Genomic DNA, 60,948 nt, shown 5'->3' on the forward strand with positions numbered 1-60,948 from the left:
AAAGAGTTAGTCAGCAAGTGGCCCTACAGGTGGACAGTGGAAAAACCTTGGATTCTCAAGTATGAGATCCGTAGTTCAATCACTGACATCACGTATGCCAGTGAAATTCTAGTTCTCTCTCTTTTACTCTCAGTAACAAAACCAAAAACATACAAAGAGTGAGGCAGAGAGCTGAAGAAGCCAGAACTCCAGAGCTTCCTTCGATGAGGTAGGTAAGGGTTGAGGTCATGGCAAAGCAGTGCACTATCCCAGTAAGTTACTTAGCTGGTCCTAGACTAAAGAATTCAGAATTGTGCTTCAGAATTGTGCTCCTTATTATTTTACTCAAGAATTGTGCACTTACATCCACACTGAAGCCTGCACATGGACGCCTGTTTTGGCACTCCTATCCATGCCTCAGAAGAACAGATAACAAAGCTGTTTTACATCTAGGTAATAGAGTATTGTTTTGCACCAGAGAGAAAGAGAGAGAGAGAAAGATATGTCTGGGAGGTGGCAGAGAGAAACATATGTCTGGAATAAAGCTTTGGATTCTCAACCATGAGGTCCTGAGTTCTATCCCTGGCAGCACATGTACCAGAGTGATGGCTGGTTCTTTCTCTCTCTCCTATCTTTCTCATGATTAAATAAGTTCTAAAAAAAAAAAAAAAGAAAGCTATCAAGCTATGAAAAAATACCAAAAGTGTCATATTATATATGTTATGTATAATACACATGTTATATTATTTGCTATATATATTATATAATATGATAGCATAATACGGATGCAAAGAGACTCTCATGCCTGAGGCACCAAAGGTTCCAAGTTTAGTCCCCAGTGCCACCACAAACCCAAGCTGAGCAGTGCTCTTAAAAATGAATGAATGCAAGGAAATCATCTGGGACCATGACAAGGCAGGACTAAAATGACTTCAGGAACCCACCAAATCACCGGTGAGTGCAAATATGTGTGGCTTATGGACAGAGAGGAGCCTAGGGAGAGATTAGGTGACTGGTAACAGTCCAGCAGTTTACTGGTTGAGGAAACACCTCCAGTCTGTTTTATCAGCAAAAAGACTGTTGAAAGGAGGAGAGGACTCCCCTAAGACTCAACTGTGAGTCTCCATTGCTACTGCCCTCAGAGGCTGGAACAGCAGGGGGGAGGCCCTGTGCTGACACCAGGGGACAGAGAACGAACCAGGAAACTCAGGAGAAGATCAACACCTTGGTGGCCTATCAGTTGGGCTATGTGGTGGGAGCCTTTCCATGCTGTTCTCCTGATGAGAACATAGTGAATAGTTGCCTCAGAACCTACAGACTATAAATAGGACTTGTTTAGAAATCACAGGGCCCAGCAGTGCTGCCCAGCTTGACAGAGAAGCTGAATTGAGCCTGGAGCTTTGTATCCTTGGGGTGTGAGAGTCTCTTTGCATAACCACTGTATTATCTCTCCCTCACCATGCTTTATCTCTTGGTCAGGAGTGAGGGATTAAGCTAAGAAGCCTACTTATACTTTAAAAGCCCTCAGACTCCCATTGCCTACAGGGGAAAGAAAAGAACAAAACAGGCTTAAAAGCCACTGTGTTCCAACTCAGGGATTAAAATAATATTGAAACAACTCTCAATTTCCACAACTGTGAACCCTGTAAGTACCTTATTTAGACAAAAGTAAATCTAGGCCAGAGTGATCAGTAATTTGAAAAGTACTGAGAGAGGGGCCTCATAAGATACTATATAGAATAGTTAAATCAGGAGAGAGAGACTTCCGGAGGCGGAGCTACGAGCAGCAGATCGCTTTCTCTCCTCTCCTTTCCTCTCCTGGATCAACTAGGAATACCAAAGGAGACCACCCGGGACTGAAACAAGACAGGACTAGAATGACCACAGGAACCCAGTAAATCACCGGTGAGTACAAACACATGTGGCTGCTGACAGAGAGGAGAGAGGGGCCAAAGGAGAGATTAAGTGACTGCTAACAGTTCAGCAGTTTATCAGTTGAGACACCACCTCCAGTCTGCTCCACCAACAAGGGGACAGCTTAAGGGAGGAGAGGACTCCCCAGAGACTCACCAAGTGCAACTCTGAGTCTCCATTGCTACTACCCTCAGAATCTGGAGCAGCGACAGGAAGGGACACCAAGGGACAGAGATCTAACCAGAAAACTCAGAAGACCTATACCTCGGTGGCATAGCTGAGGGGCTATGAAAGTCTCTTTGCATAACCACTGGATTATCTCTGCCACACCCTGCTTTATCTCTTGGTCAGGAGTCAGTGATTAAGCTAAGGAGCCTATTGATAGTTTAAAAGCCCTCAGGCTCCCATAGCCTACAGGGAAGGAAAAAAAAAAAAAAAGAAAGAGGCTTTTAAACCACTGAGCTCCAACTCAGGGATTGAAATAACTGTTAACTTCCACCACTGTGAACCTTTTAATTAACTTACTTAGACACAAGTCAATCCAGGCAATAGTGATCAATAATTTGAAAAGTACTGATAAAGGGAACTCATAACATAATAAACAGGAAAAATATTGGAGAATCGAACCAGGACAAGAGTCCAGCTAAAAGTCCTCCAGAGGGTGAAGCACAAAATAACAAGTTCAACATCCAAACATTAGCTAAGGAAATAATAACAGGAGTGAGTAAAGAAGTTGAAACAACTGTAATCAGAAATGCAGGAACAACAAATGAGAATATGGAAGAAAATACTAATTATCTCATGGTTATTAGAGAGCTGAAAGCTGAAATCGCTGAGCTAAGAAGGCAACTAGCTGAACAAGCTAAAACAGTATCAGAGCAGGGCAACAAAATAGATGAACTCCAGAAAACAGTAGAGGGCAGAGAGAATAGAATCAGTGAGGCTGAAGACAGAATTAGCAAGATTGAGGATGAATTAGAGACAACTAAAAAGAAGTAAGAGATCTCAAAAAGAGATTAAGAGATGCTGAAAACAACAACAGAGTCCTATGGGATAACTTCAAAAGAAATAATATACGCATTATTGGCATACCAGAGGAAGAAAGAGAAGGAGAGGAAGAAAGCATTTTCCAGGCCATAGTAGCTGAAAACTTCTCTAGTCTAGACAACATCAAAGACATAAAAATTCAAGAAGCCCAGAGGGTCCCAAACAGAATTAACCCAGACCTAAAGACACCAAGACATATCATACTTAGAAGGGAAAGGAACAAGGATAAAGAAAGGATTCTGAAGGCTGCAAGAGAAAAACTAAGAGTCACCTAAGAAGGAAAACCCATAAGATTAGCAGCAGACTTCTCCATACAAACACTACAGGCCAGAAGAGAATGGCAAGATATCTATCAAGTGCTCAATGAGAAAGGCTTTCAGCCAAGAATACTATATCCTGCTAGACTGTCATTCAGACTAGATGGAGGCATCAAAACCTTCTCAGACAAGCAACAGTTGAAGGAATCAACCATCACCAAGCCTGCCCTGAAAGAACTTCTGAAAGGTCTCCTGTAAACAACCAGACCACCACAAATAGGCCATATATCAAAACACTCTAAAACTCTACAAGAATGTAGAGTATCTTCAATCTTTGATATTAATAAATGTCAATGGCCTGAATTCACCTATTAAAAGACACAGAGTAGGAAGATGGATCAGAAAACACAACCCAACAATATGCTGTCTACAGGAAACCCACCTAACTCAACAAGACAAAGACTCAAAGTGAAAGAATGGAAAACTATCATAAAAGCCAATGGTCCACAAAAAAGGGCAGGAGCAGCTATTCTCATATCTGACATGATAGACTTGAAAATAGATAAGATTAAAAAAGATAGGAATGGACACTACTTAATGCTCAGAGGATCAGTCAATTAAGAGGACTTAACAATTATTAACATCTATGCACCCAATGAGAAGCCATCTAAATACATCAAACTTCTACTGAAAGAGCTATAGCAATATATTAACAGTAACACAATCATAGTAGGGGACTTTCAACACCCCACTCTCTCAACTTGACAGATCATCCAGGCAGAAAATCAATAAAGACATAGGGGAACTAAATGAAGAGATAGATAAACTAGAACTATTGGACATTTTCAGAGTCATTCATCCCAAGAAACTGGAATACACATTTTACTCAAATCCACATTGGTCATTCTCAAGGATAGACCATATATTAGGCCACAAAGACAGCATCAGCCAATTCAAGAGCGTTGAAATCATCCCAAGCATCTTCTCAGAACACAGTGGAATTAAACTAACACTTAACAATCAACAAAAGATTAGTAACAGTGCCAAAATGTGGAAGCTCAACAGTACACTTCTTAACAACTTCTGGGTCAAAGAGGAAATCAAGGAAGAAATCAAAATGTTTCGAGAGTTCAAAGAAAATGAAGACACAAGCTATCAAAATATTTGGGACACAGCTAAAGCAGTCCTAAGAGGGAAGTTCATAGCTATACAAGCACACATTAGGAAACAAGAAAAAGCACAAATAAACAGCCTGATTGCACATCTCAAAGACCTAGAAGAAGAACAACAAAGGAACCCTAAAGCAACCAGAAGGAGAGAAATCACTAAAGTTAGGGCAGAAATAAATAACATTGAGAATAGGAAAACAATACAAAAGATCAACAAAAGTAAATGTTGGTTCTTCGAAAGAGTAAACAAAATCAACAAACCTCTAGCCAGACTCACAAAAAAAAAAAGGGAGAAGACCCAAATAAATCGGATAGTAAATGAAAGAGGAGATATCACAACAGACACCACAGAAATTCAACATATCATGCGAGGCTTCTATGAACAACTATAAGCCACCAAGCTAGAGAACCTGGAAGAAATGGACGATTTCCTAGATACCTACCAACTTCCAAAACTAAGTAAAGAGGAAGTGGATAACATGAACAGGCCCATCACAGCTAATGAAATTGAAACAGTTATCAAAAATCTCCCCAAAAATAAAAGTCCTGGACCAGATGGTTTTACAAATGAATTCTACAAAACCTTCAAAGAAGAACTAATACCTCTACTTTTAAAAGTCTTCCAGAAGATTGAAGACACTGGAATACTCCCTGCCAGCTTCTATGAAGCCAACATCACCCTGATACCAAAAGCAGACAGGGACACAACCAAAAATAAAACTACAGACCAATATCTCTAATGAACATAGATGCGAAAATATTGAACAAAATTCTAGCCAACCGGATACAGCAGTATATCAAAAAGATTGTCCATCATGACCAAGTGGGGTTTATCCCAGGCATGCAATGTTGGTTTAATATATGTAAATCAATCAATGTGATCCACCACATCAACAAAAGCAAGACCAAAAACCACATGGTCATATCAATAGATGCAGAGAAAGCCTTTGACAAAATACAACATCCCTTTATGATCAAAACACTACAAAAAATGGGAATAGATGGAAAATTCCTCAAGATAGTGGAGTCTATATATAGCAGACCTACAGCCAGCATCATACTCAATGGTGAAAAACTGGAAGCATTTCCACTCAGATCAGGTACTAGACAGGGCTGCCCACTATCACCATTACTATTCAACATAGTGTTGGAAGTTCTTGCCATAGCAATCAGGCAGGAGCAAGGAATTAAAGGCATACAGATTGGAAGAGAAGAAGTCAAACTCTCCTTATTTGCAGATGACATGATAGTATACATGGAAAAACCTAAGGACTCCAGCAAGAAGCTTTTGGAAATCATCAGGCAATACAGTAAGGTGTCAGGCTACAAAATTAACATTCAAAAGTCAGTGGCATTCCTCTATGCAAACACTAAGTTAGAAGAAATTGAAATCCAGAAATCAATTCCTTTTACTATAGCAACAAAAACAATAAAATATCTAGGAGTAAACCTAACCAAAGAACTGAAAGACTTGTATACTGAAAATTATGAATCACTACTCAAAGAAATTGAAAAAGACACAAAGAAGTGGAAAGATATTCCATGTTCATGGGTTGGAAGAATTAACATCATCAAAATGAATATATTACCCAGAGCCATCTACAAATTTAATGCTATCCCCATCAAGATCCCAAGCACATTTTTTAGGAGAATAGAACAAATGCTACAAATGTTTATCTGGAACCAGAAAAGACCTAGAATTGCCAAAACAATCTTGAGAAAAAAGAACAGAACCGGAGGCATCACACTGCCAGATCTCAAACTATATTATAGGGTCATTGTCATCAAAACTGCTTGGTACTGGAACATGAACAGACACACTGACCAGTGGAATAGAATTGAGAGCCCAGAAATGAGGCCCCACACCTATGGACATCTAATCTTTGACAAAGGGGCCCAGACTATTACATGGGGAAAGCAGAGTCTCTTCAACAAATGGTGTTGGAAACAATGGGTTGAAACATGCAGAAGAATGAAGCTGAATCACTGTATTCCACATAAATTTCAAAGACATCTTCAATGAAATGAATCCTTTTACAAAGAATACTAAGGCAAGTATAAACTTATGGGACTACATCAAATTAAAAAGCTTCTGCACAGCAAAGGAATCCACTACCCAAACCACGAGACCCCTCACAGAATGAGAGAAGATCTTTACATGCCATACATCAGACAAGAGTTTAATAACCAACATATCTAAAGAGCTTGCCAAACTCAACCACAAGAAAACAAATAACCCCATCCAAAAATGGGTAGAGGACATGGACAGAATGTTCACCACAGAAGAGATCCAAAAGGCTATCAAACATATGAAAAAATGCTCCAAGTCTTTGACTGTCAGAGAAATGCAAATAATGACAACAATATGATACCACTTCACTCCTGTGAGAATGTCATACATCCAATGCTTCCTTTATAAATTAAAAAAAAAGAATGTCATACATCAGCAAAGGTAACAGCAGCAAATGCTGGAGAGGGTGTGGGCTCAAAGTGCCTCCTGCACTGCTGGTGGCAATATCAATTATCCAACCTCTGTAGAGAACAGTCTGGAGAACTCTCAGCAGGCTAGAAATGGACCTACCCTATGATCCTGCAATTCCTCTCCTGGGGATATATCCTAAGGAACCCAACATATCCATCCAAAAAGATGGGTGTACACATATGTTCTTGGCAGCATAATTTGTAATAGCCAAAACCTGGAAGCAACCCAGGTGTCCACCAACAGATGAGTGGCTGAACAAGTTGTGGTATATATATACAATGGAAAACTACTCAGCTATAAATAATGGTGACTTCACCGTTTTCAGCCAGTCTTGGATGGACCTTGAAAAATTCATGTTAAGTGAAATAAGTCAGAAACAGAAGGATGAATATGGGCTGATCTCACTCTCAGGCAGAAGTTGAAAAACAAGATCAGAAAAGAAAACACAAGTAGAACCTGAACTGAAATTGGTGCATTGCACCAAAGCAAAGACTCTGGATTGGGGGGGGGGGGGCGACACAAGTCCAAAAAGGATGACAGAGAACCTAGCAGGGGATGTATTGTTATATTGAAAACTGGGAAATATTATGCATGTGCAAACTATTGTATTTACTGTCTAATGTAAAACATTAATTCCCCAATAAAGAAATTTTAAAAAATGAATGAATGCAGGAATGAATGAATGTGAAAAGGCTGTGAGATTCTATATCTATGGCCCTCAACATGACAGAGCTAGCTAACATGGCTGTAGTGGCAGTTGGTTATTGAAACATGATGTATTGCATTACACCTAGGAACAGAGTACACTAAAACTAAATCTAGAAAAGCAAGAAAGACTACCTCACAGCACCCCACCCTCTTTCTTCTTGCCTTCCCCTTCAAAGCAATGGCAAATGATAGGACCCCTTACAAATTTTGTGTGGGAAGCTATAGAGAGCTCTTTGTGACCCAGAAGGCCATTATGTAGGAAACAGGAAGACTTGATGGCCCATGTCCTCATCCTATGTATCCCAACCCACAACTTGGTTCCCAATTCAATCCCCCACCCCGAAAATGTTCCCTGTATCAAAGGAGAGGTTGATGTCAGCATCACTCCTACCTCCATTCCATATTATTATTTTCTCCCTCTTACCAACGCACTGGCAAATGCTGATGTCATAGTGTTTGGTTTTCTGTGGCTCAAGGCAGGTGTCCACACTGGATTTTAATAACAACCATATGTCCTCAGGCAAAAGATAAAACAATGAAATAGTGAAAACAGCACATGTTGTCAAGGCTTAGAGGGAAGATATGAAAAGGCCAAGTACAGAATGTTTTTAAGGCAGTGAAAGTATGAGGTGTGGCTCTATTATTAAGGTGGTTGCATGCCATCTTACATTTGTCAGGAAACAGAGGATATACAACAGCAGCAGTAAACCCTAGTATAAAGCTAGTGCAAAGGGTGATAAGTTTGTGCCAATATAGGTGCACATTTTGGCAGTAATGGATGTACCTCGAAGATAAAGGATGTTCATGATTGGGGAAGCTGTAGGATAGAGGGTATTACAGAGGAAATTTTTTTTTCTCCCAGAGCACTGTTCAGTTGAGAGTTCAAAGCTTTAGGCTTGGACATCATTTGCATAACCATTATGCTATTTCCCCAGCCCTATGTAGGAATCTTCTGTACTTTTTTTTTCCCCTAAGGTTTGTTTGTTTACTTACTTACTTATTTATTTATTTATTTAATGAGAAAGATGGGAGGGAGAGAGAAAGAACCAGGCATCACTCTGGTACATATGCTGCTGCGGTTTGAATTCAGGACCTCATGCTTGAGAGTCCAATGCCTTGTCCACGGCGCCATCTCCAGGGCCACGAATCTTCTGTACTTTCCATGCAGTTTTCCGTCAACCTGAAACTGTTCTAAAATAAAGTCTATTTATATATTTGTTTAAATGTTTATTTATTTATTTATTTCCCTTTTTGTTGCCTTTCATGGTTGTTGTTGTTATCGATGTAGTTGTTGTTAGATAGGACAGAGAGAAATGGAGAGAGAAGGGGAAGACAGAGAGGAGGGAGAGAAAGACACCTGCTTCAGCACTTGTGAAGGGACTCCCCTTTCGGGTAGGGAGCTGGGGGCTTGAACCAGGATCCTTATGCCGGTCCTTGGTTTTGCGCCACATGCGCTTAACCCACTGCGCTACTGCCCAACTCCCCTATTTATATTTTTTAAGAAGGCGGCAGGCTTAAAATGGGATCTGCTTCTGTGGTAAAGAAATGAACTGGCGGTGGGAGTCGGGTGGTAGCACAGCGGTAAGTGCAGGTGGCGCAAAGCGCAAGACCCTAAGAATTCCGTAAGGATTCTGGTTTGAGGCCCCCCGCCTCCCTCCTCACCTGCAGGGGAGTCGCTTCACAGGTGGTGAAGCAGGTCTACAGGTGTCTTTCTCTCCCCCTCTCTGTCTTCCACTCCTCTCTCCATTTCACTTTGTCCTATCCAACAACGATGACATCAATAACAACACAACAAAAATTACAACAATAAAAACAAGGGCAACAAAAAGGGAAAATAAATTAATTAATTAATTTTAAAAAATGAACTAGCAGGGGCTGGGCGGTAGCACAGTAGGCTAAGCACATGACGCAAAGCACAAGGACCGGTTCAAGGATCCAGGTTCCAGCCCTGGGATCCCCACCTGTAGGGTGTCGTTTCACAGGCAGTGAAGCAGGTCTGCAGGTGTCTGCATTTCTCTCCCCTCTCTGTCTTCTCCTCTTCTCTCGATTTCTCTCTGTCCTATTCAGCAAAAACGACAACAATAACAACAAAAACAATAAACAAAAAGGGCAATAAAAAAGGAAAAAATGACCTCCAAAAGAGTGGATTCATAGTGCAGGCACCTAGCCCCAGCAATAACCCTGGAGGCAAAAAAATAAAAAAGAAGAAGAAGAAGAAGAAGAAGAAGAAGAAGAAGAAGAAGAAGAAGAAGAAGAAGAAGAAGAAGAAGAAGAAAGGAATGGAAGAAATGAACTGGCAAACATGAAATCCAGAGTTTGTCTCTCAGCACTATATAGACCAGAATGACACTCTGCTTCTCTTTCTCTCTCCTTCTCTCTCTCTCTCTCTCCCTTTCTTTCTCTCTCTTTCTGAATTTCTTCTTTATTTCCCTCTCTATCTTTCTCTCCTTGATAAATAAATTATAAATTCATGGGTCCAGGAAGTGGCACACTAGATAAGGTGTTGGACTTTCAACCAAGAGGTTTCAAGTTCAATCCCTGGCATAGCATGTGCCCGAGTGATATACTCTGGTTCTCTCTCCCCCCTTTCTCTAGTCAATTAACAAGTGAAAATAAATCTTAAAAAATTGGATTGAATCACTCATTTCTCCTAATGCTGGGGCAATTGAGAAAGTTTAGGATAACCTCTCTTCCCCATTCAATTCTTGATTCCTTAAATGTAGAAGCTGTTACTGATTCACTAAGTGGCATTGAGAAGTCAGCCTGAATATAAATGAGGTGCAGTTCCGAGTTTCTAGGAATCTTCCATCCTGTTAGGCATAGCTCAAGAATTGTGCTCCATGAACTCCATCAGTCTATTGGAAAGACTGGGAGATGGTGCAGTGGATAGAGCACTGGACTCTCAAGGATGAGGTCCCGAGTTCCATCCCTGGCAGCACATGTACCAGAGTTATGTCTGTTTTTTTCTATCTCCTCCTTTCTTTCTCATAAGTAAATAAATAAAATATTTAAAAATATACATTTTTTAAAAGATTGTAGTTAGAATGTAGGGGGAAAAATTGTAAAAACTAGTCAAAGTTATCTTCTGCCCTCTTGTGTCCAATTTTAGGAAATACAGCCTCCCCTTTCTACACTGCAAAAGTGTGAGTCCTGTTTTCAAGTTTAGGAGAGTGAATAAAGCATGTTTCGCAAGTCGTTCATCACAGTGAATACACTCCAGTGGTCTAGATGTAGACATGGGTGTAATTAATAAGGGAGAGTACACTACAAAGAGACAGGTGTGAGGCCAACAAGATAGCTTCCTTGGGAAGGTGTCTTCTCTGCTATGTGTATGACCCTGGTTGAGTCTGGCCCCCACTGCACCAGGAGAAGCTTCAGTGCTGTGTGGTCTTTCCCTTTCTCTGTCTAAGCCATAGAGATGAAGCCCCAGTGATGATGAAAGAAAAAAAGAAAAGAAAAAAGAAAAAGATAAAGTAAAATGCCTATAACAGCATGACAAATTTTTAAATAGATCTTTAATTATTATTGGTTATTTATTCAAGAAATCAATATAACTTAAATTATGCTTCTAAATAAGCTCATTTTTCTTTTTCTTTTTTTCCCTTTTATTTGTAAAATAGAAAGTATCGACAAAACCATAGAATAAGAGAGGTCAAATTCCACACATTTCCAATGGAGGGGACTCCATTGGAAGCTTTCCTATTCTTTATCTCTCTGGAAGCATGGACCCAGGGTCATTATGGGGTGCAGAAGGTGAGAGGTCGGGATTGTAACTGCTTTTCCTATGGACATGGGCACTGACAGATTGATCCATATTCCCAGCCTGTCCCTATCTTTCCCTACTGGGGCAGAGCTCTGGAGAGGTGGGGTTCCAGGGTACAGTGGTGAAGTTGTTTGTCCAGGTGAGTCAGGTTAACATCATGGTAGCATCTGTAACGTGGTGTTTAGAACATGTATTCCTTTGCTTCCTCCTTTCTTGTGGGACTCGGTTCAGTAGTTCTTGTAAGGTGGGGTTGATGTGGCAAATTCCTTTAGTTCTTGAATAATATTTGAGAAAACCTTTATTTCTCCCTCATATTTGAAGGATAATTTACAGGCTACAATATTTATGGAATAAGCTCATTTTTATTTAGTGTGTGTCTATAGGTAGTAAATATAAATTTATAAACTTGCCTAAATCCTTAAAAAAACAGCCATTTAAAAGTATCCTCTCCCCCCCACCAAAAAAAAAAAAAAAAAAGAACCCTCCTGCACTGCTGGTGGGAGTGTGAATTGGTTCAACCCCTGTGGAGAGCAGTCTGGAGAACTCTCAAAAGGCTAGAAATGGACCTACCCTATGATCCTGCAATTCCTCTCCTGGGGATACCCTCTCCTAAGGAACCCAACATATCCATCCAAAAAGATTTGTGTATACCTATGTTCATAGCAGCACAATTTGTAATAGCCAAAATCTGGAAGCAATACAGGTGTCCAACAATAAAGTGAGTGGCTGAGCAAGTTGTGGTCTATATACATAATGGAATACTACTCAGCTATTTAAAATTGTGGTTTCACCGTTTTCAGCCCATCTTGGATGGAGCTTGAAAAAAATCATGTGAAATGAAATAAGTCAGAAACAGAAGGATGAATATGGGATGATCTCACTCTCAGGCAGAAGTTGAAAAACAAGATCAGAAGAGAAAACACAGAACCTGGACTGGAGTTGGTGTGTTGCACCAAAGTAAAAGACTCTGGGGTGGGTGGGGGGAGAGTACAGGTCCAAAAAGGATGACAGAGGATCTAGTGGGGGTTGTACTGTTATGTGAAAAACTGAGAAATGTTACATATGTACAAACTATTGTATTTACTGCAGACTGTAAAGCATTAATGCCCCAATAAAGGAAAAATTAATTAATTAATTAATTAATTAATAGTCTCCCTTACCCCCCCACCCCATTGCAGAGTACCACTAAGCTCTGGTTTAGGGTAGTGCTAGGGATTGAATCTGGAACCTTTGGTGCCTCAGGCATTAGAGGGTTTTTTTTTGCATAACCATTATGCTGTCTCCCCAGCCACATTTATTATTATCTCTGTTATATTTATTTATTTATCCCAACCTCATTTAAAAGTTATTAAGTAAGAGGGCAGTAGGTGGTGCACCGAGTGCACATTACCATGCATGAGGACCCAGGTTTAAGCCCTTGGTCCCCTACCTATGGGGAGAAGCTTTGCAAGTAGTGAAGCAGTACAGACACTGAGCTCCAGCAATAAACTTGGTGGCAATAAAACTAAATTAAGCTGATTAATAAAATAATTAATTAAATCAATGAATTAAAGTGATTAAATGAGTGCTGCTGGAGGTAGCATATACATAAAGCACCAGATTCTCAAGCATGAGGCCCTGAGTTCAATGCCCAGCATCATATGTGCTAGAGTGATTTTTCTGGTTCTCTCTCTCTCTCTTTCACTCAATAAATAAATACATCTTTTTTTTTAAGTGAGTTTTATTTTTTACCTATCATCCCCTCTCTCCATTTGTCCCTGCCCTCTCTCTTTATACGTAACAGTTTTCCATAGTCTCCAGTACATGGTATGCTTTATAAAAACTAGCTCTTTATTATTTAGTAGTACAGTAGCTAATATATTATAGCTAATATGTGCTAGTGTGGTCTTTCATAGATGCAATTACATCCACAGTATACAGTCATAAAGCCATAATGTCATGTTTACATAGTAGATAAAATAATGATGTGTTAATAGTCATACAACACTGCAGTGATCTCTTTAGCAGCTTAAAATAGTAGCCAGTTATTTTCCCAGAGTTTTAGCTGATTAGGAATCTAAGCTCAGTTTAGTTATGCTACTGGCTTAGGGTATCTCACAAGCCTGTCACCAAGGTGTTGACTGGAGTTACAGATTTCTCAAGACTCAAGTGTTGTGGTCCAGGAGGTGGTTCAGTGAATAAAGTGTTGGACTCCCAAGCATGAGGTCCTGAGTTTGATCCCTGGCATCACATGTACCAGAATGGTGCTCTGATTTTCTCTCTCTATCAAGGGGGGTGGACTGCAGCACAGCGGATTAAGTGCATGTGGCTCGAAACTCTAGGACAGGCTTAAGGATCCTGGTTCCATCCTTAGCTCCCCACCTGCAGGAGGGTCACTTCATGAGCGGTGAAGCAGGTTTGCAGGTGTCTATCTTTCTCTCTCCATTTCTGTCTTCCCCTCCTCTCTCCATTTCTCTCTGTCCTATCCAGCAACAATAACATCAAAAACAATAATAATAACCACAACAATGATAAAAAACAAAAGCAACAAAAAAGGAAATAAAAAGTAATATATATATTTAAAACACACACACACACACACACACACACACACACACACACACAAACCAAAACCCAACTAAAAGGAGAATCACTTTCCTAATTCACGCACATGATTTTGGGCTCAGCCTGAAGATCTGATTGTTGAGTGGATGTGTGAGCATCTCTGTGGAAGTGCTGACAGAATGACAGTAGTTTTTGTCAGAACAAGGAAGGGAGATCAAGGGCAGGATATCTTCATAACAGGGTCTAACTGACCAGAGGTGCATCCCACTACCTCTGCTGAGGTTTCCCTTTTTTTTTTTTTTTTAATGTTTGTTATAGCTTAATTCAGTTTTTTATTTTATAATTATTTATTTATTTATTTATTTTCTCTTTTGTTGCCCTTATTGTTTTTTATTGTTGTTGTTACTGATGTCATCATTGTTAGATAGGACAGAGAGAAATGGAGAGAGGAGGGGAAGACAGAGTGGGGGAGAGAAAGATAGACACCTGCAGATCTGCTTCACCGCCTGTGAAGTGACTCCTCTATGGGTGAGGAGCTGGGGGCTCGAACCGGGATCCTTATGCTGGTCCTTGTGCTTTGCGCCACATGTGCTTAACCCGCTGCACTACTGCTCGACTCCCGAGGTTTCCTTTTAAAAGACGTAGTTATTAATGAGAAAGTATTGGGTGGGGGAGATAGCATAGTAGTTCTGCAAAAGACTTTCATCCCTGAGGCTCCAAGTCTCCAGGTTCAATCCCAGCACCACCATAAGACAGAGCTGAGCAGTACTCTGGTATATATGAGAGAGAGAGACAGACAGAACCAGAGCATCACTCTAGCACATGTGATGCTGGGGATCAAACTTGGAACTTCATGCTTGAGAGTCCAGTGCTCCATCAACTGCACCACCTTCCTGGATGTGAGTTCCATTTTCAAGCAGTTCCTAAAATCCAGTCCACATTGGGCAGATGACATACTAGGGTAATGGGTAGCCAGGTAGGGAACTTTGGGGATCACCTCTAAGGCTGTCTAGTACAAATCATATGAAAGCATATTCATCTTAAGTGTACCAAATCAGTCCTCATGTTAGCTTTAACTGCGGAGTCATAATTATATTTAATAAACTTTCTTGTCCTCCACCCCCACTATGACATTTGTAAATTTGCTGTCCCAGGAAGTGGTACAGGGGATAGAGCTGGATGCTCAAGAGTGAAGCCCTGAGTTTGATCCTCAGTGACGCATGTGCCAGAGTGACGATCTAGTTCTCTCTTATAAACAAACAAGCAAATTACCTGGGTCACCACACAATAAAGCAGAGCACTCACTATCCAGTGAGCTGTTTCACTGGCCCATGATAAACTCTTCAAAAACAGAAAAACTAGGAAGGGCCAGCATCCATATTGAATTCAAATGTATTCAAAAGGATTTACTGCTGGCCTGGAAGGTGGTATAATCAATAAAGTGTTTGGACTCTAAAGCATGAGATCCCAAGTTCAAGCCCCAACATCACATATGTCAGAGTAGTGCTCTGGCTCTCTCATTCTCTCCCTTTCCCTCCCCTCGTCCCCCTCCTCTCCCTCTCTCTCTCCCTCTCTCTCTCTCTCTCTCTCTCACACACACACACACACACACACACACACACATGCAATCTTTCTTTCTTTTTTTTTTAAGCATTTACTGGAGTTGGGATATGGCTCACCCAGTAGAGTGCATACTTTACCGTGCAAGAGGACCCAGGTTCAAGGCGCCAGCCACCACATGGGCATATCATGCTAAAATGGAAGCTTCTTAAGTTGTTAAATGGTTCTGTGGTCTCTCTCCTTTCTCTCTCTCTCTCTCTCTCCCTCTCTGCCTTCCATCCTCTATCTGACAAAAAGCTACAACAAAATATTGTTCACCGGGAGTGGTGAAATCATGCAGGCACAAAACCCTTGTGCAATCCTAGTGGCAAGAAAAACAAAAAAACAAGACAAAACAAGACACACACACAAAAAACTTACTTATAGGAGTTAGGAAAGGAATATTTCAGCAAGAAAGGCTTAGGAAATGTAATTCTGTCTAGGACCATACCACCCTGAACACGCCCGATCTCCTCTGATCTCGAAAGCTAAGCAGGGTCAGGCCTGGTTAGTACTTGGATGGCAGGAAATGTAATCCTTAGGGGGAGATAGCATAACAAACCTTCATGCCTGAGGCTATGAGGTCCCAGGTTCAATCGCCAACCCCCAGCACCACTATCATCCAGAACTGAACAGTGCTCTGGCAAAACAAAAACAAAACCAAAAGCAAACAAAGAAGAAGGAGAAAAGAACTGCAGTGCACAGTGCAAGTACATTAGAGCAAGTGTAGTTCTCTCTCTCACTCTCTCTCACACACACACACACACACACACAAAATATATCTTTTTTTTTAATTCTTTAAGCATTTCCTGGGTTTGGGAGATGGCTCACCCAGTAGAGTGCACACTGTACAATGCAAGAGGACCCGGGTTAAAGGCGCTCCCTGAACTTTCTGAGGACATAATGTCTGCTGGCTCCCAAGTCCTCCACTAAATCCATCTTTTTAGTTTGGCCCTTACTGCTTCATTCCTCCTCCACTCATGCCGCTCTCACACCCTTCCCTCACTCTCCACCTCATATAACCTTCCTCTTTTCCTTTTCTTCCTTTTATGGGAATTTTTTGGGGGTGTTTAGGCACTGGATTTAATTTAGCTGGACTGGACTGGAATAATCATGTTTCTGTATATTTGCCCAGAGGCCTTCAGCAAATGGCTGTATTCTTTACAAGCCAATAAACAGAAGGATGGAGCCAGCTTGCTGTCTCAGCTCTCTACCTCCCTTCTTTCCATTTTCTTCCACTCATTGGAGACCTTTTGTAAAAACTAGGATTCTCCTGGGTGGCTTCAACTTCAGACGGTTTGCGTTAAGTTGCTTCTGCACCTGCCCACCACTTATATGGGAATTTGCAGGGTATGAGCTCTTCACCCATGGACAAGCTGGCTGTGCAAGATAGAGCATGGAGCATAGACAGGTGCCCAGGGAGCTCCTCCCCAGGGTCAGTGGGGGCCTCAGAAAACTCTAGATTTACACACTCGTGGGTGCTGGCTTTGCAGTGAGACAAACAGAGGATAGGTGGGAGTCTATTAGGTTGACCAACTCACCCTAAGAAAAGTAAACTTGAGGGTGGTCAGACTTAGGGAGCCAAGTATGGGCTCTGGAGAAGGAGAAGAACTTGATGAGGGGCTAGGGAGACAGCATGGTGCTTCTGCAAAAGACTTTCATGTCTGAGGTGCTGAAATTCCAGGTTCAGTCCCCAGCACCACCATATACTGAACAGTGCTCTGTCTGTCTATTTCTCTATCATCTTTCTCTCTCATTAAAAGTAAATAAGTAAGCAAAACATAACAAAACCCTTACCAGTTGCATTCCTGAACATCTTGGAAGCCCAATGAGAAAATATGGTGGGGGGTGAGAGAGACAGTATAATGCTTATGCAAAAGACTTTCCTGCCTGAGGCTCTGAAGTCCCAGGTTCAATTCCTTGCACCACCATAAGCCAGACTGAGCAGTTTTCTGGTTTTTCTGCTGTATCTCTATTTAAAAAAGTAAAATAAAATAAGTAGAGTAAGAAAAGGGAGGGGAGGGAGAGGAGATGGTAGTGGCTGGGGAGACAGCATAATGGTTTTGCAAACAACTTTCATGCTCAGGGTCAGTCCTCAACACCACCATCAGCCAGAGCAGAGCAGTATGCTGGTTCTTGGATTGTGCACTGGTCTGCCATGTGCACAGCACATGTTACCCAGGTTTGAGACTGGCCCCCACTACATTGGTTGAAGAAGCTCCAGTGCAGTGGCCTATTTCACTTTCTTTCCATCTCTAGTTCTCTGTCTCTATCTAAAAAGAAGGAAGAGAAGGAAATGAAGAAGGAGGAAGAGAAGGAGAAGGAGGAAGAGGAGGAGAAGAAGACATGGTGGTTTCTGTTCACCCACCAGCTGCTGCCTTGCTTCTTTCTCTTTGTCTTCTCAGCTGCCTTCCCTCTGCCTGGCTCTGGACATTCTGTTCCCATTTCACTTCCCTAACTTCAGATTTCTCAGACCCCAAGAGAAAGCCCCCTCCCACCCTCTGGAGAAACTTTCCTACCACACTTTTTCTCCAGTGAGGCCAGCGTGGTGCCGTCACCGCTCCCCGTGCCAAACCACTGGCTGCAGTTCAGCCATCTGTCTGAGTTTCCCAGAAAACATGACTGTACCTCTAGGCTGTTACATCTCCGGCTCTGGGTCTGCTCTACATCTACTTTGGGGCTTCTTTCCTCACCCCTACTGCTTGCCTTTCCTTTCCCTGACTCTCCCCAGACAAGATTCACATCTGTTGCCCAGCCTCAATCCTTCGGCTGGGGGTGGGGTGGGCTCAAGGGAAGAAGGTGGGGTAGGCTCAAGGGAAGAAGACCAGGTTCTGGCCAGGAGAAGGAGTTGGGCTTTGTTTTGTTTGTGTTCTGGACAGAGGCCTGAATTCATGCATCTCAGAAATGGCAAACTTACAGCTCCTATGGAGGAAACAGAGGTGCCCTTTTGCTGGCTTCTCATGATGTCTACTGCATTCTCTTCCTCCCAACAAGATAGTTAGCTATCTTCCTTCCTCCTTCCCTGCCTTCTGTCTTTATCATAAATAAGTGAATAAAATAAATCTTAAATTAACAGCCTTTGAAACTCCTGGATGTGAGAAGTGCTGATTACCCATTATGTGATATGAGAACAATATTCAGATAAACAACGAAGCAGAATGGACCCGGCTTGCAACTTTCTTTGGTGGCATTTTGGTCTTAAAACTAAGACTCTTGGCACAGGTTCAAACAATGGCACAAGATCATACTTGGCTGGTACCTGCTATTATAGAGTTCCCCCATCTGTCAGAAGGATTTGGAGTTCTGCATTCCTCAACTTTTCCTCACTTGAAGACAGTCAGACTTACTCTAGGCCAAAACCTGTGTGGTGTTAGTGTTTGTCTGGATGTGGAATTAAACAAGAATCCCAGGAGGAGAGGGAAATAAGAAGAGTCTGAATATGTGAATCAAGAAAGAGGGAGGGAGGGAGGGAGTGTGTGAAGTGGGGAGATGCATCTAAAGAAATGTGGGCTGGGGAGAGAGCATAATAGTTAATGTAAACAAAATTTTGTTTTATATATTGCTATTTATTTATTTATTTGTTGGATAGAGACAGAGAGAAATCAAAAGGGAAGGGGAGATAGAGAGGGAAGGAGAGAGAGAGATACCTGCAGCCCTGCTTCCCCATTCATAAAACTTTTCCCCCTGTAAGTGGGGACTTGGGGGTTTGAACCTGGATCTTTACACATTGTTACATGTGTGCTCAACCAGCTATGCCACTGCCCTGTCTCTTTATTTTGTACATTTATCTATTTGATTTGATTTGATAGGACAGAGAAATTGAGAGGGGTAAGAGGAGATAGAGAGAGAGCAAGAACGAGCACTGCTTCACCACTTGTGGTGAAATAGACCCTCCCCCACTTCAGAAGGGAATTGGGGGCCTGAACTTGGGTCCTTATACATTAGGTATTGTGTGTGTGCTCAACCAGGTGCATCACCACCTGTATCCTCCCTCCCCCCTCACCTCATACACACCCAGTACAAAAAGACTTTCATGCCTGAGGCTCTGAAATGGAAACTGAGGTTCAATCCCAACATCACCATAAGCCAGAGTTTAGGAGTACTCTGGCAAAAAAAAAAAAAAAAAAAAAAAAAAAAGCAAACGCAAAAAGCAAAAACAAAACAAGAAATGTATTGGTGTTGAGAACAATGCTGAAAAAAAAAAAGTGAGAAGGGGGCTGGAGGAAGACAGTGATTGAGACCGAAGCAGATTCCAATGGCCTCCACAGAAACACTGCAAGGAAAAGATGAAATTATTTAGGTAAAGAAGGACCCCAAGGAACAGGGGGCTGGGGTAGAGCTGGGGTCAGGCTGTGAGGGGGGAAAACGGGCCCACGAAAGAAAAAGCTGGGACCAGCCCTTCTTGGGAGCAGCTGCATCTCACACCAGTGTGGTAATAACATTTGGAATGAGGGTGTGAGTGACTGCAAATTCCCATCCTCTTGTTCATTCCAGCCTCATTATAACACTGCATTATACTCCGCCTAGCCTGGCGTGCATGAGTGCTCTCTCTCTCTCTCTCTCTCTCTCTCTCTCTCCCACATCTCATTGTTTCAGAACAGGCCAAATTTGAAATCCTTTTCAGGGAGTGGTCTGTTCGTCTTACTCTCCAGCCAAAGTGGGAATAGCTTGAGGAGGAGAGAAACCCATTCGGCAGCCAGAAGACCCAGCGGAAAGAGCAGAGGACAAGAGATAGTGAGTTGTTTGTATGAGATCCTAAATGGACTCTGTGTGCGTGTGCATGGGGATGCTTATTGCAATAGAAAAGCCAGGTTGTGGCAGCGGGGAAAGTTCCTGACCTCTGCTTTGGGCAGACACTCCATTTAGACTACAAATTTCAATTGCCTATGAAATTCACATGAGTGTTGGCACTAAGATGAGATGGTGTGTGTGTGTGTGTTTTATACAAAAAAGGGAAGGTTTGACATCAGGAGTGAAAGTGGTCCCAGAGTAAGGGAAAATCTGGATCATTTAGATTTCTGGGCCAGCAAAATAGCTCACTTGGATAGTGCACTGCTTTGTCATGTGCACAATCCAGGTTTGAACCCAGCCCTCACCATGTTGAAGGAATATTTGGTGGTGCTGTGGTCTCTTTCACTCCCTCTCTTTGCTTCTATGTCTATCTTAAAAAAAAAAAAAAAAAGATTATGAGATCTTCTCTGACTTGGTAGCAAAGTCATGAGAGTAAGGATAATGATAAGTGATTGCAGAATAGAGTCTGAAGTTGTATGAAGCGCTTGCTGAAAGTGGGGGGCAGGTCTGACTCATACTTGGGGAACTAGGAAAGCTTCTGGGCAGAGAGAGGGACGGGGACATTAGAGAAACCTTGCCTGACGTGTCCCCTGAGTGCCACTATCTCTGTGCTGCCACCACCTCTCAGAGATGCTGCTGTCAGGACCGAAAGCCCTGCTGTTCTGCACTGTCTTCATCATCCCCTTTGGTGAGTCACTGCCTTGATTCTTTTCTCCTCAAACTCTTAAAACCTGGGTGACACATGTGTGGAAGGGTGGGACAGACATAGGCGGCAGGGGAGTGGGAGGAGGGACGTTTGCTATTGAGTTCTTGAGCTGTGATTTAAGAGGACGACAGATTTCTGTGCCAAAGAAAACAGGACAGAGCCGTGAGTCCAGATGACCTCATACAGAAGGGCAAAAGAATCTCAGACAAAGAATCCTGAGAGTCAGGAGACTAAGCTGAGACCATAAAGGCAGACGACCAACTGGACCAGAATGCGCAGACCTCCAAGGAAGAAAAGGTCGCCATATAACTGCATAGGCCAACATATAGAGACTACTTCAGTGAGAAAATAGGCCAAACTTCATTTTGTTCTTGTCACCAGGGGTTTCACTGCTCTGAACCAACTGTTTCAGATACAGCAAGAGAAACAAAGTGAGAGAGAAGGAAAGAGACCACAGTACTAAAGCTGCCCCCAAGGCTGGGGAGATAGCACAACAGTTTTACAAAAGACTCTCATGCCTGAAGCTGAGATCCCAGGTTCAATCCCCAGTACCACCAGAAGCCAGAGCGGAGCAGTGCTTTGGTCTTTTCTCTTTCTCCCCCTGCCCTCCACCTTGTTAAAGCTTCCTCCAGTGTGCTGGGTTCTGGACTCAAACCTGGGTCATTATTCCATGGGAGCTATATTGTCAGCCCTGGACCAAATTTAAGTCCTAATGGAAAACAGAGGGCAGAAATACACTGAAATCTGAGAAACTCTAGCACTAGGGTGCATAGGCTATACTCTTCATCTGTACAGAGAAAGCATTTCTGTTCCTATTCATAAAAGTGAAGTGGCTGACAAAGATTTCACACTTGGGGCCAGGTGCAAGGATGCAGGTTCAAGCCCCTTGTCCCCACCTGCAGGGGGAAGGCTTTACGAGTGGTAAAGCAGAGCTGCAGGTATCTGTCTCTTCCCTTATCTCCCCCTCTCCTCTCAATTTCTCTTTGTCTCTGTCCAGTAATAAATAATAAAAAAATAAAAATTAAATAAAAACAAGCAGAGATTTCACTCACATAAAAAAGCAACTTTAATTTAATTTGATAGGACAGAAAGAAATTGAGAGGGAAGGAGAGAGAGAGAGAGGCCTGCAGCATTGCTTACTACTTCACCTTGCAAGTGGGGATCAGGGGCTTGAACCTGGGCCCTTCCACAGTGTAGCGTGGACACTGAACCAGGTGTAACACTGCCCAGCACCTAGATTTCACACTCTCACTAAGGGGACTGATCACACAAAAGGGAAGCTTAGGTTTCTTCTTTTTTGTCTTTTTAGAGTTTAGTTAATTGTAATTATCATGACTAAGTTGCTTTTTTGTTATGTAAAATGCTAACATCTGGGGTAAACCACATACAGGAGTTACCTTTGCAGTGGTTCTATAAATCTCAAACTATTTCAAGAAAAGTTTTTTTTAATAGGAACATATTAAATTTCTATGGGTTTTTGCATTTAATTCATGACTATGAATTAAATATTTTACACATTCTGAGTTAGTCCTCTTACAATAATAATGCTGCAGAGAAGGTCCACACATATACCAAAATACAGGTCTTCCTATCCTGCTTTATCATTCCTTTGACTATAGTTAAAGACTTAAAAATATATTAAGAACAATTTTGTTAAAGTATTTTATTTATTTGTTTTTTTTGTTTTTTTTTTACCAGAGTACTGCTCAGCTCTGGCTTATGGTAGTGTAGGGGATTGCTCCTAGAACTTTGGAGTCTCAAACATGAGAGTCTCTTTGTATAACCATTATGCTATCTATCCCCATCCCTTTATTTATTTTTAATAAAGGAGATACAGAGAAAAAGACACACAGAGGAAGACCAGAACCCTGCTTAGCTCTGGCTTATGGACGTGCTAGCGACTGAACCTGGGATCTCAGAACCTCAGACATGAAAGTCTTTTAAAGTAGAACTACAATGCAGAGGCAGGGGTAGATGGCATAACGGTTATGCAAATGGACGGTAATGCCTGAGGCTCCGAAGTCCCAGGTTCAATCCCCCGCACCACCACAAGCCAGAACTGAGCAGTGTTCTGGTTTAAAAAAAAGCATAGGGAGTCAGGTGGTAGTGTAGTGGGTTAAGCGCACATGGCGCCAAGTGCAAGGACCAGCTTAAGGATCCTGGTTCGAGCCCCCGCTCCCCACCTGCAGGGAAGTCGCTTCACAGGAGGTGAAGCAGGTCTGTAGGTGTCCATCTTTCTCTCATTCTGTCTTCCCCTCCTCTCTCCATTTCTCTCTGTCCTGTCTAACAACGATGACATCAATAATGACAACAATAATAACTACAACAATAAAACAACAAGGGTAACAAAAGGGAAAATAAATAAATATAAATTTTTTTTAAAAAAAGCATAACTACAATGCTATCTTCCCAGTCCAAGAATGACTACTATTTAGAGCACTAAAAAAGATTACACGCTTTAAAAATATTTATTTATTAATGAGAGAGAGAACCAGAGCATCACTTTGGTACATGCAATGCTAGGGATCGAACTCAGGACCTCATACATAAGAGCAGTGCTCTTCCCACTGTATCACCTCCCAAGTCACAAAGAAATCATAGTTTTGAAAAATATTTATTTGTCTATTTATTTTTACCAGAGCCCTGCTCAACTCTGGTTTATAGTGATGCTGGAGACTGGACCTGGGACCTTGGGGCCTCTAGCATGAGAGCTGTTTACATACCCATTATGCTATCTCCACAGCCCCAATACAAAACCCATTATCTGCTTCAAGGAGCAGGTGCTAGGGAACAAACAGCAGAACATAACAGCATATAAGATTCTTGTGTGCATGTTCCACTTTCAATCATCTCATTAAATCTACTGTTTCTCCTCTAGTCTAGGCAAAGTTTATAGCAAAGGATGACAGTTGTTGTATGGATGAGCCTTGCCTTCTAAGAAATCCCATGCTTGGGAGTCGGGCTGTAGCGCAGCGGGTTAAGTGCAGGTGGTGCAAAGCACAAGGACCGGCATAAGGATCCCAGTTCGAACCCCGGCTCCCCTGAAGCGACTCCTGCAGGGGAGTCGCTTCACAATCGGTGAAGCAGGTCTGCAGGTGTCTATCTTTCTCTCCTCCTCTCTGTCTTCCCCTCCTCTCTCCATTTCTCTCTGTCCTATCCAACAACGACAACAACAATAATAACTACAACAATAGAACAACAAGGGCAACAAAAGGGAATAAATAAATAAAATAAATATTTTTTTAAAAATCCCATGCTTTATTATATATACATATATATATATATCCTCCCCAGTTGAAGACTCTGGTGGCTTGCCTGCCAATGTAGCAAGTGGAGCAGATATGGAGACAGGATGGGACACACTAGAGAGAGGCTCTGGTCCTCTCTGTGGTCCTGGAGGACTGGCTGGGATGGCACCAAAAGGACATCCTAATGAGGGCACTCTGCCCTGGAAACTGTGCTGTCTTTCTGGACTATCCCTCTTCCCGCCACCTTTGTTGTATTACTGACTAAGCTGTTTTGTTTTGTGTTGTGTTGTGGTGGCAGAAAACCCTGATCGATGAAGTGCAGTCGATTTTGCCATCACTCTAGTGGCTGATCTCTTAAAGCTGATGGAGCCACTCACACCATTTTCCTCCTTCTTTTGGTACAGGCTGGACACACCTTGGGGCCAGAGGTCAACGAGGAGGTAGGTATACCCTTGGAGCTGGACTTCTGGGGCAGGTTCTTATCAGGATAATGTAGATGAATAGTAAGAGTTAAAGGATCTATTATGTGGTGGGTGGGAAGTCAGCATAGTGGTTCTGCAAAAGGACTTCTTTATTTTTTAATATTTATTCCCTTTTGTTACCCTTGTTTTATTGTAGTTATTATTGGTGTCGTTGTTGGATAGGACAGAGAGGAGGGGAAGACAGAGAGGGGGAGAGAAAAAGAGACACCTGCAGACCTGCTTCACCATTTGTGAAGTGACTCCCCTGCAGGTGAGGAGCCAGGGGGGCTCCAACCTGGCTCCTTACGCTGGTCCTTGCGCCACCTGTGTCTAACCCGCTGTGCTACCGCCCAACTCCCACAAAAGTTCTTCTATGTCTGAGGTTCTGAGGTCTCAGATTCAATTCCCAGCACCACCATAAACCAAAGCTGAGCAGTGATCTGGTTTCTTTCTCTCTCTGTAATTCTCATCTATATATTTAAAAATAATCTATAATATGGTAGCAAGATGAATTCCCAAAGTATGGGCCTCAAGATCTAATTCACCAGCTTCTATAACTCAATCATCTTACTAACAAAGAAACCTCCCTTTAAAAAAGATGTATTTATTTATTTCTCTCTTTTCCTTTTTTTTTTTTTTTTTTGCCTCCAGGGTTATTGCCAGGACTCGGTGCCTCCACCATGAATCCACTGTTCCTGGAGGCTATATTTTCCCCCTTTTGTTGCCCTTGTTGTTTTATCATTGTGTTTATTATTGTTGTTGTTGGATAGGACAGAGAGAAATGGAAAGAGGAGGGGAAGACAAAGAGGGGGAGAGAAAGATAGACACCTGCAGACCTGCTTCACTGCCTGTGAAGTGACTCCCTTGAAGGTGAGGAGCCTGGGGCTCGAACCAGGACCCTTACGCCGGTCCTTGAGCTTTGCACTTAACCTACTGTGCTACTGCCCACCCTAGATGTATTTATTTTTATGAGGAAATATGTGTATATTAAGATACAAAAAGAGCAGAACAGAATACAGCTCAGCTCTGGCATATGGTGCTGGGGGGGGATTGAACCTGGGACTTTAGAGGTACAGGCATGAGAGCCATTTGTATAATCATCATGCTATATCTCCCTGAACCTTCTTCTCCTTGTCATTTTAATTATTGAGATACCTTTCCTAAGACCCTCTATTTCTTATCATGCTCAAAAAGTGCTCACTAATTTTTACAACTATAAAAAGTTATAAAAATATTTATGTAGTAGAGAGAGAAAGAGAGACAGAGAAAGAGGAAAAAACCATCACTCTGGCATAGGCATAGGCAATGCTAGGGACTGAACTCAGGACCTCATACTTGAGAATCCAATACTTTATTTACTTTTTTAAAAAATTTTTATTTTATTTATTTATTCCCTTTTGTTGCCCTTGTTGTTTTATTGTTGTAGTTATTATTATTGTTGTTGTCGTCGTTGTTGGATAGGACAGAGAGAAATGGAGAGAGGAGGGGAAGACAGACACCTGCAGACCTGCTTCACCGCCCGTGAAGCAACTCCCCTGCAGGTGGGGAGCCAGAGTTCCAACAGGGATCCTTATGCCGGTCCTTGTGCTTTGCACCACCTGCGCTTAACCCACTGCGCTACAGCCCGACTCCCCCAATACTTTATTTACTATGCCACCTTCCAGGACACCAATGAGCCCCTGCCACCATGCAACAGTGGAACAGGTAAAAAGGAAAAGGAAAGGGCAAAACTATTCCTCCATACTGTAAGGATATTATGGTACAGCTGAACAAAGCCCGGAGCTCAGTCTTCTGGAGGCCATTTCCTTCAGCTGTGTCCAGAAACTGACCAACAGCTCTCTCTGCCTAAAGAAATTCAACCTCATTGTAGTTTAACACGTATTTTTCCAAAGTTGAGAGCATTAAAGTATGTAACCCATTAGTGGGTCACAAATTTCCCCAACTCTACTGATTTAATTGTATCTTTTTGCACTTTTTTTTTAAGGTTATCACTGAGGCTCCAAGCCTACCACTCCTGAGAATCTTTTGCAGAATCATTGTGCTGCCTCCCTTTCTCTCTTTCTTTCTTTCTTTTTTTTTGCTTAGAGACAGAGAGAATTTTCCCATCTATTCTAATTCATTAACAACAACTAGGGGGACCAAAGATAGCTTGCCCAGTAGAGTATACACTTAACCATGAGAGAGGACCCCGTTTTGAGGCCCTGGAGGGAGACACCACTGCACTGCTCCATCACTCATGATCATGCCTCCCTCATACAGGTGCTCCCAAGTGGGGGTTAGGATAGATGAAAAATGTTGAATGCACAGCGGGGCGGGTAGTGGGGCACAACTGGTAAGAGTGCACATGTTACAGTGCACAAGGACCCAGGTTCAAACCTCTCACCCCCACCTGTAGGAACGGAAGCTTCAAGAACAATGGAGCAGCATTGCAGCTCCCTTTCTCTCTCACCCTTTCTCTCTCCCCTTTCTCTCTCAATTTCTGTTTCTAAGCATGAAAAAAAAAAAAAAAGAAGCTACTGGAAGCTGTGGATTCATCATGCAGGCACGGAGGCCCAGTGATAACCCCGGTGGCAGCTTTATTTGTTTTAAAAAAAAGGATTGGGAGACAGTATAATGGTTCTGCAGCTCTGAGGCCCCCAATTCAGTCAGTGAGAACTGAGTGCTCTGGTCTCTCTCTTTCTCCCCTACCCCCTTTCTACCTCTCTCATTAAAAAAAAAAAGTGTGCTGCAAGTACAGTAGTGTTATTAAACTTACTTCAGCTTGTGTGTGTGTGTGTGTGTGTATTTGTGTGTGTATTGGGACAGAATAATTTCTTCCTGTGCATCCTGATTAAGATAAAAAAATGAAACTTTCTTTTCTCTGTGTGTCTGAATCTGTTTCTGAACTTACATCAGATTTCAACACCAGCAAAACTAAAAATCAGAATCCACTTCTCTCTTGATTAAGATAATTTCTTTCTTTCTCTCTTATCTTCCCCTCCCCCACCCCCCACTTTCTCTTTTAATCATAGCACTGCTCAGCTCTGTTTATGTTGGCTGGGGATTGAACCTGGAACTTCAGAACCTTGGGCGTGAACTTTTTTTTTTTTTTTTTGCATAACCATTATGCTACCTCACTGCTCTGATCTAGTCTGCTTTCAAACAGAAACATAAAGTAGTATTAAAAAAAAAAAAGAGTCCCATGGCTCATTTTCAGTGGAACATTCATGAATCCTTGATAAAGCATTCAGATGGCAGCAGCCCATGGGAAAAGAAAAATATACACAGAAAAGCAGTCTTCTGGCCTGAACTCCTGAACTCTAGGCTCCCTGCCCTTCCACTATGTCACTCTCCTCTGTGCGTGGCTGGTCTGGAATGTGGTGAGAGAAGACAGGGCTAGGCTGGGCTCCAACCCGGAGACTCCCCTCCACTCTCACAGTTCCAGGAATGACTCGGGTTAGTGATTTTTCAAAGATCCTATGGGATTAGAACTGACTTGGATTCATTTCTTCAGGGCCTGGCTATTGTATACTTGGTATAGCACACAATTTATCACATACAAAAACCTGGTTTGGACTCAGGTTTTAGCCCTAGCACTATATGTAAATACCGTGAATAGATCAGGGGAAGCTCTATAGACAGCATAGTGGTACTGCAGTGTCTCTCTTTCTGTCTTCTTTCTCTCTCCCCCTCTTTCTCTCTCTCTCGTGCACCAGAAAGATTATCACTGGGGTTCAGTGCCTTCATGATCCTACCACTGTACCCAGTGGTCATTTTTTCCCTTTTATTTTTCTTTTTAACATAGGGTGAGAGACAGAGAGCAAGAGAGGAGAGAGAGGAGAAATACCAGCAATACTGCTCCACTATTAATGAAGCTTACCTCCTGCAGGTGGGGACAGGGAACTTGAACTCAAATCCTCCTGAATGGTAATGAGTGCACTTTACTGGGTGCACCACCACCTAGCCCTGCCTGTCTGTTTCTCTTTCTCTGGAATATGAGGAATTTAAAAATCAGTCAGGAGCAGTGAAATCAGGCAATGCTAAGGCCCTGGATCTGCTAAAACAGACAGATAAAGTTAACTAAATAAAAAAATCTATTTTTTGTATTATCTTTATTTATTTATTGGATAGAGACAGCCAGAAATCAAGAGAGAAGGGGTGACAGAGAGAGGCATAGAGACAGAGAGACACCTGCAGCTCTGCTTTACCAGTCACAAAGCTTTCCTCCTGCATATGGGGACTAGGGATTCGAACCTGGGTCCTTGGGCACTGTAGTATGTTGTGCTCAACCAGCTGTGCCACCACTTGGCCCCCTAAATTAAAAAAATCAATAAGAAAATTTGAATTGAATGTTAAAGAAAAAAAGGCTCTTAGATCTGTTTTTTTTTTTTTTTTACCAGAGTGTCGATCAGCTCTGGTGTATAGATTGAATGAACTTGGGACTTTGGAGTCTCAGGCATGAGAGACTCTTTGTACAACCATTATGCTATCTAGCCCGCCCCCACCCCCACCCCCAGTACCCCCCTTCCCGGTCCCCTGTCTCCCACCCCCTACCAGATCTGATGACTACATCTAGGGTTTTAAAAAGAGGATAAACTAGCAGTAGGCAGGAAAATTCTTTCAAAAATATTACTTTGTTGTTTATATTAAAAACAATCATTAAAATGATTGTATAAAATGACATATTTTATATCAATGCTTGGATTTAAATCTGACACTTAACTCTGAAGCTGAAAGAAAAAGCCTTCCTCTATCAAGACAAACTATGAATTTTCTGACCCCTAGTGGATAAATTGGGCTATGACACAATCCTGCAAAAAGTAGATGCTAACACTGCCTTAGCTGTTTTGCTTCTGACAATAGACATAGTCTGTCTCAGGAAGTGCTGTTCATTTTAAATACACTTTTCTTAGTTTGTTTCAATAGCGTCCACTTTAAGACCTAGATTATTTTCTTCCCTCTGTATCTACTTTCCCAAATATCAACACATTTTGGTATCACACACACAAAATGTCACCAATCGATTATAAATACAAACAAATGTTATGACCTTGTGTAAATTATTTATTTTCCTGGTGCTTAACTTTTTCATCTATAAAAACAAAATCATGGTTTTAGCTAGCACTTGATGCATAATAAACCCCACATTGTTGTATGTATGACTGTGGCTAGGACAATAAAATAATGTAAATTGTTCCTTCACTGGTATGCCTGGTTTCGTGGCATGTTATAGTGTGCAAGGACCCAGGTTTGAGCCCTGGTCCCCACCTGCCGAGGGAAAACTTCACAAGTGGTGAAGCAGTGTTGCAGGTGTCTCTCTGTTTCTCTCCCTATTACCCCCTTCCGTCTCGATTTCTGACTGTCTCTATCCAATAAATAAATAAATACATATAATTTTTTAAAAAGCAGGAGAAAAGGCAACGCAGTATAAATATATATATGTATATATATATATATATATATTTTTTTTTTTTTTCAGAAAAGGAACTCTTGTGAAAGATCATCTGATGGGCATGTCATTCACTCACTCAACTAGATGACGTAGACAGTCAAAAACGTATACTCTAGGCTAGATTGTACTCATGGAAGTAGGGGATTGTCATTCCTATGAGGAAAATACTCAGGGAGCAAAGGCAAATTATTGTGTGTGCTTACTCTTTGTTGGGTGCTGTGATGGACAATTTCACTTACTGGAAGTGCAAGGATAGGCAGAGACAGAGGCTACTCTGAAAATCTTATTATTTTAAAAAATATTTATTTATTTTCTTGCCATTGTTTTATTGTTGTAGTTATTGTTGTTGTTGATGTCGTCATTGTTGGATAGAACAGAGAGAAATGGAGAGAGGAGGGGAAGACAGAGAGGAGCAGAGAAAGATAGACACCTGCAGACCTGCTTCACCATCTGTGAAGCGACTCCCCTGCAGGTAGGGAGCCGGACGCTCCAACCCGGATCCTTATGCTGGTCCTTGCGCTTTGCGCCACCTGCGCTTAGCCTGCTGCGCTACTGCCTGACTCCCGAAAAACTTATTTTTTATTTCCATCTTTTTCAGACGATGTGACTCAAGCAACTCCTGAACTTTTTACAGAAGATCCTAGTAAGCTGCTTCTTTTTTCCTTTGTACATTTCATTGTCTTTGTACTGAGGGTAAAAGGATTGAGGATAACATCAGTACAAAGGCAAATGAAGACTAGCATAGATAGTGCTCCGAGCTCACAGAGAACTCTGTGATCTCTCTCCCATGCCACTGACATGGTGAATGTGCATAATCTTTTGACCATTTCCATTTCTTTCTGCATTAGTTGATTCTCTTTGCCAAGACTCCACAGTCTTACTTCAAGTTTGTCTTTCTTACTATTATTAGTTTAACTGTTCAGCTCTGGTTTATGGTTGAACCATGGATTGAACCTGGGACTTTGGAGCCTCAGGGATGAGAGTCTTTTGCATAACCATTATGCTATCTCCTCCTTTGAAATCTCCATTCCTTAGCGTCTTCCTTTTGCTGCCTTTCCTACCTGCATTTTTCATTCCTTCTTGCAGATCTGGTGAATGATCCTGCTACAGACGAGACAGGTAAGTTTTGACGTGGTTATTTAAAGATGGCATGCTTCTTATTAAGGCTCACAGTATTTATATTAGTTAGAAGTAAATATATATATATATATGTGTATATATGTATATATATATATTCTGGGGAAGAGATTCAGGGATTGTGGATACGTTGTTAAGTAATAATGGTATAGAAAGAGAGGCCTCCTAGTCTTCCTAAAATAGGGATCAAGATGGATTAATGACTAAAAGAAGGTATGGAAAATAATAAAAGTGTTCCAGATATTAGCTTAATGCCAATAGGCAAGTATTCCTCAAAAATTTCAGTTGCACTACTTCCTTGGACATACTACACAAACCCAGTCATAGCTTTGCCCTGCCCTGATAGCTTCATTCTCCTATATTCTCCCCTGCCTCCCCACTTACCAATGCAAAGCCCTCCTTACACCTGCTGTTTTGTGCCTTTTCAGTTCTGGCTGATATCGAGCCTTCCACAGATGACCTGGGTGAGTTCAGATCTGGGATCCCAGGGCCACTGGGTCATTCTGGGATTCCACCCAGAGCCCATGACAGAAGGCATTACAGCCTGTGATAAGTCCCAAGCAGACAGAACTACACTTTATGTAGCACATTCTTGCAACAGTTCAGCTTAAATTAATGACATGTCAGCTGGGGAGATAGCATAATGGTTCTGCAACAGACTTTCAAGCCTGAGGTTCTGAGGTCCCAAGTTCAAACCCTGGCACCACCGTAAGCTGAGCAGTGCTCTAGTTTAGAAAAATAAGTTAATGACATGCTTACTTCTCCTCTAACAAACAGGAACTGTGCTAGGTGTCTGACGCAAAATAGCAAAGCGTAATTGTTCTCTCAGTTTTCCAGACTTGAGGTGTAAAATATAGCTAAACAATATTGTAGAGGCTAGATGGTGGTGTACCTGGTTGAGTGCACACATTACAATGTGCAAGGACTCGGGTTCAAGCCCTTGGTCCCCACGTGCAGGGAGGAAGCTTCACAAGCGGTGAAGTTGTACTACAAGTCAACCTCTCTCTCTCTCTTCTCCTCTATCTCCCCCTTCCATCTCAACTTCTCCCTGCCTTTACTTAAACAAAAACAAGCAAACAAAAACCACTGGAAATGTATTCATAAAGGTAAGCTGATCCCTGGAAGAGTAATTCCAATAAACAAGGCAATAAAGGAAGGGATGGGCAGCCAAAGAAAGGGCCATGTTCAAAGAAGAAGCAAAGTAGAACTTGACATATTGGGGAGACTGAGACTAAAACAATCTACTAGGTCATGGACTGGGGAGATAGCATCATGGTGATGCAAAAAAGACTTTTGCCATTGAGGCATTGATTTTTGTCTCAGAGCCTGAGGCTCCGAGGTCCTAGATTCAGTCCCCAGCACTACCATAATCCAGAGCTAAACAGTGCTGGGGGGGTGGGATTAGCTCCTTCTGCAGGGGGGAATCTTCATGAACAGTAAAGCAGTTCTGCAGGTGTCTGTCTGTCTGTCTGTCTGTCTATCTATCTCTTTTATTCCGATTTCTTTCAGTTAAGATGGATGGGAAGAGAGAAAGAGAGACTTGTAGCACTGCTTCACCTCTCATGAAGCTTCTTGCCCCTGCAGATGGAGACTGGGGGACTTAAAACCAGGTGTTTGCACAATGTAACATGTGCATTCTACCAGGTTTGCCACTGCATGGTCCTGACAAGATCATTTTGAATAAATAATTACTAAAAGCCTACCACTAAATAACAGGAGTGTAAGATAAACAAGAATGATTTACTTCTTTTTTAAAAGATATTTTTATATCTTTTAAAATATCTTTTAATGCTTTGTTTTTTCATTTCTCTAATATTTGATAGGACGGAAAAATTGAGAGGGGGAGGGGAAGCTAAAAACGGGAAGAGAATGAGAGACACCTGCAGTACTACTTCACCACATATGAGGCTTTCTCCCTGCAGGTGAAGATCAGGGACTTGAACCCAGGTCTATTATTATTATTATTATTATTATTAATTGCCTCCAGGGTTATAGCTGTGGCTCAATGCCCATACTATAAATCCACTACTCCAAGTGCTCATTTTTTTTTCCATTTTATTGGATAGGACAGATAGAAATTGAGAGAGGAGAAGGAGAGAGAAGGGGAGAGAGAGAGAGAAAGAGAGAGAGAGACCTGCAGACCTGCTTCACGTCTTGTAATGTGTACCCCTTTGTAGTTGGGGAGCTGGGGACTCAAACCTGAATCGTTGTGCAGGTCCTTATGCTTTGTACTGTGTGTGTTTAACCAGTGTGCCACCACACAGCCCCCTGAACCCAGGTCTTTGTAGCCCTGAACCCAGGTCTTTGTACATGGTAACATGTGTGCTCAAGTGAATGCAACACCACCCAGCTAGAAACATTTTGTCTACAAATGAGATTAACCAGTGAATGGCTGCTTTTATTCGGTTTCACAAAATGCTGTGAGGAAAGATTGAAATAAAGTCCTTGCCTATATTCAGTGCTTGGGGGCAGGCAGTCCTTGGGGCAGCTTCCTGAAAGATAAGCAGAAGTAACTCAATTGAATGTTACAGGAAGAGCTCTTGGGTAAAGAAAACAATATGGGCTGGCTGGTGAAATAGCTCACTTGGGCAGCACACTGCTTTGCCAGGTGTGCGACCCAAGTTCAATCTCAGTCCCACAGCACTGAAGGAAGCTTTAGTGTGGTCTCTTTCTGTGTCTCTCTGTCTAATAACAAAAAAGAAAACAGAACAAAAAACAAACAAAAAAAAAATACAATATGGCCAAAAGGCTTGAGATGGAAAAACAAAGAGAGCAGTTTGGGCAAAGGAAGTTTCCAATAGAATTTGCAAATTGTCAAACCAGCAAGGATGGTGGCGCATTATTCCTGATAAAAGCTGATGAACTGAACTAACGGAGGCTAGTGAGAATTAAAGTGAGCTGTGCTGCCAGAAAGGAGGCTCAACAGTAGAGCACAGAACTTGTGCATGAGAGGAGGGTTCATGTTCAGTCCCTGGCATTGCATATGCCAAAGTGGTGCTGTAGTCTGTCAGTCTGTCTGTGTATCTATCTATTTATCTATCACCTGCTGACCTATCTATCTCATCAAATAAAATTAGTAAGTCTTTAAACAGATGTGAGCTGTAAGGGAAGGGGGGATTCTTGGAATGATGTCTAACTTTTAGATTATGAAGTAGAGGATAACAATACCATTCACTGCAGAACAGCTTGAACTGGTAAAGGAAGACATAAGTCGATTTAAGATGTATTAGACTAAAAAAAAAAAATTCCATCGAATCTTCTATAACATGGTGGCTGAATTTATTATAGGCACAGAACATAGAAGAAAGATCTGTGCTAGAAATGTCTTTGTGAGAATTCTCAGCATAATCACCTGCAAGTGAAACCACAGGATAAAAAACAGCATGCTTCTATAGAATCCTGTCTGCTGGGGACTGAGCAGTGGTGCAGTGGGTTAAGCGCACATGGTGTGAAGTGCAAGGCTCCCAGTTCGAGTCCCCGGCTCCCCACCTGCAGGGGGGTCACTTCACAAGTGGTGAAGCAGGTCTGCAGGTGTCTATCTTTCTCTCCCTCTCTGTCTTCCCCTCCTCTCTCAGTTTCTCTCTGTCTTATCCAACAGCAACAACAGGGCAACAAAAGTGGGAAAAAATGGCCTCTAGAAGCAGTACATTTATAGTACAGGCACTGAGCCCCAGCAATAACTCTGGAGGCCAAAAAAAAAAAAAAAATCCTGTCTGCTGAAAGCTGTTTCAACACTGCTTTCTCTTTATTTCTTTCTTTTTATTTATGTATTTGATAGAGACAGAAATAAATTGAGAGGGAAAGGGATGATAGAGAGGGAGGGAGGAGACACCTGCAGCATAACTTCACCACTTGCAAGCTTTCCTCCTGCAGGTGGGGGCCAAGGGCTTGAACCTGGGTCCTTGTGCATTGTTAGCATGTATGTTCAACCTAGTGTACGATCATCTTCTGGCCCTTTAATGATGCTTTCATAGACAATTTCCATGGCTAGTCTCTTCCTTCAGTACTTATCTCATTCCTTGACTTTTTCTCCATTCTACAAAGTAGGCTGGCATTTCACTTGCCCTTAGATTATGTTTGCCTACGGCTGGGAACCTTGTTATTCTTTCTCCAACAACCTTTTTTATTTATTTATTTATTTATTAGTTTTCCCTTTTGTTGCCCTTGTCATTATTGTTGTTGTAGTTATTATTGTTGTTATTGATGTCGTCATTGTTACATAGGACAGAGAGAAATGGAGAAAGGAGGGGAAGACAGAGAGGGAGAAAAAAAGATAGACACCTGTAGACGTGCTTCACTGCTTCACTGCCTGTGAAATGACCTCCCTGCAGGTGGTGGTGAGCTGGGGCTCGAACCGGGATCCTTAACACCGGTCCTTGAGCTTGCGCCACATGCGTGCACTTAACCCACTGCACTACCGCCTGACTCCCTCTCCAACAACTTTTTATCAAAGATTCCATGATGATGCATCTGACTTACAAGGAATGAAGTTTTCTTTTCTGAGGATGAGACTCTATAGTATAATCATCTTTTCTTTCCTTAGCTCTAAGGAGAAGCTCTTCTGGATATACGACCTTTTGTTGTTGTTGTTGTTGTTTGGTTGTTTGGTTTTTACCTTATGTCCCTACTAAATTCTTGGGAACAAGAAAAAAACACAAAACAACAATAAAGTAAATCCCTCAGCTTTCCAGGAGAGAGAAAAAAGAAAGAAAAAAAAAAGATTGTCCATTTTAACCTCATTAATGTTTGAGTGTTTGTGGACCAAAACCGCCTGTATGTTTTCTCTTAAAATTTACTCAGAGTGAACTAATTTGTTCCCTATTTGTGGGAGTTCTGTATGGGTTGCCAACATGGCAGTTAAAGATGAAGCGTATCCAGAACCAGGAATAACTGAACATAATTTCTGTCTTCCAGACTTGGCCGGTGATAGAAATGCCAGCACAGGTATGGTATCGCTTGATGGCTTTTCTGCATTATTTTTTAATTTAATTAATTAATTAATTAATTAATTTTACCAGAGCACTGCTCAGCTCTGGTATAGAGCAGTGCAGGGATTGAACCTGAAACTTTGGAGCTTCAGGCACTAGAGTCTCTTTGCATAACCATTATGCTATCAAGCCCCACTTGATATCTTTTCTGAAGCTTTTTTTTTTTTTTCTTATTGAGACTTCTTTACCTTCTTGCTCTTGGTATTTGGCACATACTCTAGTTTAGTTCCAATAAGTCTCAAATAATATATATATTTAAATTTTTCAATTGGTTATTGATATTATGTTACAGGATTGTATACTTACACCACAACCACCACCAAAGTCCCACCCACATCCTCACCCTCCCACATAATAATATATTTTTTAATTATTTGATTTGATTTTATAGGACAAAAATTCATTGAGAGGGAAGAGGATATGAAGAGAGAGAGACAGGAACCGAGAGACACCTGCAGCACTGCTTCACCATTTATGAAGCTCTTTCTCTTTCCCTCCCTATCATCCCCTCCCCTCTCAATTTCTCTCTGCCTTGATCAAATCAATAAATAAAACAAAACATTTTAGGGTGACAGGCGGTGGCTCACCTAGTTAAACACACATTTCACTATGTGCAAAAACCGGGGTTTGAGCCCCCAGTCCTTACCTGCAGGGGGGACATTTTATGAGCAGTGAAGCAGGTTTGCAGGTGTCTAGTTTTCTCTTTCCCTCTCTACCTCCCCTTCCCTCTCAATTTCTCTCTGCCTTGTTAAATAAAAAATAGAAAAATAAAAAGGAAAATATGGCTGCCAGGAGTGGTGGATTCATAGTGCAGAAACCAGCCCCAGCAATAACCCCAGTGAAAAAAAATAAAGTAAAACATTAAAAAAAAAGGATTGTTATTCAGAATGAAATTGTCAGCTATTAAACATCTACTGGATGTTTAATAGCTGAACGTTTTCCTAGGATAGCACTCAGAGAATCTTTTTATCTACTTTCACTTTGAGGCAGGGGAACAGTTAAAATTTTTAAAGCTAATTTAAAGCTAATTTCTTGCTAGTCTGCTTTGAGGAACAGGAAAAATGTGTCCCTAATGTACAAAAGGTGCTCTTTATTTTTTAAAAAATATTATGTATTTATTGGATAGACACAGAAAGAAATTGAAAAGGAATGGGGGTACTCAGAGAGAAAGACAGACACTTGCAGCACTGCTTCACCGCTCTTGAAGCTTTCCCCAACCTCCCCCAACCCCCCGCAGGTAGGGAGTGGGGGACTCGAATGCAAGTGACATGTATGGAAAATGCTCTTTAGAGACATTTATTTATTTATTTATTTATTTATTTATTTTTAGTTATTAAGGGCTTGTCCTTTCCAAGATGACTTTGGGGGGGGGAGGAAAAGGAGAGGGGGAAGAGAAAGAGAGAGAGAGAGGGAGGGAGAGAGAGGGAGGGAGGGAGAGAGGAAGAGCTCCCATTATATCCAAGCTCTGCCCAGTGCTTTTTTTACTCTCACATGACTTGCCATGGGTTTGAACCTGAGTCCAGTGCACAGCAAAGCGGGTGCACTCCTAGATCTGCTATCTTGTTGCCCTCTCAACTTTCTATTTTTTTTCCTCTCCCTCTATCTTCCCTGCTACACCCTCTGCTAATGTCTCTCCTGTGGGTCACACCTGACTCTTTGTTCTGTGTTGGCCTTCCTCAGAGTGCCGGGATGAGAAATTCGCCTGCACACGGCTCTACTCTGTGCACCGACCAGTCAAGCAGTGCATCCACCAGCTTTGCTTCACCAGGTAAGGGGCCTGGGATGCCCAGAGGGAGAGAATCTTACTGGGCAGTGCTCTTGTGGCAATCCTGCTTCATGAAGCCACACTGTGGAATTTCAGTCTCTGCTAGGGCTCTTTATTAAGGTGCCTAGTCGGCACTGGAGTCTACTGAGGCCTAACAAGAGCAGGCTGACTCCAGGTGTCATCAGGATGCCGGCCAGACTTCCCTGGATTGAAGACACCACCAATGTGTCCTGGAGCTCAGCTTCCCCAGAGACCCATCCTACTAGGGAAAGAGAGAGGCAGACTGGGAGTATGGACCGACCAGTCAACGCCCATGTTCAGCGAGGAAGCAATTACAGAAGCCAGACCTTCTACCTTCTGCAACCCACAATGACCCTGGGTCCATGCTCCCAGAGGGATAGAGAATGGGGAAGCTATCGGGGGAGGGGGTGGGATATGGAGATTGGGCGGTGGGAATTGTGTGGAGTTGTACCCCTCCTACCCTATGGTTTTGTTAATTAATCCTTTCTTTAATAAAAAAAAAAAAAAGAAATAAAAGGAAAAAAAAAAAAAAGAGCAGGCTGACTAGGAAGAATGGAGGCTTGGGAGCAAGTGAAGGCAGGGGGCTGTGGGGTGGGGGAGTACTGGAGCTCAGAGCTGTTACCTCAGGGAAAGTTGGAAGAAAAAGAGCCAGCTCTGGAAAGAGGAAACAGGGCTAGGGAGACAGTATAATGGTTCTGCAAACAACTTTCATGCCTGAGGTTGTGAGGTCCCAAGTTCAATCCCCAGTCAGAGCTAAGCAGTGCTCTGGTCTCTCACTCTCTGTATCTCTCCCATTAAAATATTAGAAGAGGGAAAAGGAGGAGGAGAAAGAGAAGGAGAACAGGAAGAAGACACAATTAAGAGTGGGAAGAAAAGTTAGGCGTAACTAAGCCATTTGTGTAAAGTGTTGGTTCGAACAGTAGCTGATGCCATTCTTCCCCCTCCACTCACTCGGGCTAAAAGCTAAATACTGAAGGAAATCCAGGCTGGGGCTAGAGAGCAGAGAGAAGAGTGGGGGAAATACAGGTATTGAAATGGCATCTTGGACTGAGGCAGTGTTCTTCCTCTTAATGCTTTTTCCCACTCTCTTTTAAAACATTTAATTAATTTTCTTTTTCAATTTATTTATATATTTGAAACAGAGAGAATTGAAAGGGGAGAGGGAGAGAAAGAAAGATACCTGTAGCACTGCTTTACCATTCATGAAGCTTCCTCCCAGCTGGTGAGGACTGCAGGCTTACACTGGGTCCTTGTGCACTGTAATGTCTTTATTTAACCAGGTACACCACTGCCCCACACAAATGTTTCTTTGTTTGCTTTTTGTTTTTTACCAGAGCATTCCTCAGCTCTGGTTTATGGTGGTGCAGGGGATTGAACTTTGGAGCCTCAGGTATGAAAGTCTTCTTGCATAACCACTGTGTTATCTCCCCACCTTCAACGTTGTTTCTTTTCTCCTTTCTCTACCATGGGATGGGACTACAACAGCTTGAGACGCATGTACATCATCAACAACGAAATCTGCTCTCGTCTCGTCTGTAAAGAACATGAAGCCATGAAAGGTAAGGTGGCATCTGGGCCTTTGGTGAGGAGGGACAGGGACCAGAGCAATCAAGAGGGACATGATGACGCCAGTGGGTCCAAGGTCTGGCCTTGGAGGAAGGCTTTAAGTCAACCCCAATTCCCATCAGCCACTGCTCTAGCAAGTTAGCCCAATAGTTCATATCTAAAAAATACCCTAGGCTGAGACATTCATGCCAGAGGCTTCAAAGTCTGAGGTTCAATACTCCTGCATCACCACAAGCCAGAGCTGTGAAGTGCTCTAGTAATAAACAAACAAGTAAACAAAATTACCCCAGTAACAAATAAAAGTACCCAGTAACATAAAAGTGTGAGAGAATAAGGCTGGGGAGACAATACAATAGTTCTGCAAATGACTTTCATGCCTGAAGCACTGAGGTTCCAAATTCAATCCTCAGCCAAAAACACCACCCAGTTACAGGCCCACTGATGAATTTTTTTTTTTTTTTTTTACCAGAGCACTAATCAGCTCTGGCTTATGGTGGTGCAGCAGGATTGAACTAGGGACTTTGGAGCCTCAGGCATGAAAGTTGTTTGCAGAACCATTATATTATCCACTTCCCACCCGCCTAGGTCACTTTCCAAATTCAATTGTAACTCCAATTTCTCTCTCACTCTCTTTTTTGGCTAAGGGGAGAAAGGGGTAGGGCTGGAGCTTCACACTTGTGTGATTCCACCACTCTGGACTGACTGCCTTTTCATTCATTCAGAGAGAGAGACCACAGCACCAGCTATCTCTCGTGCCAGAGAACCTCCTATGTAATGTTGGGGCTTGAGCTTGAGCTGTGTGCATAGCAAGGTTTGTTTGCACCCTACCTGGTGAACTACTGGGTTGTTGGGAAAGTTGTGACACACTTTGAACAGAAAAACATAAAAAAAAAAATTTCTGCCACTCCAATATTTTGTTCCTCACACATACTTCATATATAAATTAAGAAGCTCTGTCTGCTCTGAATATCATTCACTGAAGCTTTATATATAAAGGTAAAAATAGAGGCCGAGGGAGTCGGGTGGTAGTGCAGCGGGTTAAGCGCAGATGGCACAAAGCGCAGGCACCGGCATAAGGATCCCGGTTCGAGCCCCTGGCTCCCCACCTGCAGGGGAGTCGCTTCACAAGCAGTGAAGCAGGTCTGCAGGTGTCTATCTTTCTCTCCCCCTCTTTGTCTTCCCCTCCACTCTCATTTTTCTCTGTCCTATCCAACAACAACAACATCAATAACAACAACAACAATAACTACATCAATAAAAAAACAAGGGCAACAAAAAGGGAATAATAAATAAATATTTTTTAAAAATAAAAATATTAGGGGCTAGGTGGTGGTGTACCTGGTTGAGTGCACGTATTACTGTGTGCAAGGAGCCAGGTTCGAGTCCCCAGTCCCCACCTGCAGAGGGAAAGCTTCACAAGTTAAGCAGTCTTGCAGGTATCTCTCTGTCTCTCTCCTTATCTATAACCACTTTCCCTCTCAATTTCTGGCTGTTTCTATCCAATAAATAAATAAAGATTAAAAAAACTTTAAAAAATAAAAAAGTTATTCTATCTAATAAGAGCATAATCCACAGTCATATTCATAACGCTAAAAAGATTTTTTTTAAAGAAAGAAGGAGGGAGGAAGGAAGGAAGCAAGGAAGGAAGGAAGGAAGGAAGGAAAGGAAAAACACTAAGCTGGAGACAGTAATATTTGGATTAGGTTTATCCAATATTACCATTAGCCAATGCTAAGAGAAAAAAAAAAAAAAAAAGAATGGACGCGTTAAAAACGAGACACCTGAGAAATGTTATGCATGTACAAACTATTGTGTTTACTGTCGACTGTAAAACATTAATCCCCCTATAAAGAAATTTTTAAAAAGACAAAAATAAAGGGAATAGGGCTGGGAAGATAGCACAATTGTTATGCAAACAGCTTTCATGCCTGAGGCTCTGAGCTTCCAAATTCAATCCCTAACACCACCATAAACCAGAGCTGAACAGTGATCTGGTAAAAAGAAAAGAGGAGAGGAAAGGAGAGAGGAGAGAAGAGGAGAGGGGAGGGGAGGGCAGGGGAGGGGAGGAGAGGAGAATGGAAAGAAAACCCACTGGGGGCTGTCATTTCATAAGCGGTAAAGCAGGTCTGCAGGTGTCTATCTTTCTCCTTCTCTATCTCCTCTCCCCTCCGAATTTCTCTCTGTCCTGTCCAATGAAATGAAGGAAAAAATGGCTGCTAGGAGCAGTGAATTCATAATGCAGGCACAGAGCCCCAGTGATAACCCTGGAAGCAAAAGAGAGAGAGAGAGAGAGAGAGAGAGAGGAAGAAAGTATTAAAAAAGGCAAAGGAAAAATGAAAGAAATATATTGGGTCTAGAAAAACAGGCTATATATTCTACACAGTCCACCAATTCCAGGAATCATTTACATTGCTTGTTGTGAAATTTCAAAGTTAGAGGAAGGTAGAAAAACAATCACATGGATCTGAAGTGCGTGGTTAGAGACTATGTTGGGGAGGAGGCACTTGTCACCTTCCCCGTGGCTAGCCCCGCAGGCCGGCTGTGGTTGGTGAAGGCACCACAGACACAGTCCCTTATGACTCAGCAGCCCGCCTGGCCCTGGGGCCCTGAGTCAGAGCAGGAATTACCTTCACAGAAGGAAACTAGCCCTTTGCCCCATTGGCTCCCAGCAAGCCACCTGCAAGGAAAGCACCTTGAGCCTGAGGATGAGCCATGTGGGCTCTAGGCACTGTGGATGTCTCAGGAGGGTTGTACTAAAGTTAGCTGCCAGCACACAGCAAGCACTAACACTCACACTCAGTGACTGGACTTCATGTCTCTGCTAGTTAATAAAGCCATGATCTGAAGGCTTGGAGGCTAGATATGAAGGGGAGGCTTCCATGATGTGACCACCTGTGCTAGGTGTTTTGCATATATTACTTTTATTTTAATACAACTTTGCTGTCGAGGCAGGTGTTGCAATGCTTATTTTACATCCAGGGAAAGTGGGGTTCAGAAGAGTGAAGAAACTTTCTAGTAAATGGCAAATAGCCAGTAAGTGGCAGACTGGTGTTCTGACCCAGATCAACTTCTCTTCTATTTTTTTCTTTTCTGTTCCATTCTTTATCCTTTTTAAAAAATATTTTATTTTATTTTGTTTTATTTTATTTTAGAGAGACCAAGATAGAGTTCTGCTCAGCTCTAGCTTATGGTAGTGCTGAGGATTGAACTTGGGACTTTCAAATCCTCAGGCATGACAGTCTTTTGCAGAACCACTATGTTATCTCCCTGGTCTGCCACCTTTTGCTTAAATGCTTATTAAAGGGGTTGGGAGAGAAAGAGAGAGATATACCAGAGCACCACTGATTGGCACATGTGATGCTGGCATTGAACTCTGGACCTCATGTTTGTGAGTCCAGCTCTTTATACACTGCACCACCTCCTGGACCACTCTCTCTCCAGCCTTTGCATGACACCACACAGCAGTTTTCTCTTGCTCTTAAATTTTAATGCAGGAGGCCTAGGACCAAGGTTCAAGTACTCAGTCTCTACCTGCAGGGGGGAAGTTTCACAAGTGGAGAAGCAGTGCTTCAGGTGTCTTGTCTCCTTCCCCTTTCAGTTTCTCTCTGTCTCTGTCATAAAGAAGAAAAGGGGAAAAAATGTGCATGAGAGAGTTTTGTCAGGCCTAGTGCTTGTCTGTCTACATTCATGTATTTGCTTTTTTTCTTTCATGGTTTCATCTGTACAGATTTTCCAATCTCTTGCATTCTAGAGCTGTTAATGTTTCCTCCTCCTCTTTATCACTGCAGTATTTGAAAGGGATTTCAAATATGAAGTGGTGGCTTTGTCAGCCCTTGTGAGAACTGTAGAGGTGAAAAAAAAAAAAAGAATAAAAAAAAAGGGAATCAGGTGATGGAGCATCTGGTTGAGTGCACACGTGAATGTGCTTAAGGACCCAGATTCTAGCCCTGTTCCCCACCCCTGCAAGGGGGGAATATTTCATAAGTGGTGAAACAGGTCCACAGGTGTCTATCTTTTTTTTTTTGTCTCTCTCTACTCTCCCCTGCTCTTTCAATTTCTCGCCATCCTATCAAAAGGGGGGGGCAGAGACAAGAGGGAGAGAGGGGAAATGAAAAATGGCATCTGGGAGTTGTGGATTCATACCAGTGATAACCTCGGTAGCCAATAAAAAAAAAAAAAAAAAAAAAAGGAAATAAATGCAGGAGGCCTTGTCAGGTTTCTGTGTCCTCATCTCTCTCTACCTGCACCACTTCCCTTCCAGATGAACTGTGCCGTCAGATGGCTGGTTTACCACCAAGACGACTCCGTCGCTCCAACTACTTCCGCCTTCCTCCTTGTGAAAATGTGGATTTGCAGAGACCCGGGGGTCTCTGATCAACCAGAAGAGTAAAGGAAAAACAAAAACAAAAAAAACGTGTGTGTGTGTGTGTGTGTGTGTGTTTGGGGTGGGGGGAACCTGTGGAAGGAAAGAGAATGTTCTGGGAAGAGGGAACTCCTTGCCCGACCATGCTGGCTAATTCATAGACTTTTGTATTTCTTAAAGCTGCCCCTTTGCAATGTCTCACTTATGCCCTTGTTCAGTTATCTCTCAGAGTGAGAACACTTATCTCATTTTTCTATACTCAAAATACAAAGTCTATATTACTGCATGGTTTTTCTTTCCTCTTTTTTTTTTTTTTTTTTTTTTTTACTTCATAAAATAGAGGCCAGAGCAGCCTAATGTAGTAGCTTGCAGCTCCAAGGATTGAATTTGGGACTTCTGGTCTGAAAGTCCAGGGATCCACCACTAAGCTATCTCTGGAGCTACTGCATGGTTCTTCTGTTCCCCAATATCATAGACAGTAGATAAATGATGCTAGTGTGGCTTACATAGAAACATTATACATACAATAAACTTCATGTTAATACTATTTACTACTGAATGTATCCGCAGTATGTTGGTTGTAAGAAGTCTAAAGTCTAGTTTCTAAGTAGAGAAATTTCTGAAGTAGCTTAATCCAAATAACAGCTACATGGTGTAAAATATTTATTATGTGTCGGCATTCTGATGAGTGCCTTAAATGCAAGGTCAGCACAACTAGGAAAGGTGGTGGTGGTGGTGGTGGTGGTGGTAGTGGTGGTAATAGAGTCTTATGTGGGCTTGAATTCTATGAACTGAATGACTGTGAGTTTAAGTTCCTCTCTGCTCCACTGGGGGTACCCAGGGAAGGAAGGTGTGATTGTGCTATTTTCTGAGGGCTCTCTTGAAGGTTGGGGATCTCATGTGAGGTGAGCCTGTGCAAGGAACTGGTCTCCTGCTCTCTTGTACAATCCCAGCAGCAGGGGAAGAGTCACTCCCCTAGTGTCTGGAGCTCAGAAGAAGAGAGGCAGTAGGCAGAAGTCATCTAATGTTTCCTGGTAGACAGGATTTGATGGGGACTTTGATGATTGGATACAGCTTCAATAAACAGGGTCTGGGTAGACAGCATGGTGGTTCTGCAAGAGACGTTCATGCCTGAGGCTCCAAGGTCCAGGTTCTATCCCTGTCACCAGGATAAACTAGAGCTGAGCAGTGCTCTGGTTAAGAAAATAGTGATAGGGTCAGCAAAATAGCTCACTAGGATAGTGTGCTGCTTTGTTGTGTGCATAGTCCAGGTTCAAGCCTTGTCCCCATTGCATTGAAGGAAGGTTCTTTGGTTTGGCTATCTATAAAACTTCTTTTATTTTCCTTTCTAGACTTTAAAGTATACATATATTTAGATAGAGACAGAGATGCAGAGAGAGTGAAAGATACCACAACACCAAAGCTTCCTTCAGTGCACTTGGAGCTGGGCTTACATCTGGGTTTCGAACATGGCAAAGCAGTGCACTGTCCAAGTGAACTATTTCACCAGCCCAAGAGTTTCCAATATTGCCCACCACCCATTCATGACATTCCTCTTTACTCTTATTTTAATTGCTTTTCCATCTCATTTTAATTGCTTTTCCAGATTGTTCAAACATTTGCCTGAGAGGTCTTCTTTATGGGAAGGAACCTAGTAATTTCTGTAGTTCTAGAAAATTCTCCAGAGCCAAGAGTTACATGGTCCTACTTGCCATAGAAAGACACCATATAGCAGCAAAAAAAAAAAAAAGAAAAAAAAGATACCATATTATTTTAGGGAGTCTGGAGGTAGCGCAGCAGGTTAAGCGCACATGGCGCAAAAACGCAAAGAATGGCATAAGGGTCCTAGTTCGAGCCCCCGGCTTTCCAGCTTCAGGGGAGTCGCTTCACAAGCAGTGAAGCAGGTCTTCAGGTATCTCTCTTTCTCTCCCCCTCTCTGTCTTCCCCTCCTGTCTCCATTTCTCTCTGTCCTATCCAACAACAACAATAATAACTACAACAATAAAACAACAAGAACAACAAAAGGGAATAAATAAATAAATAAAAATTTTTTTTAAAAAAGAAAGACACCGTATATTTTATGCTAAGTGCAGAGTCTGAAGCTAAAAAGAGAGGAGAAAAAAACTGGAGCAGTGAGTCCTTTGCAGCTTTTCAGGCTGTTGTCCAATTGACAAGTAAGAATAGAAAGTATATTTCATTTACTTAACAATATGCAACTTAATGTGAAACTAGATTATTGGTCTGAGTTGTTACTATTTCTTTCATTTTTAACCATGTGCCAGATTCTGTAGGAATTCATGTGCAAAAAAATCAATTCATAAATAACCCAATTTGGAGCCTTGGAAGGGCATTCAGACCTAAACTTTAATAAGCAGACAGACTGGTTATCTAATATGTTATAGCAGGGGTGGGGAATGTCCAGCCTACGGGCCATATATGACTCGAGAAATCATTCAGTCTGGACCTGCCAAAGCAACCGCAGACAGGATTTGAAATTCAATAAGCCTAGAAGGTTTTGTTGTTGTTGTTGTTGTTTGTTTGTTTATTTTCATAGTACCATTCAGTGCTATTATTTAAGTATGACCTTTGAATTATGTGATAAATACCAAAGCCTGCCTTTGGCAGAAAAACGTTTCCCCACTCCTGCTGTATAGGATAAAAATGAAAGAAATACAATCTTCAGAAAATTCATGTTCTTGTCCTTGGGGGGAGGGGCAGGGCAGATAAGTCATGTTCTCTCATTGGACCCTGGTTTAACTTTCTGTCTTTAAGACAGGAACGCTTATATTATGCTAGTTTCTTTTCCTATACAGAAATAGAACTGAGAGGGAAGGAGGAGATAGAGAGCGAGGGAGAGAGAGAAAGAGACCTGCAGGACTGCTTCATCACATGTGAAGCTTCCCTTGCAGGTAGGGACCAGAGGTTTGAACCAAGATCCTTGCATATGGTAACATGTATGCTCTCCTAGGCATGCCACTGCCTGGCTTCCAATTCTGCTAGTTCTAAGGTTCCTTTTTATTCTGACTCTCTAAATTTTAATGTATCATTCATATTACTTGATGTCTTAGATGCTACTGAATTAACAGATTTGTCTGCATTATGGGGGGTGGGAGTGAGGACACCCCTTGTTAGCATTCCTCAAAGTAACAGAACAAAATGTTAAGTGAAAATACACACACACACACACAAACACACACATGACCTTTTATTTGAATAAACCAATAGTAATCTTCTCCTCCTCCTCCTCCCTTTCCTCCTTCTCCCCTTCTTCCTCTTCCTCCTTCTTTTTAACCAGAGGATTGATCAGCTCTAGTTTATGGTGGTTCAGGAGACTGAACCTGCTCTTAGGAGCCTTAGGCATGAAAGTCTCTTTCCATAATCATTATGCTATCTACCCCGTCCCAAACCAATAATCCTCTTTAAAAAGAAATGAAATTCAAATACAAACAGAGGAACTAGAGAGAACAAACTACACAAACTTCATAGTGGTGGAGAAACTACCCACATGAGGATCAGACTCTTGCTGTTAAAATAAAATAAAATAAAATAAAATAAAATAAAATAAAATAAAATAAAATGGGACTGGGTGGTGACTCACATAGTATGAGGTGCAGGACCCACACAAGGATCCTGGTTAGAGCCCCTGGCTCCCCACCTGTGTGTGGGGGGTGTCACTTCACAAGTGGTGAAGCAGGTCTACAGGTGTCTATCTTTCTCTCTGTGTGTCTCTCTCTACCACCCATCCTCTCTAAATTTCTCTGTGTCCAAATATATATTGAAAAAATGGCCACAGGAGCACTGGATTCATTCTGCAGGTAACGAACCCCAGTGATAACCCTGGAGATATAAAATAAAATAAAATGATCTTGTTTAATAGGATATGCACAACAGATCAAGGAGAAATGCTAGACACCCCCAGAGCATGCCATCCCTGCTCCACAGTCTCAAGAAGTAAATGCACTCACATTGCCAGGAGGGAAATATTAAACAGATACTATAACTAGTGGAGAGAGCTCTAGGAGGCACAATGTTCTTGGGAATCATGTAAGAATTCCTCAGCGAACTCCACCCTCCAACTGTGGATTGAACAAGAGGTGCCATTCCCACCAGGAAGCAAGTACAATTCCGAGCCCACTGTTGTGTGTATCAATGTGCAAATTAAACATTTCAAAATAAATTTTAGTCCCCAAAATTCACTTCCCTGAGAATACCAGCCTCATTCCTTAAAAAAAAAAGGTCCCATAGAACCTTGCCCTCAACATGGACCAGCAACAGTAGAGAATGTTCCATCCTCCAAAGGGAGGCTAGACAACATACTCTATCTTCCACCTAAGGAAGATGGGTCCTGAAATTGGGGCAGCTTAGAACATTCCTACTCATGACCACAGAATATGAGCTCAGATCTACATGGAGGCAGAGGTTACATAGGCTCCTAAGCTAAATATGGGTCCCAAATCAGATCAGATCGATGGGTTTACAATCAACAATATTTCCCATATTTAGGAGTTACTCTCTTTCCCTGATCCAGCTTTCTGGTCCTTTTTCCAGCCATGACATCATCTCCCCAGACAATAACTTAGATCCACCTGCATATCAGATGGAAGGCTCAGGGGAAAAAAAACAAAACAAAACTAGTATAGTCATGGGCCCCTGTTGTTAAAATTCGGAGGCTCTAGCTGGCCGGGCTAGTTTCACGGGCGGGTAACAGAGATGACCAGAGTCATACGGCTGGGCAGAGAAGCTGTATTTCTTTATTCAAGAACGATTCATAAACTAAACCAAACTAATCACCAAACAGAACTCTGCTGCCTCTTTCCCCCGCGGCGGCACCAAACACTCTCCCGAACTCTGGAACTCTGGAAATCTCTCGGGGTTCCTAGGGGCGGGGCCAAGCGGGCCCGCGAAACTAGCAGGACTGATCCAATTTTCTTGGCAGGGGGAGAGCTAGAACAACCCAATGTAAAGCATACAACAGGCCCCTTGGAATATACCTAAAATAGACCTACTAGCTATTTCCAAAACGGAGACCCCAAATCTTCATCTGCAATATTCCAGCCTTTGGGTTCATGACTAGTCAACAATTTATTTAGCTTTATATGTTAACTCTTCTTTCAGCCACCAGGTTCCACATGCTAACATGATGCCAACCAGACTTCCCTGGGCAGGCAAGCCCAACAGTGTGTCCTGGAGCCCCGCTCCCCCAGAACCCTGCCCCACTAGGAAAAGAGAGAGACAGGCTGGGAGTATGGATCAACCTGACAATGCCCATGTTCAGTGGGGAAGCAATTACAGAAGCCAAACCTACCTTCTGTACCCCATAATGACCCTAGGTCCATACTCCCAGAGGGATAAAGAATAGGATAGCTATTCTAGGGGAGGGGATAGGATATGAGTTCTGGTGGTGGGAATTGTGTGGAGTTATACCCCTCTTATCCTATGGTTTTGTCAGTGTTTCCTTTTTATAAATAAAAATTTTTAAAAACTTACTGATTTATTGATTTGGCAGGACAGAAAGAAATTAAAAGGGAGAGGTATAGAAAGGGGAGGGTCAGAGAGACAACTGCAGCACTTCTTCACCACTAGCGAAGCTTCTCCTCCCCCTGCAAGTGGGGACCTGGGGCTTGAAACTGGGTCCTTGCGTATTCTCTACAGGGTGTGCCACCACCTGGCCCTTGCCAGTCTTATTCTTTTCTCAATGTATCCTTTCACCCACTTTGAAGCATGAATACCAATACTGCTCAAGTGTTCTACTCCACTGTTCATTATCCCCCCCCCCCTCCTCTTCTCTCTTTACCAAAGCACTGCTCAGCTCTGTCTGCTGGTGGTGCTGAGGATTGAACCTGGGGCTTTGGAACCTCAGGCTTTAAAGGCACTTTGCATAACTATTAGGCTGCCTGCCCCACCCTCTAGAGCATTTCATTCCCACTCTATTAGTGGTTCTCCAGTACCCCACATCTCTTTGCTTGCCTCAAGATGGGGTTCCTCCTCAGTTCACCAGAAATTTGTTTTCCTTTCCTGCACCCCTTCTGGGCCCAACAGTCTCATGTTAAGTAAAGTTTCAGGCTATTCTTTCACTTCTCTTTTGCATGATCCAATTCTTGAGTTTTCCCACTCTCACTTTTTTTTTCCGCCTTTAACTGTACATTCATTTATCAAAAAAAAAAAAAAAAAGATAGAAATGGGACCAGTTGGTGGTACATCCTGGTGAACACACACACATTAATTACCATGTGCAAAGATCTAGGTTCAAGCCCCTGGTCCTCACCTGCATGGGGGAAGCTTCAGTCCTGCAGGTGTCTCTCTTTCTATCTCCTTATCTCCCCTCCCGTCTCAATTTCTCTCTATCTCTATCCAATAAATATAGACAAAATTAGAGTACCACTCGGGTATATACAGTGCCTAGGATCAAACTTGGGGCCCTCACATAGGCAAGTCCTGTTCTGCTCTCCCATTGTGCTAGTTCCCTAGCCACTAGTTATGTTACTTTTTAAAATTTTATTGGATAGAAACAGAGAAATCAAGAGGAGAGGGGATATATATATATATATATATATATATATAGAGAGAGAGAGAGAGAGAGAGAGAGAGGGAGGGAGAGAGAGAGAGAGAGAACAAGCTACAGCCATGCTTCACCACTTATGAAGTTTCCCTTCTGCAGGTAGGACCCAGAGGTTTGAAACTGTTTTCTTGTGTACTGTAATGTGTGTGTTCAACCAAGTGCACCACCGTCTAGCTCCTTAAGCCAATCAACCTTTCTTTCTCCCTTCCTTCCTTTGTTTTCTTTTTCTTTGATTATTTCGGGTACAGTCCGAGAGAAATTGAGAAGAGAAGTGTAGCTAGAGACACCTACAGCACTGCTTCACTGCTTATGAAACTTTTTCCCTGCAGGTGAGGACTGGGGGCTTGAACCAGGTTCCTTGCACACTGTAATGTGTGCCATCTATCAAGTGTGGCACAGCCTGACACTTTAAGCCAACATTTATTTTCTCTTTTTTTTTTCCTAAATTTCTATTTGTGATGAATAGTGGGCTACAAGATTGTACGGTTACAGTGTACAGCTCCACACCACACCAGCACCCAAGTTCTTTATCCCCACTCTCCTACCTCCCAAAAATAACCACCATAGTTCTCACAAGCCTTAGAAACAGTTTGCTTCTTCAAGCCAACATTTCTAACTTGCTTTCCACCTTTTTCATTCCTGATTCATTTATTTTATCAGAGTTCTCAGTTCTGGCTTTAGGTTTCACACCTTATTCTTTACAGCCATGGAAAGTGGGGTTCAGAAGAATAAAGACACTTTCTAGTAAATGGGAAATAACCAGTAGACTGGTTTGTGAAGCCCAGCCTTATGTATGCATGTACTATTTTGCTACTTGTGGTCTTGATGTTTTCATTCAGATAGAGAGACATAGAAGAGAGAGGTAGAGAGAGGGATAAACACCTAAGCACTGGGGCTTCCTCAGGTGCTGTGGCACTCTTGTCTGGTTTGGGGGTTGGAACATGGCCTTCATGTATGTCAAGGCATGCATGCTATCCAGTGGTCTTTCTCTCAGTCTTCTTTACTCGCTCTTTTTCAATTAACAATTTGTTTTAGGGGGCTGGGTGGTGGCACACCTGGTTGAGTACACATGCTACCATGCACAAGGACTTGGGTTCAAACCTCTGGTCCTCACCTGCAGAGAGGAAGCTTCACGAAAGGTGGAGTGGTGTTGTTATGTCTCTCTCTCTCTCTTCTATCCCTCACTTCCCTTCAATTTCACTCTGTCTCTATCCATAAATAAATAAATATAAATAAAATAAATTTTACTCATTTTTGAAGAAGTATTTATCAAGGGACAGATCAGAGTATCATTCTGGCATATGTGTTATTGGGGTTTGAACTCAGGAACTAAAACTTGCAAGTCTGGTACTCTAGCCACTGTAAACATCCTAGGCTGCTCTTTATTCCTTTGATTTAATTTAATTTAATAATTTAATTTATCATTGGATAGAGACAGAGAGACACTGATAGAGGAAGAGGAGGTAGAGTGGGAAAGAGACAGAGAGGCACTTTCAGCCCTACTTCACCACTTATGAAGATTTTCCCCTGCAGGTGGAGACCATTGGCTTGAACCCAGGTCTCTGAACACTGTAGTGTGTGCACTTAACGAGGTGTGCCATCACCTGGCCCCTCTCTTTACTCATTCTTTTAAAGCTCCATTTATTTACTAAAGAGAAAGAAAGAGAGGGAGAGAGAACCAGAACATCACTCTAAGATGTGTTGCTGGAGATCAAAATCAGGACCTCATGAGAATCCAACACTTTATTCATGGTGCTACTTCCCTGGCTGTTTATTCGTTCTTATATCATATTCTTTCTTCCCTCTACCCAGCAATGGTGTCTTAAACAAAGCTTCCAAGTCACAGATTCAGAGGTTGTGTTTGGTCTTAGTTTATTTTTTTTCTTTGTACTCATTTTCCTATTTCCAGGATTCCCCTTATTATTTATCTAGTTAGTTAGTTAGTTAGTTTAAAATACATACTCCATTTCAGGCCTCTGATGTCTCTGTTTTTGGTCTCTTTTTAGTCCTTTCCCCAGACCTTTCAAATGAACCAGTTCTGGAAATTCAAGTGTGCACAACACTCTCTAAGAGTCCCATGCACACTTTCTCTAAGTACCTATTTGACTCACAGGCAGGTGCAAACCCCAGCTGGGCTCCCCACTCTTGAGGCGACTTACAACATCACGTAGTCTGTACTGTTGGCCACAAGCTCCTCCCCACTGCACTCTGAGGTGTTTGTGGTAAAAGGTAGGTGTTTAACCAAAAACTTTACACCTGCCCCAGCCAGTGGTGCAAGCAAGTTGCACACTCTATGGCTTCCTCACTTCCAGGCTGAGGCCACTGAAACAAAGAGCAGGGGAATCCTGAGCAGAAGCAGAAGGTGGAGGAGCACCAGAAGATGAGAAAGAGAAAAGGAGATGGAGTGATGGGACAGTTGACATCAAGCTGGGGGACTGAGAGACTAGAAGATGCAGATTCACAGTTCTGTCTGGGAGAATGTCAAAAGTGTGGCCAAGTGGTTGAGAGAGACCTACAGTGGCTGCAAGAACACCAGGAAGCAAGTGGGGCCGAGGCAGGACTGCGTTGTCAACATGGGGAGGCCAAGATTTGGTTAAGATGACAACACAGCAATAAAAATGGAAACTTATGCATCTTTTGCCATTTGAGGCAGCCAGACCCAGGGAAAGTGATTTGTTACATTCCTCTGCGGTAGACGGAGAGGAACAGGTGGCCAACTTAAACTTTTTTTTTTCTCTAAAAACCACTCAACCAGAGTCAGAAGTAGCAGTGAAATGACAAATTCGGGGCAGACCCCAAGATGGAAAAAGCAAATGTTGTTTATATAAATAGACGTGCAGAACCCAATGCTTCCTGTTGACAAATCAAGCTTCATTTCACCTCAAACCCTCAATTTTTTTTAATAGCTGATAGTGGTATTTTTTTTTCAATTTGTCCAATCACTGTGAGTGAGGTTCTAGTTGTATGTGTGTGTGTGTTTTTCTTACCACTGTAGTTTTTTCTTCAGTGTTTATTTAGCTATACATTTGTAGTGTGTATCATTATAGAATGCATCATTAAATTTATATATAACAATCCATAAGAGTTGGGTTCAAGATAATTTCCATTAATTTGTATTATATTTATCTCCTTCCCAACTTTCCTACAAAAGGTAGTGCACGGGGCCAGGCAGTGGCATACCCATTATAGTGAACATGTTACCACATACAATGACTTGGGTTCAAGCCCTGGTCCCCACCTGCAGGGGGGAAGCTTCATGAGCAGTGGAGCAGTGCTGTGGGAACTTCTCTGTCTCTTTCTCCCTCTATCTCCCCTTTCCCAGTCATTTTTTACTCTGTCTCTACCCAATAAATAAAATGTTTTTTTAAAAAAAGGTAATGGATAAACTTTGAGCAAATATAAGGACATGTTTTCACAGAAAATAATCTAACTGATAGAGGAGATCATAAACATTAAGCTATCAACCACACTGTTATATACTGTTTCCTAAGACACTGTTTTGTACCAGTTGGCCAAACACCAGAAGTCACAGTAAAGAGTAATGAGAATTGCACAGAAAGAAATTAACCTCTTTGTATAAGGTTCCACCCATCCTACAGGTGGATGAGATTTAGGGAGAAGAAAAATCAATATGTGTAATATTAATATCAAAGTCAATAGGGATTGAAAACAAAAAGCAGAGGTGGAGGAGATAGCATAATGATTATGCAAAGAGATTCTCATGACTGAGGCTCTGAAGTCCCAGGTTCAATCCCTCATACCCATAAAACCAGATCTAAGCAGTGCTGGTAGAAGAAGGAGAAGGAGGAGGAGGAGGAGAAGGAGAAGGAGGAGAAGGAGAAGAAAGAAACAAAGAAAGAAAGAAGAGAAAATGAAAGAAAAGAAAAAAAGAAGAGGAAAAGCATTTTAAAAAGATTCACATGCCATGACACAGGAGAGCTGTGGGGCTATCTATGTTCTCTCTCTGAATGAAAAAGTTGTCCAAAGAGCAGTGAACTGAATAGACACTTCACCAAAGCCGGCAGCCACATGAGAAAAATGCTCATTATTGGTTAAAAAATAGCTCAAATGGTAGAACATCCATTTTGCTTGCTTGAGGTTCCAGGTTCAATCCCTAGTACCCCATGCAGAAGACTGGTGGTCTGGTGTATTTGTCCTCTTCTCTATCTCATGTTAAACTCTCATATGTGTAATAAATAAGATAAATCTTTAATGTTAATTACCACTTATTACCAGGAAAAGGGAAATCAAAACTGTAAGGAGATCTCACCACACACTTGTGAGAATGACTTTTTTCCCTTCTTTTTTTTTTTTTTAATTTTTTATAAAAAGGAAACATTGACAAAACCATAGAATAACAGGGTTATAACTTCACACAATTCCCATCACCAGACTCTATATCTCATCCCCTCCCCTGATAGCTTTCCTATTCTTTAATCCTTTAGGAGTATGACCCAAGGTCATTGTGGGATGCAGAAGGTTGAAGTTCTGGCTTCTGTAATTGCTTCCCAGCTGAACATGGGTGTTGACAGGTCGATCCATACTCCCAGCCTGTCTCTCTCCTTCCCTAGTGGGGAAGGGCTCTGGGGAATCAGAGCTCCAGGACACATTGGTGGGGTTGTCTGTCCAGGGAAGTCTGGTCGGCATCATTTAGCACCTGGAACCTGGTGATTGACAAGAGAATTAACTTACAAAGCCAGACAAATTATTGACCAGTCATGGACCTAAGGGCTGGAATAGTGCAGATCAAACAGACCAGAAAGTCTAGTGAATTAGCTCACTTGGATAGTGCACTTACTTTGTCATGTACATGATCCAAGTTCGAGCCCTGTCCTCACCACTACATTGGAGGAGGTTTGGTGCTGTGGTGTCCTGCCCTCTCTATCACTGTTCCAACCTTTCATATAGGTCACAAGGTTTAAAGGAGTTAAAAAATCAGGCCAACTTTAACATGGCAGAATTCTTCCTGAAGTCATAAGTTAGAAAGCATATGTTAATTAATTAAATAATTTAGGTAGTGGCAGAGAGAGTAAAAGAGACCACAGACAGCACTGAAGCTTCCTTCAAAGGGTTGGGCTTGAACTTGGGTAGCACATATGAACTTATTTTAATGTGTTTTTTGTTTGTTTTGTTTTGCCTCTAAGGTTTGTTTTGTTTTGACTCCAGGGTTATCGATGGGGCTTTGTGACAGCACTACGAAGCCACTACTCCTGGAGGCTATTTTCCCCATTTTGTTGCCCTTGTTATTACCCTTGTTGTGGTTGTCACTGTTATATCTGATGTTGTTGTTGGACACAACAGACAGAAATCAAGAGGGATCGGGAAGAGAGGAGGAGAGAAAGATAGATACCTGCAGACTTGCTTCCTCACATACACTTAACCTGCTATGCTACCGCCCAAGCCCCCTTGTGTTAATGTTTATTCAGTTGTAACAGGAAGTCTCAGACACCAAAGTGCTTTGGAATAAAAATGTACTTTATCCCTAAAACAACCAGAAGGACAGAAATCACTAAAATTAGAGCAGAAATAAACAACATAGAAAATAAAAGAACCTGAGCCCCCACACCTATGGACATCTAATCTTTGACAAAGGGGCCCAGACTATTCAATGGGAAAAGCAGAGTCTCTTCAACAAATGGTGTTGGAAACAATGGGTTGAAACATGCAGAAGAATGAAACTGAACCACTGTATTTCACCAAATACAAAAGTAAATTCCAAGTGGATCAAGGACTTGGATGTTAGACCACAAACTACCAGATACTTAGAAGAAAATATTGGCAGAACTCTTTTCCACATAAATTTTAAAGACATCTTCAATGAAAGGAATCCAATTACAAAGAAGACTAAGGCAAGTAACCTGTGGGACTACATCAAATTAAAAAGCTTCTGCACAGCAAAAGAAACCACTACCCAAACCAAGAGACCCCTCACAGAATGGGAGAAGATCTTTACATGCCATACATCAGATAAGAGTTTAATAACCAACATGTATAAAGAGCTTGCCAAACTCAACAACAAGACAACAAATAACCCCATCCAAAAATGGGGGGAGGACTTGGACAGAATATTCACCACAGAAGAGATCCAAAAGGCTTAGAAACATATGAAAAAATGCTCCAAGTCTCTGATTGTCAGAGAAATGTAAATCAAGATGACAATGAGATTCCACTTCACTCCTGTGAGAATGTCATACATCGGAAAAGGTAACAGCAGCAAATGCTGGAGAGGTTGTGGGGTCAAAGGAACCCTCCTACACTGCTGGTGGGATTGTCAATTGGTCCAACCTCTGTGGAGAACAGTCTGGAGAACTCTCAGAAGGCTAGAAATGGACCTACCCTATGATCCTGCAATTCCTCTCCTGGGGATATATCCTAAAGAACCCAACATATCCATCCAAAAAGATCTGTGTACACATATGTTCTTGGCAGCACAATTTGTAATAGCCAAAACCTGGAAGCAAGCCAGGTGTCCGACAACAGATGAGTGGCTGAGCAAGTTGTGGTATATATACACAATGGAATACTACTCAGCTGTAAAAAATGGTGACTTCACCGTTTTCAGCCAATCTTGGATGGACCTTGGAAAATTCATGTTAAGTGAAATAAGTCAGAAACAGAAGGATGAATATGGGATGATCTCACTCTCAGGCAGAAGTTGAAAAACAAGATCAGAAAAGAAAACAGAAGTAGAACCTGAAATGGAACTGGCGTATTGCACCAAAGTAAAAGACTCTGGGGTGGGTGGGTGGGGAGAATACAGGTCCATGAAAGATGACAGAGGACCGAGTGGTGGTTGTATTGTTAAATGGGAAACTGGGGAATGTTATGCATGTACAAACTATTGTATTTACTGTTGAACGTAAAACATTAATTCCCCTATAATAAAAAAATAATAAAAATAAAAAAGAAAGAAAATAAAAGAACCATACAAAAGATCAATGAAGCCAAATGTTGGTTCTCTGAAAAATTAAACAAGACTGATAAACCCCTAGCCAGTCTCACTAAAAAAAAAAAAAAAAAAAAGAAGACTCAAATAAATAGAATTGTAAATGATAGAGGAGATATCACAACTGACACCACAGAAATCCAGAAAATCATGCAAAACATCTATGAAGAACTGTATGACACCAAACTAGAGAATCTGGAAGAAATGGAAGAATTCCTAGAAACATATGCCCTTCCAAAACTGAACCAAGAAGAACTACAAAACCTAAATGCACCAAACACAGACAAAGAAATTGAAACCATTATTAAGAATCTCCCCAACAACAAAAGTCCTGGACCAGATGGCTTCACAAATGAATTCTACAAAACCTTCAGGAAACAGTTAATACATATACTTCTAAAGCTCTTCCACAAGAACGAAGAAACAGGAACATCCCTTACACCTTCTATGAAGCCAATATCACCCTGATACCAAAAACAGATAGGTACACAACAAAAAACTACAGACCAGTATCTCTGATGGACATAGATGGCAAAATATTAAACAAGATCCTGGCCAACCGAATACAGCAACATATCAAAAAGATTGTTCATCATGACCAAGTGGGATTTATCCCAGGAATGCAAGGCTGGTTCAACATATGTAAGTCAGTCAATGTCATTCACCACATCAATAAAAGCAAAGCCAAAAACCACATGATTATCTCAATAGATGCAGAGAAAGCCTTTGACAAAATCCAACACCCATTCATGCTCAAAACACTAAAAAAATGGGAATAGATGGGAAATTCCTCAAGATAGTGGAGTCCATATATAGCAAACCTACAGCCAACATCATGCTCAATGGATAGAAGCTGAAAGCATTCCCCCTCAGATCGGGGACTAGACAGGGCTGTCCACTATCACCATTACTCTTCAACATAGTATTGGAAGTTCTTGCCATAGCAATCAGGCAAGAGAAAGAAATCAAAGGAATACATATTGGAAGGGAAGAAATCAAGCTCTCACTGTTTGCAGATGATATGATAGTATACATAGGAAAACCTAAAGGAACCAGCAAAAAACTACTGGAAGTTACTAGGCAATATAGCAAGGTGTCAGGCTACAAAATCAATGTACAAAAGTCAGTGGCATTTCTTTATGCAAACACTAAATCTGAAGAAGACATCCAGAAATCACGCCCAATCACTGTTGCAGCAAAATCAATATATCTAAGAATAAAGCTGACCAAAAAAGTGAAAGACTTGTATACTAAAAACTATGAAATAAAATAATAAAAACTATTCAAGGAAATAGAAAATGATACCAAGAAATGGAAAGACACCCATCCTCATGGATTGGAAGAATAAATATCTTCAAAATGAATATTCTCCCCAGAGCCATATACAAATTTAATGCAATACCCATCAAAGTTCCACCAAGCTTATTCTTTAAGAGAATAGCACAAAAACTACAGTCATTTATCTGAAACCAGGAAAACATTGGTGGAACACTTTCCCACCTAAACCCCAAGGACATCTTTGATTAAACAAACCCAATTGCAAGGAAGACTAAAGCAGAAACAAACGAATGGGACTACATCAAATTGAAAAACTTCTGCACAGCCAAAGAAACTATCACACAAACAAAGAGACCCCTCACAGAATGGGAGAAGATTTTCACATGCCATATATCAGACAAGAGACTAATCACCAAAATATATAAAGAGCTCAACAAACTTAGCAACAAAAAAGCAAATGACCCCATCCAAAATTGGGCAGAGGATATGAACAAAACATTCACTACAGAGGAGATCCAAAAGGCTAACAAACATATGAAAAATTGCTCCAGGTCGCTGATTGTCAGAGAAATGCAAATAAAGACAACAACGAGATACCACCTCATTCCTGTGAGAATGGCATACATCAAAAAGGACAGCAGCAACCCTGGGTTGAGGGTGAGGGTGGATGTTTAGCTTCATGGGGTGGGGAGGGGGAATGAGGTGGAACATAGTCTTTCGGTGGTGGGAATGGTGTTTATGTACACTCCTATTAATTTGTAGTCATATAAATCACTAATATGAGAGGGGAAAAACTGATTGTCTCAAACGTTTTAAAGCACAAACTGAGTACATAGGTTGAATCTTTGATATGTTGACTCTCTTAAAAGCTTAGCCCAGGGAGAACAGAAGCAAATCCTAACAAAGGAATTTTTCAAAGTTAACTCAATTGCCAAACAATGTGATTATAGCAATTGCCAAACAATGTGATTATAGCAATATCTATTGTCTTCTTAAACCCTAAGACAGCAGGAACTTCTCACTTCCTCTATAGAGCCTATATTTCCCCCAGTCCTAGAACCTCTGGGGTGGGGCTTACTTTCCTGCATGCTCCTCTCAAGTCATACCAAATGATATTGCATCTGACAATCCCAACCTAATCAATACATTGAGTACCATCTCAGTATGCTTCACTTCAGACTGTGTCCAGAGATGTCAGGCATGGAATGCCAACCCTTCACCCTCATCACTTGGGTGAGACCTTTCCTTTCATGGTATTCTCTAATTCCATTCCAGGAGGTTCACTTCCTAACAAAGTCCCAAAACCTAGATATAGACCAGGTCCTGTAAGACAGAACATATGTTCACATGTATCCATAAATTAGGGCAAAATATATACCTGAAAGCAAAATACACAATAGTCTGTAGTGAGTCAGTATCAAGTTCATAATGAAATAATGTCTACTTAGACTTAGATAACCTCCTCACCAACTTCCTATTACAGTTCTCTCACTCACTCCAAAGCTAACATTATCAAAGCAAGGACTGCAAAGCTGAATAAGGGCAAGAGACTGGCATACTTTAACGATGACTCTTGAGTCACTATCAGGCCATTCCATCAGATGGGGCCCTAACTGGGGAGTCCTGAGACTCCCAAACAGACTTGATGGGCCTAGAACTTGAATAAATCCCTCTCTCCATTGTTACTGATCATTTCTATCAGGAACAACAAAATAGACCCCTTTGTGGGCCCCCATACAATCTTGCCCTCAACTTGGATCAACAATGGTAGAGAATTTCCACCCTCCAAAGGGAGGATGGACAACATACCCTATGCTACACCTAAAGAAGATGGGTCAATATTGGGGCAGCTTGGAATGTTCCTACTCATGACCACAGAATGTGAGTTCAGATCTAGAGGGATGTAGAGGCCACACAGGCTCCTAAGCTAATTATAGGCCCCAGATCACATCAAATTGATGGGGTTTACAGTAATATTTATACCCCTTTCCCATATTAGGGAGCTACTCTCTTCCCTGATTCGGCTTTCTGGTCCTTTTTTCAGCCATGACATCATCTCCCCAGCCAATAACTTGGATCCACTGGCATATCAGATTTCAGGCTCAGGGGCAAAAAGAAAAAGGAAACAACAACAACAAAAAAACACACTAGTATAGCCACAGGCCCTTTGGAATTTAACTAAAATATGCCTACTAGCTATCTACAAAATGGAGGACCCCCCCAACT

General features: G+C 41.9%; 1 protein-coding gene across 4 annotated transcripts; it reads left to right on the forward strand.

The window, feature by feature from the left end:
• Positions 1–20,018: 20,018 nt before the first annotated feature.
• Positions 20,019–43,989, forward strand: MFAP5 (microfibril associated protein 5). 4 transcript variants are annotated; one of them, XM_060190116.1, is made up of 11 exons: positions 20,019–20,196; positions 20,882–20,941; positions 24,612–24,647; positions 30,698–30,742; positions 31,186–31,218; positions 31,665–31,700; positions 32,310–32,342; positions 36,151–36,180; positions 37,905–37,992; positions 39,496–39,569; positions 43,838–43,989. In XM_060190116.1, exons 2-11 carry the CDS (start codon positions 20,884–20,886, stop codon positions 43,948–43,950), a joined length of 546 nt encoding a protein of 181 aa, XP_060046099.1. In that variant the 5' UTR covers positions 20,019–20,196; positions 20,882–20,883; the 3' UTR covers positions 43,951–43,989. The 4 variants fall into 4 exon arrangements, with proteins under 4 accessions (XP_060046099.1, XP_060046101.1, XP_016050047.1 ...); XM_016194561.2 differs by lacking the exon at positions 32,310–32,342 and having other exon boundaries at positions 20,024–20,196; XM_060190117.1 differs by lacking the exons at positions 31,665–31,700; positions 32,310–32,342 and having other exon boundaries at positions 20,030–20,196.
• The last annotated feature ends 16,959 nt before the right edge of the window (positions 43,990–60,948 follow it).

Source organism: Erinaceus europaeus, chromosome 4 (genome assembly GCF_950295315.1).
Source record: "Erinaceus europaeus chromosome 4, mEriEur2.1, whole genome shotgun sequence".
Taxonomy (NCBI): Eukaryota; Metazoa; Chordata; class Mammalia; order Eulipotyphla; family Erinaceidae; genus Erinaceus; species Erinaceus europaeus.

Excerpts from the sequence above, each read along its gene's own strand:
- MFAP5 (XM_060190116.1), top strand. The coding sequence starts at position 20,884 with ATGCTGCTGTCAGGACCGAAAGCCCTGCTGTTCTGCACTGTCTTCATC. Across the intron at positions 32,343-36,150 it reads CTGGAAATGTATTCATAAAG|ACTTGGCCGGTGATAGAAAT; the intron begins GTAAGCTGATCC and ends TCTGTCTTCCAG. Across the intron at positions 39,570-43,837 it reads AGAACATGAAGCCATGAAAG|ATGAACTGTGCCGTCAGATG; the intron begins GTAAGGTGGCAT and ends CTTCCCTTCCAG.